At 43.5% G+C, this 69660-nt stretch overlaps 6 protein-coding genes across 7 annotated transcripts; all 6 read left to right on the top strand.

Annotated features, from left to right (window-relative positions):
• The first annotated feature begins 606 nt into the window (after positions 1–606).
• On the top strand, positions 607–5120 carry LOC142835802 (granzyme C-like). Its single transcript, XM_075949581.1, has 5 exons — positions 607–705; positions 2479–2629; positions 3057–3192; positions 3357–3617; positions 4873–5120. The coding sequence occupies exons 1-5, from the start codon at positions 651–653 to the stop codon at positions 5014–5016; spliced, it is 747 nt and encodes a 248-aa protein (XP_075805696.1). The 5' UTR covers positions 607–650; the 3' UTR covers positions 5017–5120.
• A 6751-nt stretch (positions 5121–11871) lies between these two features.
• Positions 11872–15042, top strand: LOC142835567 (granzyme C-like). The gene is made up of 5 exons (XM_075949121.1): positions 11872–12004; positions 13044–13194; positions 13632–13767; positions 13930–14190; positions 14812–15042. Exons 1-5 carry the CDS (start codon positions 11950–11952, stop codon positions 14953–14955), a joined length of 747 nt encoding a protein of 248 aa, XP_075805236.1. The 5' UTR covers positions 11872–11949; the 3' UTR covers positions 14956–15042.
• A 9138-nt stretch (positions 15043–24180) lies between these two features.
• LOC142835560 (granzyme C-like) lies at positions 24181–27347 on the top strand. Its single transcript, XM_075949111.1, has 5 exons — positions 24181–24312; positions 25351–25501; positions 25939–26074; positions 26237–26497; positions 27119–27347. Exons 1-5 carry the CDS (start codon positions 24258–24260, stop codon positions 27260–27262), a joined length of 747 nt encoding a protein of 248 aa, XP_075805226.1. The 5' UTR covers positions 24181–24257; the 3' UTR covers positions 27263–27347.
• Positions 27348–36511: 9164 nt separating this feature from the next.
• On the top strand, positions 36512–39681 carry LOC142835555 (granzyme C-like). Its single transcript, XM_075949105.1, has 5 exons — positions 36512–36643; positions 37682–37832; positions 38270–38405; positions 38568–38828; positions 39450–39681. The coding sequence occupies exons 1-5, from the start codon at positions 36589–36591 to the stop codon at positions 39591–39593; spliced, it is 747 nt and encodes a 248-aa protein (XP_075805220.1). The 5' UTR covers positions 36512–36588; the 3' UTR covers positions 39594–39681.
• Positions 39682–48955: 9274 nt separating this feature from the next.
• Positions 48956–51850, top strand: LOC142835612 (granzyme F-like). Of its 2 annotated transcripts, none has more exons than XM_075949217.1 (5): positions 48956–49056; positions 50088–50238; positions 50682–50817; positions 51022–51087; positions 51671–51850. In XM_075949217.1, exons 1-5 carry the CDS (start codon positions 49002–49004, stop codon positions 51812–51814), a joined length of 552 nt encoding a protein of 183 aa, XP_075805332.1. In that variant the 5' UTR covers positions 48956–49001; the 3' UTR covers positions 51815–51850. The 2 variants fall into 2 exon arrangements, with proteins under 2 accessions (XP_075805332.1, XP_075805331.1); XM_075949216.1 differs by having other exon boundaries at positions 51022–51282.
• A 14447-nt stretch (positions 51851–66297) lies between these two features.
• LOC142836135 (cathepsin G-like) lies at positions 66298–68791 on the top strand. The gene is made up of 5 exons (XM_075950146.1): positions 66298–66357; positions 67086–67233; positions 67675–67810; positions 68006–68260; positions 68600–68791. Exons 1-5 carry the CDS (start codon positions 66303–66305, stop codon positions 68789–68791), a joined length of 786 nt encoding a protein of 261 aa, XP_075806261.1. The 5' UTR covers positions 66298–66302.
• Positions 68792–69660: the final 869 nt, after the last annotated feature.

Raw genomic sequence — 69660 nt, 5'->3', positions numbered from 1 at the left:
TTGTGCTTAAGTATATATGTTAAGTAAGACATGATCGTTGGCCACAGGGAAAACATTGAGATTTCCATGTGACACCCTAGCAGTTTAAGAGAGTCAGAGTGAGTTAAGATTAAATCATCAAACGACTCCAACAGATGATTCCTCAGTATGATCAGAAGTCTAAGAGGTTAATGAGATGATGTACTGAAACTCCACCTAGCCAAATATGGCTCTGCAAAACTCTCACTAAATACTGTATAACTTTGTCTGTGTATTTGTAGTGCTATAACTGTTGAGTGGTAAATTGATTGTCTGTATTATTTAAAATAGAAAGAAAGAAATCAAAAAAGAACTTACCAGAATACAAAAGGATGTAAGAGGTAAAAAGGACACACTTTGGCTCAGTGCAGTTACCGTAGGTTTCCTGTGGTCTCAGGACCCCAACCACAGCCTCCACACCCTTTGCTCTCTTGGTTTTTATCCCAGCTTAGCTTATGTCAGTGCGGTGACATTTTACTCAAACCAGAAAATGTCCTTAAGGACTGTAGCCAATCAGAGCAGAGGTGCACAGGTTTAAAAGGCCTGTGAGGTCACTGAGCGCTCACCTCCTTCATCCTTTAAGGGCTGTGTCCACTCTGCCCTCCTCCAACCTGAGCAGCCTTCCTGGGAAGATGGCAGCAGTCCTGATTCTCCTGACTTTTCTTCTGCCGCTTGGAGCTAATGCAGGTGAGTGAACTCCCCTGTCCTAGAGAGATTCCATCCCATAATACCTCTGTGGAGTCTCTGCTCAGCTCTAGTCAGGAACTTTCTGCACTGAACCAGGAGCTTCCTGAGCCTCAGGTCCCAGGTCAATCCAGACCTGGAAGCCTGTCACTGGCTAGATCCTCAACAAGGTCTGAAGAAGGGCGGTGTCCTCAGAGGACATGGTAGGCACTAGCTTCTCCCTGCTCTTTGTGTCACCTGGGGAGTGGATCATCTCATAAAAGAAAAGTAGCAAATAAGAAGCTAAATAAGAAGGTGAATCCAAAGACAAACATATAGGCATCCTCCTGAATATTAACCTTCATCAGGCGATGAAAGGAGACAGAGACAGAGACCCACATTGGAGCACCAGACTGAAATCTCAAGGTCCAAATCAGGAGCAGAAGGAGAGAGAGCACGAGCAAGGAACTCAGGACCGCGAGGGGTGCACCCACACACTGAGACAATGGGGAACCCACTAAGGCCAGCTGGCCTGGGTCTGAAAAAGCATAGGATAAAACCAGACTTGCTGAACATAGCGGACAATGAGGACTACTGAGAACTCAAGAACAATGGCAATGGGTTTTTGATCCTACTGCACGTCCTGGCTTTGGGGGATCCTAGGCAGTTTGGATGCTCACCTTGCTAGACCTGGATGGAGGTGGGTGGTCCTTGGACTTCCCACAGGTCAGGGAACCCTGATTGCTCTTCGAGTTGATGAGGGAGGGGGACTTGATCGGGGGAGGGGGAGGGAAATGGGAGGCGGTGGGGGGGAGGAGGCAGAAATCTTTAATAAATAAATAAATTAAAAAAATTAAAAAAAGAAATAAAGAAACATGCAGGAAAATCATGAAAAAAAAGAAAAAAAAGAAAAGTAGCAGAGAACGAAATAAAACTAAAAGGTACATCATTAAAGTTATCTGAGCCCAGACCAAGGACAGCTTTAATTACCATCCTGCCATGGAGGATGCCATCAGCTCAAGAATATTAGCATTATTTAGTAACCTGTACCCTCAGGTTGTTGAAGAAAGAGGCCCATGATGAAAGATGCCAGCATTTCACACTCCGCTAGCTTTGAAGTCCAGTTTTGGTTGGCTTCTCCACTTCTTCCTTCAGGTCAACAACTATTCCCTTTATGCCAGCACACTCCTCCACTGTCCCCTAGGCTCTGAATCCCATGAGCTCTGAACCACCAGTCCTCTAGCTAAGTAGAAACCATTCTTCCAAGCAGGCTAAGCATTTCCATGATGGGCAGGAGAACTTTAGACAATCCCTCCGAGTCACCATCCCTCCAGCTAAGTAAAAATCATTCTTCCATGCAGCTAATTCATTTACTGAGAACCTAGGATATGATGAGCACCAGAGCAGGAGAACTTTAGAAAATCCCTCTCTAAAGACCTTGGGGTAAAAGGTGACAAAATTAGCAGAAATCAAGACAGGAGAGGCGTCCGGAGACCCATTACCCAAGAAAGACTAACATGAGCCACTCAAGATCCCCTAGGTCTCTAGCATCATGAAGAAAGAAGTTTGTCCTTCCATGTTTTTGTAAAGCAGGGGCTGGAGGACAAATTCTACCCACCCCTTCTCAGAACAGGGCACTGAGATTTCAGATTCAACAAAGATCATTCTATGTGCAAGGAATTCTGTCTACAACAGTCTTGGGGAACTGTAGAACTCACCCCATCACCTCTCCCTAGATCTTCCCTCCTAACTAATCTGCTGCTTGCAGAAACCCCATATTCTCGCCTTTTCTTTCAGAGGAGATCATCGGGGGCCATGAGGTCAAGCCTCACTACCGCCCCTACATGGCATATATTGAATTTGTGAAAGATAATGGCAGAAGTGATAGCTGCGGAGGCTTCCTGGTAAAAGACAACTTTGTGCTGACAGCTGCTCACTGCAGGGGAAGGTGAGGAGAAGGAGCTAGGCCCATGATTTCTGAGACCCCAACAGGAGTTTCTATCTTCTACTTGTGGTTGCTCCTCTGAGAGCTCACTAGAGGTCAGGGCTGTGACAATGGAAGGATGACAACAGGGAAACTGAGTTCAAAGGGTGAGAGGTCAGAGCTAGAAGCAACTACACTGGTCAGACTAAAGCAGTGACCGAGGTTGAAAGTGAAAGAGTCACTGCAAACTTTGTGTATTGCCTAGAAGCAAAAGGAACCCTCAGGAGTCTAGTGTCCTTGAGGAGCAAAGAGCAGTAGTTCACACCCTGAGGCCCTTCTGTCTCCTCAGTCCCCTCAGCTAGAGCCCCACCCTGCCCACACAGCCTCTTACAGCTCCTGCACTGTGTCCTCTCTCACTCCACATCTCCCATCTGCACTCTGCTCTCTGCAGAGCAATGAACGTCACTCTAGGAGCCCACAACATCAGCTTCCCGGAGAAGACCCAGCAGATCATCCCTGTGGCTAAAGCCATTCCACATCCATATTTCAGTCGTAAGGATGGCTCCAGTGACATCATGCTCTTAAAGGTGAGAACTTCTCCCACAGCTCTCTGTGCTCTGCATGCTGCAGGGATTGTCCCTCCCCTCCTGCTCTCATTCTGTTCCTTCCTTACCTGTCATTGGGATTCTCAAAGGGTCCCAGGCCAACAGGCTTATGGTTGAGATGCTCTCTCTTGCTTCTTCACTCACAGCTGGAGAGGAAGGCCAAGAGGACTAAAGCTGTGAGGACTCTCAACCTGCCCAGGAGCAATGTCCTTGTGAATCCAGGGGATGTGTGCTATGTGGCTGGTTGGGGAAAGTTGGCTCCGAAGGGTGACCTCTCAGATACATTGCAAGAGGTAAAGCTGACAGTCCAGAAGGATGAGGAGTGTGAGTCCCGCTTTCCACGTCGTTACAACAAAACCATTCAGATCTGTGTGGGGGACCCAAATATCAATAGTACTGCTTCTGAGGTAAGTTGAATTGTCCTCCTCTCTGGGTTGCATGGGAGGGGAAAAGCAATCTGGGACCTTGAGACCAAACATCAAAATACTCCTTTGCCCACTGGTTATGATTTTACTCCCTCGGAGCAGCAGTCACAGTAACTAGCTAGGGTTTCAGAGCTGACAAGGAGCCTTCGTGAAGGCAGCTGGTACAAAGCAGGATTTGCACAGCCCTCCAGACTCCCAGGCCCAGGCTTTAGAAAGCAGAGCTCCATCTGTGTGTTATCATCATAAGCAGAGGTCTCCTCAGAGCAGGCACCCACATTTGTCAATGGACTGCTCCTCCATGCTCACATCGGGTTCACTCACCTGTCCCCATGTTCTTTAATAATAGCCTGGAGCTGAGGGTCCCACACACCTTCATAGGGAGTGGATCACAGTGGAGAAAGGGCAGAGGCCAGGCTCAGGAGGGAGATGAAGCAGTAACCATGTCCATAATCACAGTGAGAAACCCAGGGACCCCAGGCCTGTCCTCTGATCTCCCACAAGCAGAGCACACAATTCATGCACTTTGAAGAGGAGCCTTGACGTGAGAGAGAGGCTGGGACTACGGTGAACTGCTCAGTCCCTGTTGTAGTGGCATTTTAATTATATTTTAATAAATAAAGACTGCCTGAAGAGCTGAGAGTGAAACATTTCCACTGCTCAGTCTTACAGACAGGGTAACACACACCTTTAATCCCAGTAGACACAAGAACACGCACCTTTAATCCCAGTCCTAGAGAGGAATATAAAACGGGAGGAGATAGCTCTCAGAGGCTATATCCTTCTGAGATTCCAGGAGGTAGGGTCTCCATTTCAGACAGAGGTTGAGGTAAGAGCCTGTGGCTGGCTTCTTTCCTTTTTGGATCTTCAGGTTGAACCCAAATTTCTGAGTCTGTGTTCTTAATAATCATGCATCAAGAAGCAGGTTTGGCTGTTGGCTTAGTAGAGAGAGTAAAGCCAAATCCGAGCCGAGATACAGAGTGAAAGTCGGCAGAGTCAGGGAGGTACCATGTAGCTGCCACAGGAGAAAGATGGCAGCCACCAGTAGGCCACAACCTCATGGTCATACAAAGATCAATAGAAATGGGTTACTTTAAGATATATGTGTAGCTAGAAATACACCTAAGCTATTGGCCAAAGAGTGTTGTAATTAATATAGTTTCTGTGTTATTATGTGGGTCTGGGCGGCCAGGAAATGAATGGTCTCCACTTACACCCTGTGACCCTTCTCCTTTCACAGGGGGATTCTGGAGGGCCTCTCGTGTGTAAAAAAGCAGCTGCAGGCATTGTCTCCCTTGGGGATAAAAATGGTTCAGCTCCATGTGTCTTCACCAGAGTGTCAAGTTTCCTATCCTGGATAAAGAAAATGATGAAACGCAGCTAACTACAGAGCAAACCAGATCTCTCCCTGACTCACCATCTTCCCTAAGGCAGAGTCCAGGATTGTCCCAGGACAGAAGTCAGCATCTCAATAAAGGTCTCTTTGCAGAATCAAAAAACTGGTTTCATTTCACGGGGATTATCTCTGTGCTTAGCCAGCCAATGTCACACTTTTGCTCTTTGCTCACCCTAACTCCATACACACACCTTGCCCAAAGCTCAGGCGAGGCCACTGAGCAGCTCCTTTTAACTTGCCCACTGTGCAGTGCCTGCCCTTGTGACTGGCTCAAAGCTGAGCGTGGGTTTCTCTTGTCTTGGGTCTCAGGGCGAACTCTTTTCCTCCTCTGTGTCATATGGAAGAAAAGTGGGGGAAAGAACCATGGGTACTGAAGAAGGGAGCCTGATCTGAGCCTAGGATTTCTTGAGCAAGTGACCTCAATGACATCTAATCTCCAATCAGTACTTGGTGGCATCTCATACAAAAGATGAGCCCATATTCAGACTCCCCCTGGAGAGAAACTCTTGGGCTCCTCCCACAGCTGCACGGTGAAGGTGTTCAAAACCCCCCTGCTTTGCTCCCTTGAGCACATATTGGAGTAGAATCAGAGGCAGTAAATGCCTTAAACACAGACAGCTTCAGATTCCTCTAATCTATGGAGGTATCTCCCACCCCTTCCTGTTTCCATAGAGCTTACTGGGCTCCCTAACATCTGTACTGATGTTCTGTAGCTGGGAAAGGAAGTGCTTCAATTCAACAAGACTCAACTTCTCTGCTTCTCCAGGACATTGCTTTTCACCAAGCCCCGAAAAACACAGACCAGACACAAGAACACAAGGTCTTCTTGTTCGTGTTGGGGAATCAATCCTACTGGTATTCCTCCATTGTCCTGCACTATGTCAGACATCTGCCATCACCATTCTCTGTGGGCTTAGGGAATATAGAGTTTCTGTTCTGTATTTGTGTCCCATGCCACCTTTCTGTGGTGGTTTTTAGTGACTATGTTCCCTCTAGGCTCATGTATTTGAGCACCTGGTTCCTGGTTGATGATGTTGTTTGGGGATGTTAGGAAATATGGCTTTGATGGAGCAAGTCCATTGCTGGGGCAGGAATTGACTCACACCACTACCAATCTTCTTCTCTCTGCTATTATTCCGTGTGTGTGTGTGTGTGTGTGTGTGTGTGTGTGTGTGTGCACATGTGTGTGTGTGTGTAACTACATTTTATAGCTCTTGAGCATGAAGTTTGTTGATGACAACATGTTCCAGTGCTGTGCAAAATGAATATGTGTGTGTTCTTGGAATTGTGAAACATGCCTGACTTCAGTGTGATGCTGCCAGTGTTTTATCTTCCAAGTGAAGACAGTCAAACTGGCACCACCCTATTTTCACGTGCTCCTGGTGACTTAGCAAAGCAAACAGATGTTATCAATGAAATTTTAATCTACCTGGCAGAATGGGTTTTTAATGGTATTTGGAAAACTAGTAAGCATTCCTTTGATCATTAAGACACACACACCACAATCTTGCCTCACAGACCACCATCCAGCCACCGTTTTACAGTCAGCTCTCACTCTGCACTGCATCCGCAGCTGATGTGTAGAAATACTCAAATCTTTCTATTTTCTTTTCAATTTTCATAATAAAAATAAATATAGTTCCCTATCTATTATTATTTTTAATTGCAGCATGGCTTCTATACCATGATAGAACATAATACAACTCAAAAAAGAGAGAAGATCACTCAACTGAAAGGGAGCAGACAGCTACTTTTTGTCAGGTAAATACAACACTCTGTCAAACCTTTCAGAATTTGCGAGTGTTCATAAAAGTGATAACAGAGAAGGTATTACATGCAAACCATGCGACCTAACATAGCAGCTGTCAAGGATGGTGACACAAGGACAAAGCAGTGGAACTGAGAAGAGACTTCTTCTCAATAACAACAAACACTTAAAGTTTCATTTTAGGATGGTGAGGATATGGTTCAGTGGGTGTGAGCACTATGTGAACAAGCAGGAGAATCTGAGTTCAGATCCCAGCACCAGCATAAAGATGCTGAGTGGGGTTGATGCGGCTGCAACCTAGTGTAGACACAGGAAGCCTGCTGATGCTTGCTGCTAGCAGCCTCAACAAAACAGTCTGTTCCAGGTTCAGGGAGGGACCCCATCTCAAAGGACTAAGATGGAAAGCAGTAGAGGAACCTGACATCTTCGTCTGCACTCATACAGGCACGAGACGCACACACTGACATACATGTGTACCCACAAGCACCACACATTTAAAGAGATAGCCACACCTGGTCTAGTTATGTTCTGTTACTCTGATAAAAACACTTTCCTAAAGTGCTTGGCCAGGAGAGGGTTGATTTGGCTCACATGTCCCACCTACACTCCATCACTGATGGAACTCAGGGCAGGCAGGCTTTCAGGCAGGAGCAGAGGCAGGCACCTCAGAGGAAAGCTGCCTGCTGGTTCAGCTTGCTTTCTTACCCAACCCAGGACCTCATGCCCATGTATGGCACTGCCCACCGTGGGCTAGTCCAAGTTCCATCCATTAGCAACCAAAAAGTACCCCACAAACATGCCCACAGTCAATCTAATGGACACAATCCTCAATTGAGGGCTCCTCTTCCGGTGTTTCTAGTTTATGTCAAGTTGACAGAAAGTACCCAGCACAGCTGGTTAGATAGGCTCTGTGGTAAAAAGCTAGACATGTGGTTCTGTGGTTATATTTAAAATAATAAAACAAAACAAACTGTGAAAACCGTTTCATGATAGTGAGTGCACTGAGAGGTGTACAAATAGTATTCCAATTCTGATATGCCCTAAGGAGTGAAAAATATTTATTAATAAACTCATTGGGTTTCACCAGACTACAACCAAGAGACAGAACAAACTGAGAAAAAATTCTACCAAAGAACTTTGGAGACCAGAATTACTTATGTTAAATCTTATTCTTTGGGGATGGATTGCAGTGCTGATGTTAAGAACAGCCCAACCTGATATTTGGTTCCAGATAGTAATAAGGGAGCTAAAGTCATCGAAGAAATAACACCATTGAAAGAAACTAATAAATATTTTTTTGTATGGGGCAGTGGAAATTATATCAAAGTTGTTTTCTTTGTTCATAATCAACCTAACTAGTACAGCTGCTGCTGATGCCCAGCGATGGTGCTTTAAAGAGACAGACCAGCCTGGCAGTGGTGGAGAAAACTTTAATCCCAGCACTGGGGAGTAGAGGCAGCGGGGTCTCTGAGGTAAAGCACAGCCTGGTCTACAGAGAAATTTCCACAACAGCCAGGGATACACAGAGAAACCCTGTCTCAAAAATAAGTAAAGGAATGAACAAATCAAATAAATTAAAAATGTAAATCAACGGAAAATAAGAGGAACTTGTAAAACAACAGAAGACAGTACAATTACCACTTGTTACTCATGATTAATGATGTGTCCTTGCAGAAGTCATCAAGAAAATTTATGAAAAAGGAAGAAGGTCTCAGTGGGAAATGTGCGGGATGAGAGGGGATGAATTTGAGCAAAAATGACTAAAAACATTGGACACATATATAAAATTGTCAAAGAAGACAAGCTAAGTTCTAAAAGGAAATTTAATGCTAAATCATTATAAACTGGGTAATCGCTCCAGTACTGAGTTTCATAAGGGACAAGGGATTAAATCATCTCCAATGCCAGGAATTGGTGAAAAGTGTTCATGGTAACTCTGATGAAATCATTTTCATTTTAGAAGTAAGGGGGCCATCTGTGGACATTACCAAAACATTATTAGGTTACTTACAACCTTGTAAACAGTGTTTATGCCAGAATTTGGGAATGAAAAACTCACTTACAGATTGACCTTTTAGTGGATTTCACTGTTTGCTTCAACTTTCATGGAAAAAACAACCTCTCAATACCATGTTTTATACCCTAAGTGCTCCAGGAGAAGGTGGAATTATGGTAAGCTCAATTTAAGACGAATAATTGCATTTCAATGCAGCTCATTACTGGTTTGTAAACAGTGACATAACCTTGCTATTACATTTGACAGAAAATCTGAACACAGATATCATGATTTCCAGAAATAATATAACTATTTGGTATAATCACAAGTTCATTTTCATCAGCATACATATTATCTGCCAACGTTCCCTGCTGAGTTTCAGTTAAAAATCCCTAGATCTGCAATCCTGCCTTCAACCCAAAACTATTTTCAATCATGCTCGTTGTCGACATTCATGGGCCTTTCATAGGACCTTCTCTGTATTCATGGGCCTCTTACAGGACCTTCTCAGAGACAAGAGCTCACCCTCACAGTCACACTGGATTCACGCCATCAGCTTTTGATAGCACCTACACTTGTGAGTCACAGGTCTCAGGAACTGAGCATGCTGGCCTGGAGAGATGGCTCAGACATATTAATGGTAGAGACTGCTCTTGCAGAGGGCCCAAGTTCAGTTCTGAACACCCATGTTGAATGTCTCATAACACTGTAACCTCAGCTCCTCTGGCCTCCAAGGGCGTGTGTACTCACATGCACATGCCCCCATCTGGAACACAGACACATACACATAATCCATAGTTAAAATCCTTGATGTAGATATACGTTAGACATGATGAGGGAACTAAACCAGTGAAATTCAGCAATATGACTGCTTAAATAGGATCTGAACAATGCCAACACCAGTAGACCTTCCAAAGTGGTTGGGGAAATACCAGGGGACCCCATCCCAAGATGAAGAGCCACAAACTATAAAGTGCTGAGAGAGGGAGAAATGGTCTTCCCCAAAGATGAGCCCTTTAATTGTTATTCTATCCCAAGTTGTCAGAGTTAAAATAAATAAAAATTCAAGCAATAATAAACTGACTCTGTAAGCTGGATTTCTATTTTCATCACTGTGGATGTTGAGAGAAAGAGAGAGAGAATGGTAATTAAAGAATAAGAGGCCTTGAATCTGAAGAGGATGGAGCCACCTGATGGCAGGCTTATGTTTTAATTTTTCAATAATTCCAAATGGTAACAGTAAAATTAGAACCAAAGCATCTCACCCCATCTCAGGAATTCACTGAGATTGGAGCTCTGTCCATCAAGCCAGTTGTGTTTAACAAGTCCATTTGTTTTTCCAAAGCAATGTCAAATGGCCCACAAAGTTTGTGTTGCCCTCATTCACTATTTTTGTTTGTTTGCTCTTTCTTTTTTTTCTTCTATCTATCCTGAAACAGGGTTTCTATGTGTGTCCCTGTGCATGCTGGAACTCACTATGTGGAGCAGGTTGGCCTTGAACTCACAGAGATGTGTCTGCCTCTTCTGCCGAGTGCTGGCATTAAAAGGTTTGCCAACACTGTTCTCCTTTTTTTCTAGGATGAAATCACACTAAAATAAATACTACTACTTAGCTGTGTTCACTTTAGTTATTGAATATCACTAAATTGGAGCTCGTTCCATGGTTTTAAAAAAGTCCCTCAACATGGATACAATATAATTAAGATTATTATATTCTGTAAGGATTTTATTGCATACCTGTATGTGCACGTAATGTATTGTTCATACATGGTTTCTTTTCAGGGAGGAATTACCAATTTTTATTATAGCTTATAGACTAATGTGTAACACAGAAGAGTTGTGCCTTGTTTGTGACCCGAAAATGACACAGAGTTTCAACCCCTGGACTGGATGATTAATATAAATCCAATTAATATCTGGACTGCAGTTAACAGCTGGAAAGCTTCTACGGATAACAAGTAGAAAAGGAGGAAATTCAATAAGCTCTGAAAAGCATAAATTTATGGAGATAAATAGGACCCAGGGTGCTCTGGAATTGTACTTGGTGTGCATGCTTAAACACACACTCACACACAAACGCACACACACACACACACACACACACACACACACACACACACACACACCTCTGTTCTTAGGGCAAGGCCAGCCTGTCTCAACTCCCAGAGCTGATTCACACAGCTCTCCCCATCACATGCCCTAGGCTCAGATCCTCAGCTCACTCCAGTCATTATCAGCCTCTTCAAGAGCTGGATCCCTGTCTCTCTCACTCCTGGATCTAGTCCACTAAACAACCACTCAAGACTAATCAAGGTTCTTGTTTATCTATTAAAGATCCAAAGCAACACTGTAGGAAATCAGCTGAAGTCCTCAGCAGGGAAGCCTGTGCTGATCTAATCCTACTGAGCTCTCGAGAGATGAATGCCAATACAAAGTAAACAGGTGACCAATACAAGCTATTGTGATTTGTTAGTGTACTTATTTATACAAGACAGTAGACACGATCATTGGTCACTAGGTTTCACTTGCTTTAGGATTTCTCTGTGACACCCTAGCAGTTGGGAGAGTCAGAGTGAGTGAAGATTAATTCATCAGACTGTTCCAACAGATGTTCCTCAGTATGATGAGAAGTCTCAGAGGTTAATGAGAAGATGTACTGAAACTCTGCCTCTCCAGATAGGACACAGTATCAGCTTTAATAATATTGCATAACTGTGTCTGTGTATAAGTAGTGCTACAGTTGTTTTGTGGTAAATTGGGTATCAGCATTATTTTTTCAAAAAAAAAAAGGGAGAAAGAAAAAAAACCAAAAAGTAAAAAACATGTTACCACAATGGAAAAAAAATGTAAGAGGTAACAAAAGCCACACTTTTGTCTCAGTGAAGGCACAGTGGACTTCCTGGGGTCTCAGACCCTCCTCAACCACAACATTAACACTCTCTTTTCCTGGTCTTTATCCAGGATTAGCTCATAGGATGTCATGTGGTGAGAGTGACAATTTTACCCAAACCAGGAAACTGCCTTAGCTAATAAAGCCAACCAGAGCAGAGGTGCACAGGTTTAAAAGGCCTGTGAGGTCACTGAGCGCTCACCTTCTTCATTCTTCAAGGGCTGTGTCCACTCTGCCCTCCTCCAACCTAAGAGCCTTCCTGGGAAGATGGCTCCAGTCCTGATTCTCCTGACCTTTCTTCTGCTGCTTGGAGCTGATGCAGGTGAGTGAACCCCCCTGTCCCAGAAAGATTCCATCCCATAATACCTCTGTGGAGTCTCTGCCCAGCTCTAGTCAGGAACTTCCTGCACTGAACCAGGAGCTTCCTGAACCTCAGGTCCCAGACCAACCCAGACCTGGAAGCCTGTCACTGGCTAGATCCTCAACAAGGTCTGAAGAAGAGCGATGTCCTCAGTAGACATGGTGGGCACTAGCTTCTCCCTGCTCTTCATGTCCCCTAGAGAGTGGATCATCCCCAAAAAGAGATGAAGCAGAGAATGCAAAGTTACTAAATGTATACCAATAACTGTACCTGAGCCCACACTCAGGGCAGGTTTTATTACCAGTAAGCAATGACATAAGCCCACCAGCTGAAGAATAGGAGCAGTATTTATTAATCTCCACCCTCAGGCTACTAAATCTAGAGGCCCAGGGTGACAAGATGCCTGTGCTGTACACTCCATTACCTTCGCAGTCTGGTTTTGCTTGGCCCTCCACTTCTTTCTGCAGGTCCCCAGCTACTGCCATTACACCAGCTGAATCCTACAATATCCGCTAGGCTCTGATTCCCTTGAGCTCTGATCCACCATCCCTCCAGCTAAGTAAAAATCATTCTTCCATGCAGCTAATTCATTTACTGAGAACCTAGGATATGATGAGCATCAGAAGAGGAGAACTTTAGAAAATCCCTCTCTAAAGACCTTGGGGTAAAAGGTGTTGAAATTAGCAGAAATCAAGACAGGAGAGACGTCCCGAGAGAGACTAACATGAGCCACTCAGGATCCCCTCGTTTCCAGAATCATGAAGAAAGAAGTTTGTCCCTCCATGTATTCGTAAAGCAGGGGCTGGATTACAAGTCCTACCCACCCCTTCTAAGACAGGGCACTAAGGCTTCGGACTCAGCAAAGATCATTCTATGTGCAAGGAATTTTGTCTACAAAAGTCTTGGGGAACTGCAGATACCACTGTCCACCTCTCCCTAGATCTTCCCTCTTACCTCATCTCCTGCTCCCAGACACCTCATATTCTGCCTTTTCTTTCAGAGGAGATCATCGGGGGCCACGAGGTCAAGCCCCACTCCCGCCCCTACATGGCATATATTGAATTTGTGAAAGATAATGGCAGAAGTGATAGCTGCGGAGGCTTCCTGGTAAAAGACAACTTCGTGCTGACAGCTGCTCACTGCATGGGAAGGTGAGGAGAAGGAGCTATGCTTCCCCAAGTCTAGTTTCCATCTCCTACTCATGGATGCTCCTCTGAGATCTCACTACAGGACAAGGCTGTTACAATGGAAGTCTGTCATCAGGGAAACTGAGGTCAAAGTGTGAGAGTTCAGAGGCAGCAGCACAGTTGAGTTGAAACCAACTACACTGGTCAGACTACAGCAGTGGTTGAGGTTGAAAGTGCACATTCAGAGTCAATGCAAACTTTGGAATATTGCCAGGAAACAAGAGCAAGTTCCCAGGAGTCTAGTGTTCTTGTAAGGGAAGAGCAGTGGTTCGCACCCTGAGGCCCTTCTGTCTCCTCAGTCCCCTCAGCTAGAGCCACACCCTGCCCACATGGCCTCTTACAGCTCCTGCACTGTGTCCTCTCTCACTCCACATCTTGTATCTGCACTCTGCTCTCTGCAGCTCAATGAAAGTCATTCTAGGAGCCCACGACATCAGCATCCAGGAGGAGACCCAGCAGACCATCCCTGTGGCTAAAGCCTTCCCACACCCAGACTACAATCCTAAGGATGACTCCAGTGACATCATGCTCTTAAAGGTGAGAACTGTCCCCACAGCTCTCTGTGCTCTGCTTGCTGCAGAGATTGCCCCTCCCCTCCTCCTCTCATCTGTTCTTTTTTTCCCTCACATCCTGGCTTTCATTGGGTTCCAGGAACCAGGCTCCTGGCTGAGCTGCTCTCTCATTCTTCTTCCCCAACAGCTGGAGAGGAGGGCAAAGAGGACTGAAGCTGTGAGGACTCTCAGGCTGCCCCGGAGTAATGTCCATGTGAAGCCAGGGGACGTGTGCTATGTGGCTGGTTGGGGAATGGTGGATCCAAATAATACATTCCCAGATACATTGCAAGTGGTAGAGCTCATAGTCCAAAAGGATGAGGAGTGTGAGTCCCGCTTGCCACATCAGTACAACAAAGCTACTGCGATCTGTGTGGGGGACCCAAAGATCAACCGAGCTCCCGCTAAAGTAAGTTGGATTGTCCTTCTCTCTGGGCTCCATGGAAGGAGAAGAGCAATCTGGCACCTAGGGACCAAACATTAAGGGACTCTTTTTCCCATTGGCCATTATCTTATTCCCTGGGAACACAGGTCACAGTAAATAATTAGGCCCTCAGAGCTGACAAGGAGCCTTGATGAAGGCAGCTGGCATAAAGCAGAATTGGCACAGCCCTCCTGACTCCGGGGCCCAGGCTTTAGAAAGCAGACCTCCATCTGTGTGTCGTCTTCATAAACAGGAGTCTCCTCCCAGCAGGCACCCACATTTGTCAATGGACTGGTTCTCCATGCTCACATCAGGCTCACTCACCTGTCCCCATGTTCTTAAACAAGAGCCTGGAGCTAAGGGTCCCACACACCTTCATAGGATGTAGATCATCACAGTGGAGAAAGGGCAGAGGATGAGCTCAGGAGAGAGGTGAAGCCCTAATCCTGTCCACAATCACAATGGGAACCCCAGGGACCCCAGGCCTGCCCTCCATTTCTCTCAACACACATTTCATACACCTTGGAAGGGAGTCCTGACATGAGAGGGAGGCTGGGACTAGGCTGAACAAAAGCTCAGTCCTCTCTGATTCTTCTTCATTCACAGGGGGATTCTGGAGGGCCTCTCGTTTGTAAAAACAGAGCTGTAGGCATTGTGTCCTTGGTCTGTATGGAAGGTTCAGCACCGGGAACCTTCACCAGAGTGTCAAGTTTCCTATCCTGGATACAGAAAATGATAAAACATAGCTAACTACAGAACAAACCAGGCCCCTCCCTGACTCACCGTCTTCTCTACAGCTGGGTCCAGGACTGTCCTAGGACAGAAGCAACCAAATCAATAAACGTCACTTTGCAGCATTGAAAGACTGGCTTCCTGCTCATTCACAGGGACCAACTCTGTGCTTAGCAGACCAATGTCCTACTTTTCTTCTCTGCTCACTCCAACAACACACACATCCTCGCCCCAAATCTCAGGCATGGCCATTGCACACCGTGTTTGTTCAGGTCTCACTTTGCAGTGCCCGCCCTTCTGATCGGCCTAAGTTCAGCACGGGTGTCTTTTTTCGTGGTGCTCCGGGTGAACATTTGTCCTCCTCTGTGTCATATGGAAGAAAGGAGATGAAAAGCACCATTGGACGTGGAGATATGAAGATAGAGCTGAGGTCGCTGTCAATGGTCCTTCCCGGATAGGGTATCTCTGTCCCACAGCTTCATCATTAAAGTGACAGCAATTTCAGAAAGGTCTGTTTTACATCTAGAATTTATTTTGGTATCCTCTTCTGGAAACAGGGCCAAGTTTCCTCCAGCCCCTTCTTTTTTTTGCCACCTCCTATGAATTATCAGCTTCTATGCTTAAAGTCCAAGCTAATCTGAACATGTCCCTACTTCTTATCCCCCTTTCTAGGACACCCAGATCCATTTGTGATCCAATTCATTAGAGTCTCAGACCTGTGGGGTCAGCCTAAATTATGACACATCAGGGAAGGGGTTTACAAATATCCAGACCAGGAGTGTCATCATAGAGTTTCCATGCAGGCCAGGGCTCTCAAAGTCTGTCCAACACATTTTACCTCACCTCCCACAAGCTCAGATCTAGGGAAGCTCTTCACAGTCAGCTCACTCACACCCCCAATCTCCCCCTGTGCTCAGCATCCATAGCAGTGGGGTCTCTCAGCAGCATGAGCTCCTCTGACCTTGTTCATCTCAATTGTTGCAGCCTTTTAGGCTATGGTGCCCTGCTGTCAGTCTTTGACATCCTCAAGGCAAAAGAATGAAATACACTGAAGTGTATGAGGTTTACAAATGGCCTTAGGCAGTTAGCTTCTATGGGAAATTATTCAGAAAATCGGCATTCAACTCCACCAGGAGTTGGCAGTAAGTACAGAATAACCCAATTAAGATGGCCTGTTTGTATTTCTTCGAAAGGTAGCAGATAACAGAATCAGTATGCAGATTTAAATCCTATGAGATGCACATATTCAGAAACAGAATTAAATATGAATCAGGAGGCCATGAAATAAAGAGAAATAAAAAAAATGGTGTGGAGAAGTTCCTGGAATTTTTATGACATTCTTGGTTACTGCTGCATCCATAATTCCTAAGTCTCATTGTTAGGCAGTTCTTGGCATGAGACTGTAGCAAGAATGTGTGGCTTTTTCTTAAATGAAAGTCTCCCTATGTTGGACTCACCCAAGCTTCTAGTCATGAATGCTCTTGCCTTAATCCAGGACTGGGGAGGCAGAGGCAGGCACATGGCTGACTCCAAGGCTATAAGTGAGAGACTCTGTCTCAAACAAACAAATAAGAATTCTTAAATTAATTTAATAATCAGAAAATTCAAAGCAGCCTTGGTTCAGGGTCCTGTCCTGTCAAACATTTAACAGATAACATGAGTGGTAGATACTGCTTAATGCCTGCTTATCCGAAACCGACAGAATGTCACATTCTTCTGGGAGATGGAAGAAAATCTCCATTTGTATCAGGTAACTTTCAAACTCAAGCTTTTATTTAGGAAGAAATGTAGGTGGCACACATCTTCCGACAGAGAACGGGAACACAAACCCTGCTCTGGAGACAGACTAAGGACCCAGCTCCTTTGGAGACAACAAATACAAAGAAGAGTGCAGAATCAAAGAAAATGCATGTTAAAAATCGCATGGTCACATGCGTATTCAGCTTAGAGTCATATTTACATTGAGGAGAAGGTTCTATGGCTTAAAATAATGTTGAATACCATTATTGTTTATGTTTCAGATTGGAGATAAAATAGTTTTCTACCAAAAGGTAGTTAACTAATCCAACAAACAGCATCAAAGATGTTGGGATGGAGGCTGAATTGAGCCTAGGATTCCTTGAGCAAATGACCTCAATGATATCTAATCTGTGGTCAGTAACTTTCTGAGATTCCACACAGAGATGAGCCCATGCTTATACTCCTTCTGGAGAGAAACTCCTGGGCTCCTCCCACTACTGTATGGTGAAGGTGTCAAAGCCACAATGCTTTGACCCGCCCAGCAGGTCCTAAGTTATTCCTGGGTCTTGAAGAGGCACTATTTGAAAGACATGGGGCGGGGGGGGGGGGGGGGGGGAGAAATGGACGCCAAGCCGTATTCCTTGTCAAGGCATCCTGTTTATTGAAGCAAGTTTATGTCTTATATACTCCTCAGTGAGGAGCTCAGGCAGGGGAGAACTGAGGAAGGGGGAAAGGGAGGAAGGAAAGGAGGAACTAGGCAGCTAAGATGGGCAGTTGCAAGGTCAGTGGCTAGAGCACCTGCTGTTAGTGATAAGCAGCAAACAAAGAAGACACTCTGAAGTGCCCTCTGAAGCTTGAATCTCCAAGGTCAGCATACAAAGTCTTAGTTAACTTTGAAAGTTTTGTGTCTCAAGATTTCCACCTCAAGGCCCTGTGAGACTTGAGAAAGGAGAAGCCTGAAATGGCTCCTGACAATGCTTTGCTCCCTTGAGCACACATTACAGCCTCTGAGTGGATTCAGAGGCTGTAAATGTCGTAGATACAAACTGCTTTAGATTCCTCTAGTATGTGGATGTGTCTCCCAGTCCTCACCATTTGCAGAGAGTTTATTCAGCTCCCCTAACATCTGTACTGATGTTCTACACCTGGGAAAGAAAATGCTTCAACTCATCAAGACCCAACTTCTCTGTTCCCCCAGGCCATTGCAATCCAGCAAGCCAGAGAGCATAAGACTCCCCTGAAGGATTCAGAACAGACACAAGAACACCGGTCTTCTCAATTGTGCTGGGAAATACATACCGTTATACCTGCATTGTTCTGTCCAATGTCATACTTCTGCAAGCACCATTTTCTGTGGACTTAGAGAATATAGACTTTCTGTTTCATATTTGTGTCCCAGGCCACCTTCCTTTGGTGGTTTTTAGTGATTATGTCCCTGTTAGGCTCATGTATTTGAGCACTTGGTTCTCAGTTGATGCTGCTGCTTGGGGATATTAGAAAATATGGCCTTGGTGTAGCAATTCCTTTGCTGTGTCAGGCTTTGACTTACACCATTACCAGTTCTCTCTCTCTCTCTACTATGGTTCTCTCTCTCTCTCTCTCTCTCTCTCTCTCTCTCTCTGTGTGTCTGTGTTTGCACACGCATGTGCTTATGTGTGTGTAACTGTATTGTATGGTTCTTGAGAATGCTGTTCTCATCCTGTGCAATATCAATATTTGTGTGCTCTTCCAGTTGTTAACCATGCCTGTCTGCAGTGTGATGCTGCCAGTGTTTTATCTTCCAAGTGAGGACAGTCAAACTGGCACCATCATATTTTCATGGAGACGTAGCAAACTTAGAGGTCATCAGTAATATTTTAATCTACATTGCCAATGGGTTTTTCATGGTATTTGGAAAACAAGTAAGAATTCCTATTTGAGTATTAGGAACACACACACCAGAACCTAGACTCACACATCACAACCCAGCTACCATTCTTTTTTTTTAAAGATTTATTTATTTATTTATTATGTATACAACATTCTGCCTCAGTGTATGCCCGCACGCCAGAGGAGAGCACCAGATGTGAGTACAGATGGTTGTGAGCCACCATGTGGTTGCTGGGAATTGAACTCAGGACCTCTGGAAGAGCAGCAAGTGCTTTTAACCACTGAGCCATCTCTCCAGCCTCCCCCTCCCCCCCACAGCTACCATTCTTACAATAGGCTCTCATTCTGCACTGCATCCGCAGCTGAGATGCTGAAACACTCAGATCTTGCTTTCTATTTACTTTTCAATTTTCATAGTAGAAATAATTATAGTTCCTTATCTCTTATTATTTCTAATTGCAGTATGGCTTCTATACCATGATAGAATATAATACAACTCAAAAAAGTGAGAAGATCTTTCAAGTGAAGGGGGGCATGCGGGTACTTTTTGTCAGGTAAATACAAGACTCTGTTAAAACTTTCAGAATTTGTAAGTGTTCATAAAAGTAATAACAGAGAAGGCATGACATGCAAACCGTGCTACCTGACATAGTAGCTGTCAAGGATGGCAACACAGGACAAAGCAATGGAACTGAGAAGAGACATCTTCTCAGTAACAACAAACACTTAAAGTTTCATTTTAGGATGGTGAGGATATGGTTCAGTGGGTGTGAGCACTATGTGAACAAGCAGGAGAATCTGAGTTCAGATGCCAGCACCAGCATAAAGATGCTGAGTGCGGTGGATGCGGCTGCATCCTAGTGTAGATACAGGAAGCCTGCCGATGCTTGCTGCTAGCAGCCTCAACAAAACAGTCTGTTCCAGGTTCAGGGAGAGACCCCATCTCAAAGGACTAAGATGGAAAGCAGTAGAGGACCCTGACATCTTCCTCTGCACTCATACAGGCACGGGACACATACTCGGACATACATGTGTACACAAGCACCACACATTTAAAGAGATAGCCACACCTGGTCTAGTTATGTTCTGTTACTCTGATAAAAACACTGTACCAAAGTGCTTGGCCAGGAGAGGGTTGATTTGGCTCACATGTCCCACCTATACTCCATCACTAATGGAAGTCAGGCAAGGCAGGTGCTCTGCAGGAGCAAAAGCAGGCACCTCAGAGGAAAGCTGCCTGCTGGTTCAGCTTGCTTTCTTACCCAACCCAGGACCTCATGCCCATGGATGGCACTGCCCACCGTGGGCTAGTCCCAGTTCCATCCATTAGCAACCAAAAAGTACCCCACAAACATGCCCACAGTCAATCTAATGGACACAATCCTCAATTGAGGGCTCCTCTTCCGGTGTTTCTAGTTTATGTCAAGTTGACAGAAAGTACCCAGCACAGCTGGTTAGATAGGCTCTGTGGTAAAAAGCTAGACATGTGGTTCTGTGGTTATATTTAAAATAATAAAACAAAACAAACTGTGAAAACCGTTTCATGATAGTGAGTGCACTGAGAGGTGTACAAATAGTATTCCAATTCTGATATGCCCTAAAGAGTGAGGAATATTTATTAATAAACTCATTGGGTTTCACCAGACTACAACCAAGACACAGAACAAACTGAGAAAAAATTCTACCAAAGAATTTTGGAGACCAGAATTACTTATGTTAAATCTTATTCTTTGGGGATGGATTGCAGTGCTGATGTTAAGAACAGCCCAACCTGATATTTGGTTCCAGATAGTAATAAGGGAGCTAAAGTCATCGAAGAAATAACACCATTGAAAGAAACTAATAAATATTTTTTTGTATGGGGCAGTGGAAATTATATCGAAGTTGTTTTCTTTGTTCATAATCAACCTAACTAGTACAGCTGCTGCTGATGTCCAGCAATGGTGCTTTAAAGAGACAGACCAGCCTGGCAGTGGTGGAGAAAACTTTAATCCCAGCACTGGGGAGTAGAGGCAGCTGGGTCTCTGACGTAAAGCACAGCCTGGTCTATAGAGAAATTTCCACAACAGCCGGCGATACACAGAGAAACCCTGTCTCAAAAATAAGTAAAGGAATGAACAAATCAAATAAATTAAAAATGTAAATCAAAAGAAAATAAGAGGAACTTGTAAAACAACAGAAGACAGTACAATTACCACTTGTTACTCATGATTAATGATGTGTCCTTGCAGAAGTCATCAAGAAAATTTATGAAAAAGGAAGAAGGTCTCAGTGGGAATTGTGCGGGATGAGAGGGGATGAATTTGAGCAAAAATGACTAAAAACATTGGACACATATATAAAATTGTCAAAGAAGACAAGCTAAATTCTAAAAGGAAATTTAATGCTAAATCATTATAAACTGGGTAATCTCTCCAGTACTGAGTTTCATAAGGGACAAGGGATTTTCATCTCCAATGCCAGGAATTGGTGAAAAGTGTTCATGGTAACTCTGATGAAATCATTTTCATTTTAGAAGTAAGGGGGCCATCTGTGGACATTACCAAAACATTATTAGGTTACTTACAACCTTGTAAACAGTGTTTATGCCAAAATTTTGGAATGAAAAACTCACTTACAGATTGACCTTTTAGTGGATTTGACTGTTTGCTTCAACTTTCATGGAAAAAACAACCTCTCAATACCATGTTTTATACCCTAAGTGCTCCAGGAGAAGGTGGAATTATGGTAAGCTCAATTTAAGACGAATAATTGCATTTCAATGCAGCTCATTACTGGTTTGTAAACAGTGACATAACCTTGCTATTACATTTGACAGAAAATCTGAACACAGATATCATGATTTCCAGAAATAATATAACTATTTGGTATAATCACAAGTTCATTTTCATCAGCATACATATTATCTGCCAACGTTCCCTGCTGAGTTTCAGTTAAAAATCCCTAGATCTGCAATCCCGCCTTCAACCCAAAACTATTTTCAATCATGCTCGTTGTCGACATTCATGGGCCTTTCATAGGACCTTCTCTGTATTCATGGGCCTCTTACAGGACCTTCTCAGAGACAAGAGCTCACCCTCACAGTCACACTGGATTCACACCATCAGCTTTTGATAGCACCTACACTTGTGAGTCACAGGTCTCAGGAACTGAGCATGCTGGCCTGGAGAGATGGCTCAGACATATTAATGGTAGAGACCGCTCTTGCAGAGGGCCCAAGTTCAGTTCTGAACACCCATGTTGAATGTCTCATAACACTGTAACCTCAGCTCCTCTGGCCTCCAAGGGCGTGTGTACTCACATGCACATGCCCCCATCTGGAACACAGACACATACACATAATCCATAGTTAAAATCCTTGATGTAGATATACGTTAGACATGATGAGGGAACTAAACCAGTGAAATTCAGCAATATGACTGCTTAAATAGGATCTGAACAATGCCAACACCAGTAGACCTTCCAAAGTGGTTGGGGAAATACCAGGGGGCCCTATCCCAAGATGAAGAGCCACAAACTATAAAGTGCTGAGAGTGGGAGAAATGGTCTTCCCCAAAGATGAGCCCTTTAATTGTTATTCTATCCCAAGTTGTCAGACCTAAAATAAATTAGAATTCAAGCAATAATAAACTGACTCTGTAAGCTGGATTTCTATTTTCATCACTGTGGATGTTGAGAGAAAGAGAGAGAGAATGGTAATTAAAGAATAAGAGGCCTTGAATCTGAAGGGGATGGAGCCACCTGATGGCAGGCTTATGTTTTAATTTTTCAATAATTCCAAATGGTAACAGTAAAATTAGAACCAAAACATCTCACCCCATCTCAGGAATTCACTGAGATTGGAGCTCTGTCCATCAAGCCAGTTGTGTTTAACAAGTCCATTTGTTTTTCCAAAGCAATGTCAAATGGCCCACAAAGTTTGTGTTGCCCTCATTCACTATTTTTGTTTGTTTGCTCTTTCTTTTTCTTTCTTCTATCTATCCTGAAACAGGGTTTCTATGTGTGTCCCTGTGCATGCTGGAACTCACTATGTGGAGCAGGTTGGCCTTGAACTCACAGAGATGTGTCTGCCTCTTTTGCCGATTGCTGGCATTAAAGGGTTTGCCAACACTGTTCTCCTTTTTTCTAGGACGAAATCACACTAAAATAAATACTACTACTGTGTTCACTTTAGTTATTGGATATCACTAAATTGGAGCTCGTTCCATGGTTTTAAAAGAAACCCTCAACATGGATACAATATAATTAAGATTATTATATTCTGTAAGGATTTTATTGCATACCTGTATGTGCATGTAATGTATTGTTCATACATGGTTTCTTTTCAGGGAGGAATTACCAATTTTTATTATAGCTTATAGACTAATGTGTAACACAGAAGAGTTGTGCCTTGTTTGTGACCCGAAAATGACACAGAGTTTCAACCCCTGGACTGGATGATTAATATAGATCCAATTAATATCTGGACTGCAGTTAACAGCTGGAAAGCTTCTACGGATAACAAGTAGGAAAGGAGGAAATTCAATAAGCTCTGAAAAGCATAAATTTGTGGAGATAAATAGGACCCAGGGTGCTCTGGAATTGTACTTGGTGTGCATGCTTAAACACACACTCACAAACACCCACATACAAACACACACACACACACACACACACACACACACACACACACACACACACACCTCTGTTCTTAGGGCAAGGCCAGCCTGTCTCAACTCCCAGAGCTGATTCACACAGCTCTCCCCATCACATACCCTAGGCTCAGATCCTCAGCTCACTCCAGTCATTATCAGCCTCTTCAAGAGCTGGATCCCTGTCTCTCTCACTCCTGGATCTAGTCCACTAAACAACCACTCAAGACTAATCAAGGTTCTTGTTTCTCTATTAAAGATCCAAAGCAACACTGTAGGAAATCAGCTGAAGTCCTCAGCAGGGAAGCCTGTGCTGATCTAATCCTACTGAGCTCTCGAGAGATGAATGCCAATACAAAGTAAACAGGTGACCAATACAAGCTATTGTGATTTGTTAGTGTACTTAATTATACAAGACAGTAGACACGATCATTGGTCACTAGGTTTCACTTGCTTTAGGATTTCTCTGTGACACCCTAGCAGTTTGGGAGAGTCAGAGTGAGTGAAGATTAATTCATCAGACTGTTCCAACAGATGTTCCTCAGTATGATGAGAAGTCTCAGAGGTTAATGAGAAGATGTACTGAAACTCTGCCTCTCCAGATAGGACACAGCATCAGCTTTAATAAGATTGTATAACTGTGTCTTTGTATAAGTAGTGCTACAGTTGTTTTGTGGTAAATTGGGTGTCAGCATTATTTTTTCAAAAAAGAAGGGAGAAAGAAAAAAAACCAAAAAGTAAAAAACATCTTACCACAATGGAAAAAAAATGTAAGAGGTAACAAAAGCCACACTTTTGTCTCAGTGAAGGCACAGTGGACTTCCTGGGGTCTCAGACCCTCCTCAACCACAACATTAACACTCTCTTTTCCTGGTCTTTATCCAGGATTAGCTCATAGGATGTCATGTGGTGAGAGTGACAATTTTACCCAAACCAGGAAACTGCCTTAGCTAATAAAGCCAAACAGAGCAGAGGTGCACAGGTTTAAAAGGCCTGTGAGGTCACTGAGCGCTCACCTTCTTCATTCTTCAAGGGCTGTGTCCACTCTGCCCTCCTCCAACCTAGAGCCTTCCTGGGAAGATGGCTCCAGTCCTGATTCTCCTGACCTTTCTTCTGCTGCTTGGAGCTGATGCAGGTGAGTGAACCCCCTGTCCCAGAAAGATTCCATCCAATAATACTTCTGTGGAGTCTCTGCCCAGCTCTAGTCAGGAACTTCCTGCACTGAACCAGGAGCTTCCTGAGCCTCTGGTCCCAGACCAACCCAGACCTGGAAGCCTGTCACTGGCTAGATCCTCAACAAGGTCTGAAGAAGAGCGATGTCCTCAGTAGACATGGTGGGCACTAGCTTCTCCCTGCTCTTCATGTCCCCTAGAGAGTGGATCATCCCCAAAAAGAGATGAAGCAGAGAATGCAGAGTTACTAAATGTATACCAATAACTGTACCTGAGCCCACACTCAGGGCAGGATTTATTACCAGTAAGCAATGACATAAGCCCACCAGCTGAAGAATAGGAGCAGTATTTATTAATCTCCACCCTCAGGCTACTAAATCTAGAGGCCCAGGGTGACAAGATGCCTGTGCTGTACACTCCATTACCTTCGCAGTCTGGTTTTGCTTGGCCCTCCACTTCTTTCTGCAGGTCCCCAGCTACCGCCATTACACCAGCTGAATCCTACAATATCTGCTAGGCTCTGATTCCCTTGAGCTCTGAGCCTCTAGCCCTCCAGCTAAGTAAAAAACATTCTTCCATGCAACTAATTCATTAACTGAGAACCTAGGATATGATGAGCATCAGAAGAGGAGAACTTTAGAAAATCCCTCTCTAAAGACCTTGGGGTAAAAGGTGATGAAATTAGCAGAAATCAAGACAGGAGAGACGTCCTGAGAGAGACTAACATGAGCCACTCAGGATCCCCTCGTCTCCAGAATCATGAAGAAAGAAGTTTGTCCCTCTATGTATTCGTAAAGCAGGGGCTGGATTACAAGTCCTACCCACCCCTTCTAAGACAGGGCACTAAGGCTTCGGACTCAGCAAAGATCATTCTATGTGCAAGGAATTTTGTCTACAAAAGTCTTGGGGAACTGCAGATACCACTGTCCACCTCTCCCTAGATCTTCCCTCTTACCTCATCTCCTGCTCCCAGACACCTCATATTCTGCCTTTTCTTTCAGAGGAGATCATCGGGGGCCACGAGGTCAAGCCCCACTCCCGCCCCTACATGGCATATATTGAATTTGTGAAAGATAATGGCAGAAGTGATAGCTGCGGAGGCTTCCTGGTAAAAGACAACTTCGTGCTGACAGCTGCTCACTGCATGGGAAGGTGAGGAGAAGGAGCTATGCTTCCCCAAGTCTAGTTTCCATCTCCTACTCATGGATGCTCCTCTGAGAGCTCACTACAGGACAAGGCTGTTACAATGGAAGTCTGTCATCAGGGAAACTGAGGTCAAAGGGTGAGAGTTCAGAGGCAGCAGCACAGTTGAGTTGAAACCAACTACACTGGTCAGACTACAGCAGTGGTTGAGGTTGAAAGTGCACATTCAGAGTCAATGCAAACTTTGGAATATTGCCTGGAAACAAGAGCAAGTTCCCAGGAGTCTAGTGTTCTTGTAAGGGAAGAGCAGTGGTTCGCACCCTGAGGCCCTTCTGTCTCCTCAGTCCCCTCAGCTAGAGCCACACCCTGCCCACATGGCCTCTTACAGCTCCTGCACTGTGTCCTCTCTCACTCCACATCTTGTATCTGCACTCTGCTCTCTGCAGCTCAATGAAAGTCATTCTAGGAGCCCACGACATCAGCATCCAGGAGGAGACCCAGCAGACCATCCCTGTGGCTAAAGCCTTCCCACACCCAGACTACAATCCTAAGGATGACTCCAGTGACATCATGCTCTTAAAGGTGAGAACTGTCCCCACAGCTCTCTGTGCTCTGCTTGCTGCAGAGATTGCCCCTCCCCTCCTCCTCTCATCTGTTCTTTTTTTCCCTCACATCCTGGCTTTCATTGGGTTCCAGGAACTAGGCTCCTGGCTGAGCTGCTCTCTCATTCTTCTTCCCCCACAGCTGGAGAGGAGGGCAAAGAGGACTGAAGCTGTGAGGACTCTCAGGCTGCCCCGGAGTAATGTCCATGTGAAGCCAGGGGACGTGTGCTATGTGGCTGGTTGGGGAATGGTGGATCCAAATAATACATTCCCAGATACATTGCAAGTGGTAGAGCTCATAGTCCAAAAGGATGAGGAGTGTGAGTACCGCTTGCCACATCAGTACAACAAAGCTACTGCGATCTGTGTGGGGGACCCAAAGATCAACCGAGCTCCCGCTAAAGTAAGTTGGATTGTCCTTCTCTCTGGGCTCCATGGAAGGAGAAGAGCAATCTGGCACCTAGGGACCAAACATTAAGGGACTCTTTTTCCCATTGGCCATTATCTTATTCCCTGGGAACACAGGTCACAGTAAATAATTAGGCCCTCAGAGCTGACAAGGAGCCTTGATGAAGGCAGCTGGCATAAAGCAGAATTTGCACAGCCCTCCTGACTCCGGGGCCCAGGCTTTAGAAAGCAGACCTCCATCTGTGTGTCGTCTTCATAAACAGGAGTCTCCTCCCAGCAGGCACCCACATTTGTCAATGGACTGGTTCTCGATGCTCACATCAGGCTCACTCACCTGTCCCCATGTTCTTAAACAAGAGCCTGGAGCTAAGGGTCCCACACACCTTCATAGGATGTAGATCATCACAGTGGAGAAAGGGCAGAGGATGAGCTCAGGAGAGAGGTGAAGCCCTAATCCTGTCCACAATCACAATGGGAACCCCAGGGACCCCAGGCCTGCCCTCCATTTCTCTCAACACACATTTCATACACCTTGGAAGGGAGTCCTGACATGAGAGGGAGGCTGGGACTAGGCTGAACAAAAGCTCAGTCCTCTCTGATTCTTCTTCATTCACAGGGGGATTCTGGAGGGCCTCTTGTTTGTAAAAACAGAGCTGTAGGCATTGTGTCCTTGGTCTGTATGGAAGGTTCAGCACCGGGAACCTTCACCAGAGTGTCAAGTTTCCTATCCTGGATACAGAAAATGATAAAACATAGCTAACTACAGAACAAACCAGGCCCCTCCCTGACTCACCGTCTTCTCTACAGCTGGGTCCAGGACTGTCCTAGGACAGAAGCAACCAAATCAATAAACGTCACTTTGCAGCATTGAAAGACTGGCTTCCTGCTCATTCACAGGAAGCAGACCAATGTCCTACTTTTCTTCTCTGCTCACTCCAACAACACACACATCCTCGCCCCAAATCTCAGGCATGGCCATTGCACACCGTGTTTGTTCAGGTCTCACTTTGCAGTGCCCGCCCTTCTGATCGGCCTAAGTTCAGCACGGGTGTCTTTTATCGTGGTGCTCCGGGTGAACATTTGTCCTCCTCTGTGTCATATGGAAGAAAGGAGATGAAAAGCACCATTGGACGTGGAGATATGAAGATAGAGCTGAGGTCGCTGTCAATGGTCCTTCCCGGATAGGGTATCTCTGTCCCACAGCTTCATCATTAAAGTGACAGCAATTTCAGAAAGGTCTGTTTTACATCTAGAATTTATTTTGGTATCCTCTTCTGGAAACAGGGCCAAGTTTCCTCCAGCCCCTTCTTTTTTTGCCACCTCCTAAAATTATCAGCTTCTAAGCTTAAAGTCCAAGCTAATCTGAACATGTCCCTACTTCTTATCCCCCTTTCTAGGACACCCAGATCCATTTGTGATCCAATTCATTAGAGTCTCAGACCTGTGGGGTCAGCCTAAATTATGACACATCAGGGAAGGGGTTCACAAATATCCAGACCAGGAGTGTCATCATAGAGTTTCCATGCAGGCCAGGGCTCTCAAAGTCTGTCCAACACATTTTACCTCACCTCCCACAAGCTCAGATCTAGGGAAGCTCTTCACAGTCAGCTCACTCACACCCCCAACCTCCCCCTGTGCTCAGCATCCATAGCAGCGGGGTCTCTCAGCAGCATGAGCTCCTCTGACCTTGTTCATCTCAATTGTTGCAGCCTTTTAGGCTATGGTGCCCTGCTGTCAGTCTTTGACATCCCTGAGGCAAAAGAATGAAAATCTCTACTTTTCCATCAGTCAACACTGAAGTGTATGAGGTTTACAAATGGCCTTAGGCAGTTAGCTTCTATGGGAAATTATTCAGAAAATCGGCATTCAACCCCACCAGGAGTTGGCAGTAAGTACAGAATAACCCAATTAAGATGGCCTGTTTGTATTTATTCGAAAGGTAGCAGATAACAGAATCAGTATGCAGATTTAAATCCTATGAGATGCACATATTCAGAAACAGAATTAAATATGAATCAGGAGGCCATGAAATAAAGAGAAATTAAAAAAAATGGTGTGGAGAAGTTCCTGGAATTTTTATGACATTCTTGGTTACTGCTGCATCCATAATTCCTAAGTCTCATTGTTAGGCAGTTCTTGGCATGAGACTGTAGCAAGAATGTGTGGCTTCTTCTTAAATGAAAGTCTCCCTATGTTGGACTCACCCAAGCTTCTAGTCATGAATGCTCTTGCCTTAATCCAGGACTGGGGAGGCAGAGGCAGGCAGATGGCTGACTCCAAGGCTATAAGTGAGAGACTCTGTCTCAAACAAACAAATAAGAATTCTTAAATTAATTTAATAATCAGAAAATTCAAAGCAGCCTTGGCTCAGGGTCCTGTCCTGTCAGACATTTAACAGATAACATGAGTGGTAGATACTGCTTAATGCCTGCTTATCCCAAACAGACAGAATGTCACATTCTTCTGGGAGATGGAAGAAAATCTCCATTTGTATCAGGTAACTTTCAAACTCAAGCTTTTATTTAGGAAGAAATGTAGGTGGCACACATCTTCCGAGAGAGAACGGGAACATAAACCCTGCTCTGGAGACAGACTAAGGACCCGGCTCCTTTGGAGACAACAAATACAAAGAAGAGTGCAGAATCAAAAAAATGCATGTTAAAAATCGCATGGTCACATGCGTATTCAGCTTAGATGTCATATTTACATTGAGGAGAAGGTTCTATGGCTTAAAATAACTTTGAAAACCATTATTGTTTATGCTTTAGAGAGGAGATAAAATAGTTTTCTACCAAAAGGTAGTTAACTAATCCAACAAACAGCATCAAAGATGTTGGGATGGAGGCTGAATTGAGCCTAGGATTCCTTGAGCAAATGACCTCAATGATATCTAATCTGTGGTCAATAACTTTCTGAGATTCCACACAGAGATGAGCCCATGCTTACACTCCTTCTGGAGAGAAACTCCTGGGCTCCTCCCACTACTGTATGGTGAAGGTGTCAAAGCCACAATGCTTTGACCCGCCCAGCAGGTCCTAAGTTATTCCTGGGTCTTGAAGAGGCACTATTTGAAAGACATGGGGGGAGGGGGGGAGAAATGGACGCCAAGCCGTATTCCTTGTCAAGGCATCCTGTTTATTGAAGCAAGTTTATGTCTTATATACTCCTCAGTGAGGAGCTCAGGCAGGGGAGAACTGAGGAAGGGGGAAAGGGAGGAAGGAAAGGAGGAACTAGGCAGCTAAGATGGGCAGTTGCAAGGTCAGTGGCTAGAGCACCTGCTGTTAGTGATAAGCAGCAAACAAAGAAGACACTCTGAGGTGCCCTCTGAAGCTTGAATCTCCAAGGTCAGCATACAAAGTCTTAGTTAACTTTGAAAGTTTTGTGTCTCAAGATTTCCACCTCAAGGCCCTGTGAGACTTGAGAAAGGAGAAGCCTGAAATGGCTCCTGACAATGCTTTGCTCCCTTGAGCACACATTAGAGTGGATTCAGAGGCTGTAAATGTCGTAGATACAAACTGCTTTAGATTCCTCTAGTATGTGGATGTGTCTCCCAGTCCTCACCATTTGCAGAGAGTTTATTCAGCTCCCCTAACATCTGTACTGATGTTCTACACCTGGGAAAAAAAATGCTTCAACTCATCAAGACCCAACTTCTCTGTTCCCCCAGGCCATTGCAATCCAGCAAGCCAGAGAGCATAAGACTCCCCTGAAGGATACAGAACAGACACAAGAACACCGGTCTTCTCAATTGTGCTGGGAAATACATACCGTTATACCTGCATTGTTCTGTCCAATGTCATACTTTTGCAAACACCATTTTCTGTGGACTTAGAGAATATAGACTTTCTGTTTCATATTTGTGTCCCAGGCCACCTTCCTTTGGTGGTTTTTAGTGATTATGTCCCTGTTAGGCTCATGTATTTAAGCACTTGGTTCTCAGTTGATGCTGCTGCTTGGGGATATTAGAAAATATGGCCTTGGTGTAGCAATTCCTTTGCTGTGTCAGGCTTTGACTTACACCATTACCAGTTCTCTCTCTCTCTACTATGGTTTTCTCTCTCTCTCTCTCTCTCTCTCTCTCTCTGTATGTGTGTGTGTGTGTGTGTGTGTGCACGCACACACGCATGTGCTTATGTGTGTGTAACTGTATTGTATGGTTCTTGAGAATGCTGTTCTCATCCTGTGCAATATCAATATTTGTGTGCTCTTCCAGGTGTTAACCATGCCTGTCTGCAGTGTGATGCTGCCAGTGTTTTATCTTCCAAGTGAGGACAGTCAAACTGGCACCATCATATTTTCATGGAGACGTAGCAAACTTAGAGGTCATCAGTAATATTTTAATCTACATTGCCAATGGGTTTTTAATGGTATTTGGAAAACAAGTAAGAATTCCTATTTGAGTATTAGGAACACACACACCAGAACCTAGCCTCACACATCACAACCCAGCTACCATTCTTTTTTTTTTAAAAGATTTATTTATTTATTTATTATGTATACAACATTCTGCCTCAGTGTATGCCCGCACGCCAGAGGAGAGCACCAGATGTGAGTACAGATGGCTGTGAGCCACCATGTGGTTGCTGGGAATTGAACTCAGGACCTCTGGAAGAGCAGCAAGTGCTTTTAACCACTGAGCCATCTCTCCAGCCCCCCACCCCCCAGCTACCATTCTTACAATAGGCTCTCATTCTGCACTGCATCCGCAGCTGAGATGCTGAAACACTCAGATCTTGCTTTCTATTTACTTTTCAATTTCCATAGTAGAAATAATTATAGTTCCTTATCTCTTATTATTTCTAATTGCAGTATGGCTTCTATACCATGATAGAATATAATACAACTCAAAAAAGTGAGAAGATCTTTCAAGTGAAGGGGGGCATGCGGGTACTTTTTGTCAGGTAAATACAAGACTCTGTTAAAACTTTCAGAATTTGTAAGTGTTCATAAAAGTAATAACAGAGAAGGCATGACATGCAAACCGTGCTACCTGACATAGTAGCTTTCAAGGATGGCAACACAGGACAAAGCAATGGAACTGAGAAGAGACATCTTCTCAGTAACAACAAACACTTAAAGTTTCATTTTAGGATGGTGAGGATATGGTTCAGTGGGTGTGAGCACTATGTGAACAAGCAGGAGAATCTGAGTTCAGATGCCAGCACCAGCATAAAGATGCTGAGTGCGGTGGATGCGGCTGCAACCTAGTGTAGACACAGGAAGCCTGCTGATGCTTGCTGCTAGCAGCCTCAACAAAACAGTCTGCTCCAGGTTCAGGGAGAGACCCCATCTCAAAGGACTAAGATAGAAAGCAGTAGAGGACCCTGACATCTTTCTCTGTACTCATACAGGCACGGGACACACACACTGACATACATGTGTACACACAAGCACCACACATTTAAAGAGATAGCCACACCTGTTCTAGTTATGTTCTGTTACTTGATAAAAACCCTGCTCCAAAGTGCTTGGCCAGGAGAGGGCTGATTTGGCTCACATGTCCCACCTGCACTCCATCACTAATGGAAGTCAGGCAAGGCAGGTGCTCAGCAGGAGCAAAAGCAGGCACCTCAGAGGAAAGCTGCCTGCTGGTTCAGTTTGCTTTCTTACCCAACCCAGGACCTCATGCCCATGGATGGCACTGCCCACCGTGGGCTAGTCCCAGTTCCATCCATTAGCAACCCAAAAGTACCCCACAAACATGCCCACAGTCAATGTAATGGACACAATACTCAATTGAGTGCTCCTCTTCCGGTGTTTCTAGTTTATGTCAAGTTGACAGAAAGTACCCAGCACAGCTGGTTAGATAGGCTCTGTGGTAAAAAGCTAGACATGTGGTTATGTGGTTATATTTAAAATAATAAAACCAAACAAACTGTGAAAACCATTTCATGATAGTGAGTGCACTGAGAGGTGTACAAATAGTATTCCAATTCTGATATGCCCTAAGGAGTGAAAAATATTTATTAATAAACTCTTTGGGTTTCACAAGACTACAACCAAGACACAGAACAAACTGAGAAAAAATTCTACTTAAAGAACTTTGGAGACCAGAATTACTTATGTTAAATCTTATTCTTCGGGGATGGATTGCAGTGCTGATGTTAAGAACAGCCCAACATGACATTTGGTTCCAGATAGTAAGAAGGGAGCTAAAGTCATCGAAGAAATAACACCATTGAAAGAAACTAATAAATATTTTTTGTATGGGGCAGTGGAAATTATATCGAAGTTGTTTTCTTTGTTCATAATCAACCTAACTAGTACAGCTGCTGCTGATGCCCAGCGATGGTGCTTTAAAGAGACAGACCAGCCTGGCAGTGGTGGAGAAAACTTTAATCCCAGCACTGGGGAGTAGAGGCAGCTGGGTCTCTGAGGTAAAGCACAACCTGGTCTACAGAGAAATTTCCACAACAGCCAGCGATACACAGAGAAACCCTGTCTCAAAAATAAGTAAAGGAATGAACAAATCAAATAAATTAAAAATGTAAATCAAAAGAAAATAAGAGGAACTTGTAAAACAACAGAAGACAGTACAATTACCACTTGTTACTCATGATTAATGATGTGTCCTTGCAGAAGTCATCAAGAAAATTTATGAAAAAGGAAGAAGGTCTCAGTGGGAATTGTGCGGGATGAGAGGGGATGAACTTGAGCAAAAATGACTAAAAACATTGGACACATATATAAAATTGTCAAAGAAGACAAGCTAAATTCTAAAAGGAAATTTAATGCTAAATCATTATAAACTGGGTAATCGCTCCAGTACTGAGTTTCATAAGGGACAAGGGATTAAATCATCTCCAATGCCAGGAATTGATGAAAAGTGTTCATGGTAACTATGGTGAAATCATTTTCATTTTAGAAGTAAGGGGGCCATCTGTGGACATTACCAAAACATTATTAGGTTACTTACAACCTTGTAAACAGTGTTTATGCCAGAATTTGGGAATGAAAAACTCACTTACAGATTGACCTTTTAGTGGATTTGACTGTTTGCTTCAACTTTCATGGAAAAAACAACCTCTCAATACCATGTTTTATACCCTAAGTGCTCCAGGAGAAGGTGGAATTATGGTAAGCTCAATTTAAGACAAATAATTGCATTTCAATGCAGCTCATTACTGGTTTGTAAACAGTGACATAACCTTGCTATTACATTTGACAGAAAATCTGAACACAGATATCATTATTTCCAGAAATAATATAACTATTTGGTATAATCACAAGTTCATTTTCATCAGCATACATATTATCTGCCAACGTTCCCTGTTGAGTTTCAGTTAAAAATCCCTAGATCTGCAATCCTGCCTTCAACCCAAAACTATTTTCAATCATGCTCGTTGTCGACATTCATGGGCCTTTCATAGGACCTTCTCTGTATTCATGGGCCTCTTACAGGACCTTCTCAGAGACAAGAGCTCACCCTCACAGTCACACTGGATTCACACCATCAGCTTTTGATAGCACCTACACTTGTGAGTCACAGGTCTCAGGAACTGAGCATGCTGGCCTGGAGAGATGGCTCAGACATATTAATGGTAGAGACTGCTCTTGCAGAGGGCCCAAGTTCAGTTCTGAGCACCCATTTTGAATGTCTCATAACACTGTAACCTCAGCTCCTCTGGCCTCCAAGGGCGTGTGTACTCACATGCACATGCCCCCATCTGGAACACAGACACATACACATAATCCATAGTTAAAATCCTTGATGTAGATATACGTTAGACATGATGAGGGAACTAAACCAGTGAAATTCAGCAATATGACTGCTTAAATAGGATCTGAACAATGCCAACACCAGTAGACCTTCCAAAGTGGTTGGGGAAATACCAGGGGGCCCCATCCCAAGATGAAGAGCCACAAACTATAAAGTGCTGAGAGAGGGAGAAATGGTCTTCCCCAAAGATGAGCCCTTTAATGTTATCCTATCCCAAGTTGTCAGACCTAAAATAAATTAGAATTCAAGCAATAATAAACTGACTCTGTAAGCTGGATTTATATTTTTATCACTGTGAATGTTGAGAGAAAGAGAGACAGAATGGTAATTAAAGAATAAGAGGCCTTGAATCTGAAGGGGATGGAGCAACCCGTTAGGAGTTAGAAGGATAATGGCTGATGGCATACTTATATTTTAATTTTTCAATAATTCCAAATGGTAACAGTAAAATTAGAACCAAAACATCTCACCCCATCTCAGGAATTCACTGAGATTGGAGCTCTGTCCATCAAGCAAGTTGTGTTTAACAAGTCCATTTGTTTTTCCAAAGCAATGTCAAATGGCCCACAAAGTTTGTGTTGCCCTCATTCACTATTTTTGTTTGTTTGCTCTTTCTTTTTCTTTCTTCTATCTATCCTGAAACAGGGTTTCTATGTGTGTACCTGTGCATGCTGGAACTCACTATGTGGAGCAGGTTGGCCTTGAACTCACAGAGATGTGTCTGCCTCTTTTGCCGAGTGCTGGCATTAAAGGGTTTGCCAACACTGTTCTCCTTTTTTTCTAGGATGAAATCACACTAAAATAAATACTACTACTGTGTTCACTTTAGTTATTGGATATCACTAAATTGGAGCTCGTTCCATGGTTTTAAAAGAGTCCCTCAACATGGATACAATATAATTAAGATTATTATATTCTGTAAGGATTTTATTGCATACCTGTATGTGCACGAAATGTATTGTTCATACATGGTTTCTTTTCAGGGAGGAATTACCAATTTTTATTATAGCTTATAGACTAATGTGTAACAGAGAAGAGTTGTGCCTTGTTTGTGACCCGAAAATGACACAGAGTTTCAACCCCTGGACTGGATGATTAATATAGATCCAATTAATATCTGGACACAGTTAACAGCTGGAAAGCTTCTACGGATAACAAGTAGAAAAGGAGGAAATTCAATAAGCTCTGAAAAGCATAAATTTATGGAGATAAATAGGACCCAGGGTGCTCTGGAATTGTACTTGGTGTGCATGCTTAAACACACACTCACACACAAACACACTCACACACAACACACACACACACACACACACACACACACACACACACACACACCTCTGTTCTTAGGGCAAGGCCAGCCTGTCTCAACTCCCAGAGCTGATTCACACAGCTCTCCCCATCACATGCCCTAGGCTCAGATCCTCAGCTCACTCCAGTCATTATCAGCCTTTTCAAGAGCTGGATCCCTTTCTCTCTCACTCCTGGATCTAGTCCACTAAACAACCACTCAAGACTAATCAAGGTTCTTGTTTCTCTATTAAAGATCCAAAGCAACACTGTAGGAAATCAGCTGAAGTCCTCAGCAGGGAAGCCTGTGCTGATCTAATCCTACTGAGCTCTCGAGAGATGAATGCCAATACAAAGTAAACAGGTGACCAATACAAGCTATTGTGATTTGTTAGTGTACTTATTTACACAAGACAGTAGACACGATCATTGGTCACTAGGTTTCACTTGCTTTAGGATTTCTCTGTGACACCCTAGCAGTTTGGGAGAGTCAGAGTGAGTGAAGATTAATTCATCAGACTATTCCAACAGATGTTCCTCAGTATGATGAGAAGTCTCAGAGGTTAATGAGAAGACGTACTGAAACTCTGCCTCTCCAGATAGGACACAGTATCAGCTTTGATAATATTGTATAACTGTGTCTGTGTATAAGTAGTGCTACAGTTGTTTTGTGGTAAATTGGGTATCAGCATTATTTTTTCAAAAAAAAAAGGGAGAAAGAAAAAAAACCAAAAAGTAAAAAACATCTTACCACAATGGAAAAAAAATGTAAGAGGTAACAAAAGCCACACTTCTGTCTCAGTGAAGGCACAGTGGACTTCCTGGGGTCTCAGACCCTCCTCAACCACAACATTAACACTCTCTTTTCCTGGTCTTTATCCAGGATTAGCTCATAGGATGTCATGTGGTGAGAGTGACAATTTTACCCAAACCAGGAAACTCCCTTAGCTAATAAAGCCAACCAGAGCAGAGGTGCACAGGTTTAAAAGGCCTGTGAGGTCACTGAGCGCTCACCTTCTTCATTCTTCAAGGGCTGTGTCCACTCTGCCCTCCTCCAACCTAAGAGCCTTCCTGGGAAGATGGCTCCAGTCCTGATTCTCCTGACCTTTCTTCTGCTGCTTGGAGCTGATGCAGGTGAGTGAACCCCCTGTCCCAGAAAGATTCCATCCCATAATACCTCTGTGGAGTCTCTGCCCAGCTCTAGTCAGGAACTTCCTGCACTGAACCAGGAGCTTCCTGAACCTCAGGTCCCAGACCAACCCAGACCTGGAAGCCTGTCACTGGCTAGATCCTCAACAAGGTCTGAAGAAGAGCGATGTCCTCAGTAGACAAGGTGGGCACTAGCTTCTCCCTGTTCTTCATGTCCCCTAGAGAGTGGATCATCCCCAAAAAGAGATGAAGCAGAGAATGCAAAGTTACTAAATGTATACCAATAACTGTACCTAAGCCCACACTCAGGGCAGGTTTTATTACCAGTGAGCAATGACATAAGCCCACCAGCTGAAGAATATGAGCAGTATTTATTAATCTCCACCCTCAGGCTACTAAATCTAGAGGCCCAGGGTGACAAGATGCCTGTGCTGTACACTCCATTACCTTCGCAGTGTGGTTTTGCATGGCCCTCCACTTCTTTCTGCAGGTCCCCAGCTACTGCCATTACACCAGCTGAATCCTACAATATCCGCTAGGCTCTGATTCCCTTGAGCTCTGAGCCTCTAGCCCTCCAGCTAAGTAAAAAACATTCTTCCATGCAACTAATTCATTTACTGAGAACCTAGGATATGATGAGCATCAGAAGAGGAGAACTTTAGAAAATCCCTCTCTAAAGACCTTGGGGTAAAAGGTGATGAAATTAGCAGAAATCAAGACAGGAGAGACGTCCTGAGAGAGACTAACATGAGCCACTCAGGATCCCCTCGTCTCCAGAATCATGAAGAAAGAAGTTTGTCCCTCCATGTATTCGTAAAGCAGGGGCTGGATTACAAGTCCTACCCACCCCTTCTAAGACAGGGCACTAAGGCTTCGGACTCAGCAAAGATCATTCTATGTGCAAGGAATTTTGTCTACAAAAGTCTTGGGGAACTGCAGATATCACTGTCCACCTCTCCCTAGATCTTCCCTCTTACCTCATCTCCTGCTCCCAGACACCTCATATTCTGCCTTTTCTTTCAGAGGAGATCATCGGGGGCCACGAGGTCAAGCCCCACTCCCGCCCCTACATGGCATATATTGAATTTGTGGATGATAAAGGCGAAAATTATAACTGCGGAGGCTTCCTGGTAAAAGACAACTTCGTGCTGACAGCTGCTCACTGCATGGGAAGGTGAGAAGAAGGAGCTATGCTTCCCCAAGTCTAGTTTCCATCTCCTACTCATGGATGCTCCTCTGGGAGCTCACTACAGGACAAGGCTGTTACAATGGAAGTCTGTCATCAGGGAAACTGAGGTCAAAGGGTGAGAGTTCAGAGGCAGCAGCATACTTGAGTTGAAAGCAACTACACTGGTCAGACTACAGCAGTGGTTGAGGTTGAAAGTGCACATTCAGAGTCAATGCAAACTTTGGAATATTGCCTGGAAACAAGAGCAAGTTCCCAGGAGTCTAGTGTTCTTGTAAGGGAAGAGCAGTGGTTCGCACCCTGAGGCCCTTCTGTCTCCTCAGTCCCCTCAGCTAGAGCCCCACCCTGCCCACACAGCCTCTTACAGCTCCTGCACTGTGTCCTCTCTCACTCCACATCTTGTATCTGCACTCTGCTCTCTGCAGCTCAATGAAAGTCATTCTAGGAGCCCACGACATCAGCATCCAGGAGGAGACCCAGCAGACCATCCCTGTGGCTAAAGCCTTCCCACACCCAGACTACAATCCTAAGGATGACTCCAGTGACATCATGCTCTTAAAGGTAAGAACTGTCCCCTCAGCTCTCTGTGCTCTGCTTGCTGCAGAGATTGCCCCTCCTCTCCTCCTCTCATCTGTTCTTTTTTTCCCTCACATCCTGGCTTTCATTGGGTCCCAGGAACCAGGCTCCTGGCTGAGCTGCTCTCTCATTCTTCTTCCCCCACAGCTGGAGAGGAGGGCAAAGAGGACTGAAGCTGTGAGGACCCTCAGGCTGCCCCGGAGTAATGTCCATGTGAAGCCAGGGGACGTGTGCTATGTGGCTGGTTGGGGAAGGTTGCGTCCGAATGGTAAATTCTCAGATACTTTGCAAGTGGTAGAGCTCATAGTCCAAAAGGATGAGGAGTGTGAGTCCCGCTTGCCACATCAGTACAACAAAGCTACTGCGATCTGTGTGGGGGACCCAAAGATCAACGGAGCTACCGCTAAGGTAAGTTGGATTGTCCTTCTCTCTGGGCTCCATGGAAGGAGAAGAGCAATCTGGCACCTAGGGACCAAACATTAAGGGACTCTTTTTCCCATTGGCCACTATCTTATTCCCTGGGAACACAGGTCACAGTAAATAATTAGGCCCTCAGAGCTGACAAGGAGCCTTGATGAAGGCAGCTGGCATAAAGCAGAATTTGCACAGCCCTCCTGACTCCGGGGCCCAGGCTTTAGAAAGCAGACCTCCATCTGTGTGTTGTCTTCATAAACAGGAGTCTCCTCAGAGTAGGCACCCACATTTGTCAATGGACTGGTCCTCCATGCTCACATCAGGCTCACTCACCTGTCCCCATGTTCTTAAACAAGAGCCTGGAGCTAAGGGTCCCACACACCTTCATAGGATGTAGATCATCACAGTGGAGAAAGGGCAGAGGATGAGCTCAGGAGAGAGGTGAAGCCCTAATCCTGTCCACAATCACAATGGGAACCCCAGGGACCCCAGGCCTGCCCTCCATTTCTCTCAACACACATTTCATACACCTTGGAAGGGAGTCCTGACATGAGAGGGAGGCTGGGACTAGGCTGAACAAAAGCTCAGTCCTCTCTGATTCTTCTTCATTCACAGGGGGATTCTGGAGGGCCTCTTGTTTGTAAAAACAGAGCTGTAGGCATTGTGTCCTTGGTCTGTATGGATGGTTCAGCACCGGGAACCTTCACCAGAGTGTCAAGTTTCCTATCCTGGATACAGAAAATGATAAAACATAGCTAACTACAGAACAAACCAGGCCCCTCCCTGACTCACCGTCTTCTCTACAGCTGAGTCCAGGACTGTCCTAGGACAGAAGCCACCAAATCAATAAACGTCACTTTGCAGCATTGAAAGACTGGCTTCCTGCTCATTCACAGGGACCAACTCTGTGCTTAGCAGACCAATGTCCTACTTTTCTTCTCTGCTCACTCCAACAACACACACATCCTCGCCCCAAATCTCAGGCATGGCCATTGCACACCGTGTTTGTACAGGTCTCACTTTGCAGTGCCCGCCCTTCTGACGGGCCTAAGTTCAGCACGGGAGTCTCTTTTCGTGGTGCTCCGGGTGAACATTTGTCCTCCTCTGTGTCATATGGAAGAAAGGAGATGAAAAGCACCATTGGACGTGGAGATATGAAGATAGAGCTGAGGTCACTGTCAATGGTCCTTCATCATTAAAGTGACAGCAATTTCAGAAAGGTCTGTTTTACATCTAGAATTTATTTTCGTATCCTCTTCTGGAAACAGGGCCAAGTTTCCTCCAGCCCCTTCTTTTTTTTGCCACCTCCTATGAATTATCAGCTTCTATGCTTAAAGTCCAAGCTAATCTGAACATGTCCCTACTTCTTATCCCCCTTTCTAGGACACCCAGATCCATTTGTGATCCAATTCATTAGAGTCTCTGACCTATGGGGTCAGCCTAAATTATGACACATCAGGGAAGGGGTTCACAAATATCCAGACCAGGAGTGTCATCATAGAGTTTCCATGCAGGCCAGGGCTCTCAAAGTCTGTCCAACACATTTTACCTCACCTCCCACAAGCTCAGATCTAGGGAAGCTCTTCACAGTCAGCTCACTCACACCCCCAACCTCCCCCTGTGCTCAGCATCCATAGCAGCGGGGTCTCTCAGCAGCATGAGCTCCTCTGACCTTGTTCATCTCAATTGTTGCAGCCTTTTAGGCTATGGTGCCCTGCTGTCAGTCTTTGACATCCTCAAGGCAAAAGAATGAAAATCTCTACTTTTCCGTCAGTCAACACTGAAGTGTATGAGGTTTACAAATGGCCTTAGGCAGTTAGCTTCTATGGGAAATTATTCGGAAAATCGGCATTCAACTCCACCAGGAGTTGGCAGTAAGTACAATAACCCAATTAAGATGGCCTGTTTGTATTTCTTCGAAAGGTAGCAGATAACAGAATCAGTATGCAGATTTAAATCCTATGAGATGCACATATTCAGAAACATAATTCAGAAACAGAATTAAATATGAATCAGGAGGCCATGAAATAAAGAGAAATAAAAAAAATGGTGTGGAGAAGTTCCTGGAATTTTTATGACATTCTTGGTTACTGCTGCATCCATAATTCCTAAGTCTCATTGTTAGGCAGTTCTTGGCATGAGACTGTAGCAAGAATGTGTGGCTTTTTCTTAAATGAAAGTCTCCCTATGTTGGACTCACCCAAGCTTCTAGTCATGAATGCTCTTGCCTTAATCCAGGACTGGGGAGGCAGAGGCAGGCAGATGGCTGACTCCAAGGCTATAAGTGAGAGACTCTGTCTCAAACAAACAAATAAGAATTCTTAAATTAATTTAATAATCAGAAAATTCAAAGCAGCCTTGGTTCAGGGTCCTGTCCTGTCAAACATTTAACAGATAACATGAGTGGTAGATACTGCTTAATGCCTGCTTATCCCAAACAGACAGAATGTCACATTCTTCTGGGAGATGGAAGAAAATCTCCATTTGTATCAGGTAACTTTCAAACTCAAGCTTTTATTTAGGAAGAAATGTAGGTGGCACACATCTTCCGACAGAGAACGGGAACACAAACCCTGCTCTGGAGACAGACTAAGGACCCAGCTCCTTTGGAGACAACAAATACAAAGAAGAGTGCAGAATCAAAGAAAATGCATGTTAAAAATCACATGGTCACATGCGTATTCAGCTTAGAGTCATATTTACATTGAGGAGAAGGTTCTATGGCTTAAAATAATGTTGAATACCATTATTGTTTATGTTTCAGATTGGAGATAAAATAGTTTTCTACCAAAAGGTAGTTAACTAATCCAACAAACAGCATCAAAGATGTTGGGATGTTGGCTGAATTGAGCCTAGGATTCCTTGAGCAAATGACCTCAATGATATCTAATCTGTGGTCAGTAACTTTCTGAGATTCCACACAGAGATGAGCCCATGCTTATACTCCTTCTGGAGAGAAACTCCTGGGCTCCTCCCACTACTGTATGGTGAAGGTGTCAAAGCCACAATGCTTTGACCCGCCCAGCAGGTCCTAAGTTATTCCTGGGTCTTGAAGAGGCACTATTTGAAAGACATGGGGGGACGGGGGGAGAAATGGATGCCAAGCCGTATTCCTTGTCAAGGCATCCTGTTTATTGAAGCAAGTTTTATGTCTTATATACTCCTCAGTGAGGAGCTCAGGCAGGGGAGAACTGAGGAAGGGGGAAAGGGAGGAAGGAAAGGAGGAACTAGGCAGCTAAGATGGGCAGTTGCAAGGTCAGTGGCTAGAGCACCTGCTGTTAGTGATAAGCAGCAAACAAAGAAGACACTCTGAGGTGCCCTCTGAAGCTTGAATCTCCAAGGTCAGCATACAAAGTCTTAGTTAACTTTAAAAGTTTTGTGTCTCAAGATTTCCACCTCAAGGCCCTGTGAGACTTGAGAAAGGAGAAGCCTGAAATGGCTCCTGACAATGCTTTGCTCCCTTGAGCACACATTAGAGTGGATTCAGAGGCTGTAAATGTCGTAGATACAAACTGCTTTAGATTCCTCTAGTATGTGGATGTGTCTCCCAGTCCTCACCATTTGCAGAGAGTTTATTCAGCTCCCCTAACATCTGTACTGATGTTCTACACCTGGGAAAAAAAATGCTTCAACTCATCAAGACCCAACTTCTCTGTTCCCCCAGGCCATTGCAATCCAGCAAGCCAGAGAGCATAAGACTCCCCTGAAGGATTCAGAACAGACACAAGAACACCGGTCTTCTCAATTGTGCTGGGAAATACATACCGTTATACCTGCATTGTTCTGTCCAATGTCATACTTCTGCAAGCACCATTTTCTGTGGACTTAGAGAATATAGACTTTCTGTTTCATATTTGTGTCCCAGGCCACCTTCCTTTGGTAGTTTTTAGTGATTATGTCCCTGTTAGGCTCATGTATTTGAGCACTTGGTTCTCAGTTGATGCTGCTGCTTGGGGATATTAGAAAATATGGCCTTGGTGTAGCAATTCCTTTGCTGTGTCAGGCTTTGACTTACACCATTACCAGTTCTCTCTCTCTCTACTATGGTTCTCTCTCTCTCTCTCTCTCTCTCTCTCTCTCTCTCTCTCTCTCTCTCTCTCTCTGTGTGTGTGTGTGTGTGTCTGTGTTTGCACACGCATGTGCTTATGTGTGTGTAACTGTATTGTATGGTTCTTGAGAATGCTGTTCTCATCCTGTGCAATATCAATATTTGTGTGCTCTTCCAGTTGTTAACCATGCCTGTCTGCAGTGTGATGCTGCCAGTGTTTTATCTTCCAAGTGAGGACAGTCAAACTGGCACCATCATCTTTTCATGGAGACGTAGCAAACTTAGAGGTCATCAGTAATACTTTAATCTACATTGCCAATGGGTTTTTAATGGTATTTGGAAAACAAGTAAGAATTCCTATTTGAGTATTAGGAACACACACACCAGAACCTAGCCTCACACATCACAACCCAGCTACCATTCTTTTTTTTTAAAGATTTATTTATTTATTTATTATGTATACAACATTCTGCCTCAGTGTATGCCCGCACGCCAGAGGAGGGCACCAGATGTGAGTACAGATGGCTGTGAGCCACCATGTGGTTGCTGGGAATTGAACTCAGGACCTCTGGAAGAGCAGCAAGTGCTTTTAACCACTGAGCCATCTCTCCAGCCTCCCCCCCCCCCCTGCACACAGCTACCATTCTTACAATAGGCTCTCATTCTGCACTGCATCCGCAGCTGAGATGCTGAAACACTCAGATCTTGCTTTCTATTTACTTTTCAATTTCCATAGTAGAAATAATTATAGTTCCTTATCTCTTATTATTTCTAATTGCAGTATGGCTTCTATACCATGATAGAATATAATACAACTCAAAAAAGTGAGATCTTTCAAGTGAAGGGGGGCATGCGGGTACTTTTTGTCAGGTAAATACAAGACTCTGTTAAAACTTTCAGAATTTGTAAGTGTTCATAAAAGTAATAACAGAGAAGGCATGACATGCAAACCGTGCTACCTGACATAGTAGCTTTCAAGGATGGCAACACAGGACAAAGCAATGGAACTGAGAAGAGACATCTTCTCAGTAACAACAAACACTTAAAGTTTCATTTTAGGATGGTGAGGATATGGTTCAGTGGGTGTGAGCACTATGTGAACAAGCAGGAGAATCTGAGTTCAGATGCCAGCACCAGCATAAAGATGCTGAGTGCGGTGGATGCGCCTGCATCCTAGTGTAGACCCAGGAAGCCTGCTGATGCTTGCTGCTAGCAGCCTCAACAAAACAGTCTGCTCCAGGTTCAGAGAGAGACCCCATCTCAAAGGACTAAGATGGAAAGCAGTAGAGGAACCTGACATCTTCCTCTGCACTCATACAGGCACGGGACACATACTCGGACATACTTGTGTACACAAAGCACCACACATTTAAAGAGATAGCCACACCTGGTCTAGTTATGTTCTGTTACTCTGATAAAAACACTGTACCAAAGTGCTTGGCCAGGAGAGGGTTGATTTGGCTCACATGTCCCACCTATACTCCATCACTGATGGAAGTCAGGCAAGGCAGGCTTTCAAGCAGGAGCTGAGGCAGGAACCTCAGAGGAAAGCTGCCTGCTCTTTCAGCTTGCTTTCTTACCCAACCAGGACCTCATGCCCATAGATGGCACTGCCCACCGTGGGCTAGTCCCAGTTCCATCCATTAGCAACCAAAAAGTACCCCACAAACATGCCCACAGTCAATCTAGGGACACAATCCTCAATTGAGTGCTCCTCTTCCGGTGTTTCTAGTTTATGTCAAGTTGACAGAAAGTACCCAGCACAGCTGGTTAGATAGGCTCTGTGGTAAAAAGCTAGACATGTGGTTATGTGGTTATATTTAAAATAATAAAACAAAACAAACTGTGAAAACCGTTTCATGATAGTGAGTGCACTGAGAGGTGTACAAATAGTATTCCAATTCTGATATGCCCTAAGGAGTATAAAATATTTATTAATAAACTCATTGGGTTTCACCAGACTACAACCAAGACACAGAACAAACTGAGAAAAAATTCTACTTAAAGAACTTTGGAGACCAGAATTACTCATGTTTTATCTTATTCTTTGGGGATGGATTGAAGTGCTGATGTTAAGAACAGCCCAACCTGATATTTGGTTCCAGGTAATAATAATGGAGCTAACGTCATTGAAGAGATAACACCATTGAAGACGCGAAATAAATAATTTTTTTTGTATGGGGCAGTGGAAAATATATCGAAGTTGTTTTCTTTGTCCATAATCAACCTAACTAGTACAGCTGCTGCCGATGCCCAGAGATGGCAGTTTTAAGAGATAGACCCAGCCTGACAGTGGTGGAGAAAGCCTTTAATCCCAGCACTGGGGAGCAGACGCAGCTGGATCTCTGAGGTAAAGCACAACCTGGTCTACAGAGAAATTTCCACAACAGCCAGGGACACACAGAGAAACCCTGTCTGAAAAATACATAAATGAATGAACAAATCAAATAAATTAAAAATGTAAATCAATGGAAAATAAGAGGAACTTGTAAAATTAAGAGAAGACAGTGCAATTACCACATGTTACTCATGATTAATGCTGTGTCTTTGCAGAAGTCATCAAGAAAACTTATGAAAAAGGAAGAAGGTCTTAGTGGGAATTTTGGGGGAGGAGAGGGGATGAATTGGAGAAAAAAGGCCAAAAAACATTGGACACATATATAAAATTGTCAAAAAAGACAAGCTAAGTTCTAAAAGGAAATTTAATGCAAAATCATTAAAGACTGGGTAATTTCTGCAGTATTCAGTTTCATAAGGGACAAGGGATTAAATCATCTCCAATGCCAGGAATTCCTGAAAAGTGTTCATTGTAACTCTGATGAAATCATTTACATTTTAGAAGTAAGGTGGCCACTCTGTGGACATTACTAAAACATTATTAGGTTACTTACAATGTTGCAAGCAGTATTTATGCCTGAATTTGGGAATGAAAACTCAATTACAGATTGACCTTTTAGTAGATTTGACTGTTTATTTCATCTTTAACAGGAAAACCAACCTCTCAATACCATGTTTTATACTTAAGTGCTCCAGGAGATGGTTACGGTATTATGGTAAGCTCAATTTAATGCAAAAATTGCATTTCAATGCAGCTCAATACCGGTTTGTAAACAGTGACATAACCTTGCTATTACATTTGACAGAAAAACTGAAAACAGATACCGAGATTTCCAGAAATAACATCACTATTTGGTATAATCACAAGTTCATTTTCATCAGCATACATATTATCTGCCAAAGTTCCCTGCTGAATTTCAATTGGAAATGCCTTGATCTGCAATCATTCTTTCAACCTAAAAATAGTTTCAATCATGTTCGTTCTCTGCATTCATGGGCCTCTTACAGGACTTTCTCTGAAACAGGAGCTCACCCTTCACAGTCACACTGGATTCACTCCATCAGCTTTTCATAGCACCTACATTTGTGAGTCACAGATATTGGGAATTGATCATGCAGGCCTGGGGAGATGATTCAGAAGTCTTAATGGTAGAGACTGCTCTTGCAGAGGACCCAAGTTCAGCTCTGAGCACCCATGTTGAATGTCTCATAACACTTGTAACTTATTCTCCTCCGGCCTCCAAGGGCGTGTGTACTCACATGCACATGCCCCAACCGGAACACAGACACATACACATAACCCATAATTAAAATCCTTGATGTAGATATACTCTAGACATGATGAGGGAACTATACCTGTGAAAATTCAGCAATATGACTGCTTAAATAAGATCTGGACAATGTGAACACCAGTAGATCTTCTAAAGTAGTTGGGGAAATACTAAGGGTCCCATCCCAACATGAAAAGCAACAAACTATAAAGTGCTGAGAAAGGGAGAAATAGTCTTCCCCAAAGATGAGCCCCTCTAATGGTTATCCAATCCTAAGTGGTCAGACCTAAACAAAATATGAATTCAAGCAATAATTAACTGATTCTGTATGCTTTATTTATATTTCATCACTGTGTATGTTGAGAGAGGGAGAGGGAGACGGAGAGAGAGAGAGAGAGAGAGAGAGAGAGAGAGAGAGAGAGAGAGAGAGAGAGAGAATGATAACTAAAGAATAATAGACCTTGAATCTGAAGAGGATGGAGCACCAGAAAGGAGTTAGAGGGATAATGGATGATGGCATGCTTATATTTTAATTTTTCAATAATTCCAAATGGTAAGCACACTAAGAATATAATTAGAACCAAAGCATCTCACCCCATCTCAGGAATTCACTGAGATTGGAGCTCTGTCCATCAAGCCAGTTGTGTTTAACAAGTCCATTTGTTTTTCCAAAGCAATGTCAAATGGCCCACAAAGTTTGTGTTGGCCTCATTCATTAATTTTTGTTTGTTTGCTCTTTCTTTTTTTTCTTCTATCTATCCTGAAACAGGGTTTCTATGTGTGTCCCTGTGCATGCTGGAACTCACTATGTGGAGCAGGTTGGCCTTGAACTCACAGAGATGTGTCTGCCTCTTCTGCCGAGTGCTGGCTTTAAAGGGTTTGCAAACACTGCTCTCCTTTTTCTAGGATGAACTCACACTAAAATAAATACTACTACTTAGCTGTGTTCACTTTAGTTATTGGATATCACTAAATTGGAGCCCGTTCCATGGTTAAAAAAATTCCCTTAACATGGATACCATATAATTAAGATTATTGTATTCTGTAAGGATTTTAATGCATACCTGTATGTGCAGATAATGTATCATTTATACATGGTTTCTCTTCAGTGACGACTTAGCAATTTTTGTTATAACATACACACACACGCACACACACACGTATATATAAAATATAGTATAGTAATTTGTATCCCCAAACAGCTGTCTTTTATTGTGGCCCAAAATGACACAGAGTTTCAAACCCTGGACTGGATGATTAATTTAGATCCAATTAATATCTGGACTGCAGTTAACAGCTGGAAAGCTTCTACGGATAACAAGTAGAAAAGGAGGAAATTCAATAAGCTCTGAAAAGCATAAATTTATGGAGATAAATAGGACCCAGGGTGCTCTGGAATTGTACTTGGTGTGCATGCTTAAACACACACTCACACACAAACACACACACACACACACACACACACACACACACACACACACACCTCTGTTCTTAGGGCAAGGCCAGCCTGTCTCAACTCCCAGAGCTGATTCACACAGCTCTCCCCATCACATGCCCTAGGCTCAGATCCTCAGCTCACTCCAGTCATTATCAGCCTTTTCAAGAGCTGGATCCCTGTCTCTCTCACTCCTGGATCTAGTCCACTAAACAACCACTCAAGACTAATGAAGGTTCTTGTTTATCTATTAAAGATCCAAAGCAACACTGTAGGAAATCAGCTGAAGTCCTCAGCAGGGAAGCCTGTGCTGATCTAATCCTACTGAGTTCTCGAGGGATGAATGCCAATACAAAGTAAACAGGTAACCAATATAAGCTATTGTGATTTGTTAGTGTACTTATTTATACAAGACAGTAGACACGATTATTGGTCACTAGGTTTCACTTGCTTTAGGATTTCTCTGTGACACCCTAGCAGTTTAGGAGAGTCAGAGTGAGTGAAGATTAATTCATCAGACTGTTCCAACAGATGTTCCTCAGTATGATGAGAAGTCTCAGAGGTTAATGAGAAGATGTACTGAAACTCTGCCTCGCCAAATATGGTGCAGTATCAGCTTTAATAAGTACTGTATAACTTTTTCTGTGTATAAATAATGCTATAGCAGTTTTGTGGTAAATTGGGTGTCAGCATTATTTATTTTTTTTAAAGAAAAGGGAGAAAGAAAAAACCAAAGAAATTAAAAAAAATCTACCAAAATGGAAAAAAAATGTAAGAGGTAAGAAAAGCCACAGTTTTGTCTCAGACAGAGTAGACTTCCTGGGGTCTCAGGTCCTCCTCAACCACAACCTTAACACCCTCTTTTCCTGGTCTTTATCCAGGATTAGCTCAGAGGATGTCAATGTGGTGACCGTGTCATTTTTTACCCAAACCAGGAAACTGCCTTAGCTACTAAAGCCAATCAGAGCAGAGGTGCACAGGTTTAAAAGTCCTGTGAGGTCACTGAGCGCTCACCTCCTTCATCCTTCAAGGGCTGTGTCCACTCTGACCTCCAGCCTGAGCAGCCTCCTAAGAAGATGGGAGCAGTCCTGATTCTCCTGACCTTTCTTCTGCCGCTTGGACCTGGTGCAGGTGAGTGAACACCTCTGTTTCAGAGGTGCCATCCCATAATACCTCTGTGGAGTCTCTGTCCAGCTCTAGTCAGGAACTTCCTGCACTGAACCAGGAGATTCCTCAATCTCAGGTCCCAGACCAACCCAGACCTGAAGCCTGTCACTGGCTAGATCCTCAGCAAGGTCTGAAGAAGGGCGGTGTCCTCAGAAGACATGGTGGGCACTAGCTTCTCCCTGCTCTTTGTGTCACCTGGGGAGTGGGTCATCCCCAAAGAGAGAAGTAGCACAGAACGTAAGCTTACTAAACAATACATCATTGACCTTACATGAACCCAGACCAAGGGCAGGTTTAACCATCAGCCAGCAATCATGTAAGGCAACCAGCTGATGAATATTATCATTATTTATTAATCTCCACCCTCAGGCTGCTAAATCTAGAGTTCCAGGTTGACAATATGCCTGTCCATTGCTCTATTTTCAGTTTTGTCTTGGTTGGCCAGTCCATTTCTTTCTGCAGTCACCAACTATTCTCTTTATTCCAGTGGAATCCTCCAGTATCCCCTAGGCTATGATTCCCTTGAGCTCTGAGCCACCATCCCTCCAGCTAAGTAAAAATCATTCTTCCATGCAGCTAATTCTTTTACTGAGAACCTAGGATATGATGAGCATCAGAAGAGGAGAACTTTAGAAAATCCCTCTCTAAAGACCTTGGGGTAAAAGGTGACAAAATTAGCAGAAATCAAGACAGGAGAGGCATCATGAGACCCATTTACCAAGAAAGACTAACATGAGCCACCCAGCATCCCCTCGGTCCCTAGCATCATGAAGAAAGAAGTTTGTCCCTCCATGTATTTGTAAAGAAGGGCTGGATTACAAGTCCTACCCCCCCCTACTCAGAACAGGGCACTGAGGTGTCAGACGCAGCAAAGATCATTCCATGTACAAGGAATTCTGTCCACAGCAGTCTTGGGGAACTGTAGTTCTCACTGTTCACCTCTTTCTCCCTCATCTGCTGCTCCCAGACACCTCATATTCTGCCTTTTCTTTCAGAGGAGATCATCGGGGGCCATGAGGTCAAGCCCCACTCCCGCCCCTACATGGCATATATCACATCTTTTCATGATGATGGGAAAAGACATTGCTGCGGAGGCTTCCTGGTAAAAGACAACTTCGTGCTGACAGCTGCTCACTGCATGGGAAGGTGAGGAGAAGGAGCTAGGCCATGCTTTCTGAGACCCCAACAGGAGTTTCCATCCTCTACTTGTGTCTGCTCCTGTGAGAGCCCACTACAGGGCAGGGCTGTGACAATGGAAGTCTGACAACAGGGAAACTTGGAGGTCAAAGGGTGAGAGCCCAGAGGCAGCAGCACTGTTGAGTTGAAAGCAAATACACTGTTCAGACTACAGCAGTGTCCGAGGTTGAAAGTACACATTCAGAGTCAATGCAAATGTGTAATGTTTTCTAAAAACCAGAGGAAGTCTTCTGGAACCACTATCCTCACAAACAAAAGAGCAGTGGTTCACACCCTTAGCCCCTTCTGTCTCCTCAGTCCCCTCAGTTAGAGCCCCACCCTGCCCACCCAGCCTCTTACAGCTCCTGCACTGTGTCCTCTCTCACTCCACATCTCCCATCTGCACTCTGCAGCTCAATGAACATCACTCTAGGAGCCCACGCCATCAGGATCCAGGAGGAGACCCGGCAGTTCATCCCTGTGGCAGAACCCATCCCACACCCAGCCTATAATTCTCAGGATAGCTCCAATGACATCATGCTCCTAAAGGTGAGACTTGCCACCCCATCCACACACCTCTTCCCATCCCCTACACAACCACCACTCCTGGTGCCTGTGTTCTGTTTGCTGCAGGGCTTGCCCCTCCCATTTTGCTCTCATCTTGTTCCCTCCCTCCCTCCTACTCTTTCTTTCAAAGGGTCCCAGGCCAGCAGGCTCCTGGCTGAGCCTTCTCTCCTGCTTCTTTTCCCACAGCTGGAAAGGAAGGCCAAGAGGACTAACGCTGTACGGCCCCTCCCCCTGCCCAGGGCCAATGCCCAGGTGAGGGCTGGGAAAGTATGCTACCTGATTGGCTGGGGGAGAAAGTCCTTTCATGACACCAAAGAAACTAAAATCCTACAAGAGGCTGTATTGATCATCCAGGATGACCAGAAATGCAAAAAACTCTTCCACCGCTATTCCAAAACCATGCAGATTTGTGCTGGAGACCCGAAGAAAGTAGAGGCTGCTTTCAAGGTTTGTTCAAGCATTTGGCAGACAAAATGCAGGGAGAGAGGAACCTGGGAGAGGGCTATTTATGATAATGGCCAAACCTTCAAGTGTCAGCTTATAGAAGGGACATCCCAAAAGCAGGTTTGAGTCCCTCTGTGGGTTAGCAAGAGAGAAAGATGGGGAAACATTCGCCCTCCCAAAGCAGCATAAATTGTTTCTGAGTGTTCCTAAGGACTTCGGGGGAAACCTTGGATTGAGCTAGAAGGAAGAGTGTGCCCTCCTTGGAGCTGTGGTACTGAGGGAGTTTAAAAACCTGTTCTGGCCCTGACCTAACATCTAACCTTCCCAGGAGGAGGTAGGGAGGGCAGAGTCAGGGGAAGGAGGCTCAATTCTTCCTTGGCCTGTCCAACAGGGCGACTCTGGGGGACCCCTCGTGTGTAACAACAGAGCTTATGGAGTTTTATCCTATGGAAAGAACCAGACCATCTCTTCAGGAATCTTCACTAAGGTTGTGTCCTTCCTGCCATGGATCAAAAGAAGCATGAAGCCTCTCTAACAGGTGGTTGAAGCCAGCTGTGCCTGACTAGCTTGTCCGGATACAGGCGAGACCCACATGGAGTGGGTAGCAAAGGCTGAAAACTCATAATAAATTGATCTGCACATTGAATACAACTGAAGTCCTGTACTATTTGAGTCATCTGTGTGCATTTCAATGGTCCAGGTTGCAGTCTCATGTCAGTTCTGGGCTTTTCTTCCTCCTTCTTCCCCAGCCCCTCCCCTAACCGGAACTTCAGGCTAGATAATTCCCCCATATTTATCACTCACACATACATGGTGGTGGTTAGGGGGTTGTTGGTTTGTTTTTAATTTTTGACATAGGAACTCTAGGCTGGCCTGGAGTTTGTTTTGTAGATAAGCCTGACCTTAAACTCACCAAGGTCTACCTGCCTCTGCTTCCCCAGGACTGGGATTAAAGATTTGCACCATGACATCCAACCATACACTTATTTTACTACCCAGCTGTCCAAGGTTGACTTTCTTACATCACAAACAAGAGTCTATAGCACCACTGAGGTGTCGCATACTCAGTCATTTCTCTTCACCCTTAGTCTCCAGAAATGAATCTCCAGAGGCCTAGAAAATCCCTAACATCCCTTGGTCACCTTCATTAAGTCCCAACATTTGCTAGTGAATCAACAAAGCACTGGGGTGAAGGGACGTTTGACTTTGGGAATTCCGAAGGCCAGGGGTCATGCTACTGGATAAGTTTCCTGTTTCAAGACCTCCCACCTCTGGGGGGAACCTCAGTTCTATGCTTTTATTTTTTGCTTTAGATTTGTTTGTTGAGAGAGAGAAAGAGAGAGAGAGAGAGAGAGAGAGAGAGAGAGAGAGAGAGAGAGAGAGAGAGAGAAGTTTAGTGGGTAGGGAAAGAATATGAAAATATGAAAAAAGGGGAAAATATGGTTAGAAAAATTAAAGGAATTAGCAATGATACAATAAACTTTTATAATTAAAATATAAATGTATTTATTGTTAAGAATAATAACAGGAAGCATATGAAAACTGCTCTTCCTCCTTTCTTCCACCAAGCCCTGGAAATGAAATTTTGACCCTTGAGATATGGACAATGGTAAAAGGGTATTGAGAGGAAGCTGCTGGGAGCTTCCTGCTCCTGTGTGGAGATGAACTAGTTTCCAGCCTAGTCTAGTCTCTGCCTAGAATCTTATGGAACAAAGACCACAAACATGGTGTCTATGAATGAAGCTGCTGCTGCTGTTAATCCTCCTGCTCTTCCTTCTCCTCCTCCCCTCCTCCTCCCCTCCTTGTCCTCCTCCTCCTCCTCCTCCTCCTCCTCCTCCTCCTCCTCCTCCTCCTCCTCCTCCTCCTCCTCCTCCTCCTCCTCCTCTCTTCTTCTTCTTCTTCTTCTTCTTCTTCTTCTTCTTCTTCTTCTTCTTCTTCTTCTTCTTCATACAGCAGTTATCCTATGCTTAACAGTAAAGACAGTACACTATTCTAGGGTTTTAAGGCCAGTTACTGCTCTATTTGCAATCTGTATGTATGTGTTTGACATTGTCACGCTTTTTTCTGCAAATATTGACTTCTGTTTCCTGTCTTCAGTCCAAATTAATATTTAAATCTTATTTCTCATTATAACATAGATAAATGTATTGTTGGACGTTTTCTAATGACTTTTGGAACTTTACTGCTATATTAGCTTAGTATGTTAGCTTATACAGGAGATGACCTTTAGCTTCTCTCTCCCTCTCTTCCTCCTTCCCTCCCTCTCTCTCATTTTCTCTTTGTTTCTCTTTCTCTCTTCCTTCTATTGATAATAGATTTTTCCTTCCCATAATATAACTTGATTATAGTTTCACGTTTTTCTATTCCTTCTCCCCCTTTCACTCCTGTATAGATCCATTCCCTTTCTGTCTCTTGTTATAACATAAACAGACATCTAAGGGATTATAATATAAGATAAATAAAAAATAATGCATCAGAATTGAACAATACAAATGGAGAGAACAGAGTCCAAGGGAAGGTACAAGAATCAGAGACCCACTCATTGGAACACTCAGGAATCTGCTACAGGAGGATGTGATTGAGCAAGGCATTGATATATGAGCAGAACAGAATGTCATTAGGATTCATTTTATTGCTACCTTTTACTTTTGTGTTTGTTTGTTTGTTGAGAACAGTAGTATTTGGCTTTACCCTAGGTGCCTGAGCTATCTAGTCTCAGGTTCTAGGCCATCCAAGCAGTGTCAGGTGTGAGCTATCTAGTCTTAGGTTCTAGGCCATCCAAGCAGTGTCAGGTGTGGTTTCCAACTCGGGAAGTGGGCCTTAAGTCAAATCAGATTATTTGTTGATTATTCCGACAAGCTTCGTGCCACCATAGAGACTGGAGAAACAGCACTGTAGATAAAGGTTTTGTGGTTGGGTTGGTGTTTATGTTTGATAGCATGCAGAGTACCTTATTGTACTAAAGACTCTAGAATTTAGGGGTGAAGGCTCTATGTCTGCACCAGCTTGACCTCTTCATACTCAGTGAGTTGAGTAGGGGTCTTGCTGTCAGTTTGTGGAGAGCCATCTATAGTAATCGCAACAGCCTGGGCTGCTTGGGGATTCCCATGGGAACCCTTTAGCCAACAACTCAGTTAGATACAACCCAGCCCTGGTACTGGAAACTTCATTTAGTGACAAGAGATGTCCAGTTAGGGATCTGTCTCCCCATCTGAGGAAACTGCCTGACTCCGTTTTGAAGGCAGGAGCCATTATGCTGTATTGTTTAAAATGTTTCCATTTACTGTAAGAGCTGAGTTACTGTTTTTAAGGCTGTTTCCTGGAGCCTGACCTGTCCCAGTCCATGACCTTGACTTGTTTTTGAGAACACCTTAACCCTCTCTGATCTTCCATAATCAGAAGGTGACCACATTGTGTTTTTTGAGAATTTTGAGAGTCTTCTGTACTTCTTAATTGCTGTTTTGTATCTCTTCTGGAATCCTGCTTTGCAGCTACTCATGATTTTACTCCTTAAAAGGGGCCCAAGAAATGGACTCTTCTCTTTAACCTGATTTAGGAGACACTTACTAGCCAGTTCTTGGGTACACTCCAACAAAAATCAAGCTTGCTTCAAATTTAACTCAAAATTGTGGTAGTGGTCTTATTCTTGTCTGGTAGGATTAACACTATTTGGTGATTTCATTTAGATCAATTTCATATATGTATATATTTTAGGAATCTTCTATTGTATCAGGTTTCCACACTACCCTTCAAATGGTCCTTAATTTTAACTGTCTTTCCCCATATTTCCTCCCTGGTCCTACTATCTCTCCCCACTACTCTTTTTCCAGCCCCCTCATTCATCCATAACTATCTATTCTATTTTCTCTTTCTAACAATATCTATCTGTATCCCACCCCATCCCTTACTCTATACCTAACCTGTGTTTCTACAATAGTAACTTTTAGCTATCATTGACTTAAGAGCTAATATACACATGTAAGTTAGCACATACCATGTTTACCTTTCTGTGTCTGGGTTACCTCACTCAGGATGATTTTTTTTCTAGTTCCACCCATTTACCTGAGAATTTTATTATTTTTAACATCTCAGTAATACTCCCTTATGCAAATGTACCAATTTTCTTTATTCTTTCTTCTGTTGAAGGATATCAATGTTGTTTCCAGTTTCTGGACATCATGAATAAAGCAGCAACAAACATGGCTGAGTTAGTATCACTGTGGTAGGGTGGAGCATTTTTTGAGTTTATGCTCAAGAATGATATAGCTGGATCTTGAGGGTAATCAATTCCCACCTTCCTGAGGAACCACCACACTGATGTCCATAGTGGCTGTAAAAGTTTGCACTCCCACAAGCAATGGACAAGTGTTTCCCTAAATCCACATCCTCAATAACACGAGGGGTTATAAGCCTGCTTAAAAAACTGACTGTCTGATGTTGATTTAGCTTTAGTAAGTGATATGTATCTAAAAAATGTTTTATTTCTTTAAATTTCCAATGTTGTGGAGTACAGGTTTGTGAAGTATGACCTAATGATTTCCTCAGTGTCATTATGTCTCCTTTTCATTTTTAATTTTATTAATTTACATATTCTTTCTCTACATTTTAATTCAGTTGGATAAGGGTTTGTTGCTCTTACTGATTTTCTTAATGAACCAAACTTTTTTTCATTAATTTTTTTGTTGTTTCTATTCTATTAATTTTAGTCTCCAGTTTGGTTATTTCTTGTCATTTACTCCTTTGGGTATGACTGCTTCTTTTTGTTCTAGAGATTTCAGTAATACTATAAAGTTACTGAAATCTCTCCACGTATTATATCTCCATTTTCTTTTAAATATAGGTACTTAGTGCTATGAATTTGTCTTTTACAACTGCCATCATTGTGTCCCATAAGTTTGGTTATGCTGTGTATTCATTGTCATCCAATTCTATGAAGTCTGAATTTCTTTACTTCTGTCTTGACCCATTTTTCATTTAGTAGTGAGGTTTACAGTTCCCATGAGTTTGTCAGCCTTCTGTTGGTGTTACTAATATCCAGCTTTCATCCCTGGTGACTGGGTATGATGCAGGGTGCAATTTCAATTTTCTTATAGCTAGTGAGACTTACATTGTGTACAAGTATGTAGTCAATTTCGGAGAAAGTTCTATGAGATGCAGAAAAAAGATATATTCGTTTGTGTTTGAATGAAATGTTCTGTAGATGTCTGTTAGGTTCCTTTGGTTTATAAGTTCTGTTTGCTCCAGCATTTCTCTGTTAAGTTTTTGTCTGAGTGACCCAACTACTGGTGAGAGTGAGATATTGAGGTCTTTACACTATCAGTGTGTGAATGTCAATATGTGGTTTAAGCTGTAGCAGTGTTTCTTTTACAAACTTGGGTACCATTGTGCTTGGCACATAAATATTAAATTTCAAACGTTCTCTTGGTGAATTTTTACTTTGATGAGTATGCAGTATCCTTCCCTATCTCTTCTGATTAGTTTTGGATTGAAGTCTATTTTGTCATATATTAAAATGCTACACCAGCTTGCTTCTTAGGACCATCTGTTTGGAATTGTTTTTTATCCTTTTGCCCTGAGGTAATGTCTCTTATTGATGTTAAAGTGTGTTTCTTAGAAGCAGTAGAAGGATGGATCCTGTTTTCACATCCATTTTGTTAGTCTGTATCTTTTTATTGAGGAATTGAGACCATTGATATTAAGAGATATCAATGAGCAGTGTTTGTTTATTCCTATTATTTTGTTGCTGTTGTGGTGGTGGTATTTTATGTGTATGTTTCTCCTCTTTTGATCACCTATCTGAGATTACTTATTTTCTGCATTTTCTTGTATGTAATTAACCTCTCTAGATTGGAATTTTCCTTCTAGTGCTTTCTGTAGGGCCAGGTTTGTGCAAATAGATATTGCTTAAACTTGACTTTAACATGGAATATCTTCTTGTCTCCATTTATTGTGTTTTAACGTTTTGCTGGTTATAGTTGCCTGGGTTGGCATCTGTGGTCTGTTAGAGTCTGTAAAACATCTGTCCAGGCCCTTCTGGCTTCTTGAGTCTCCATTGAGAAGTCAGGTGTAAATCTAATAGGTCTGACTTTGTATGTTAGTTGGTCTTTTTCCCTTGCAGCTTTTAATATTCTTTCTTGTTCTGTACAGTTAATATTTTGATTATTATGTTCCAAGGGGATCTTTTTTTTCTATTCCAGTCTATTTAGTGCTCTGTATGCTTCTTGTACTTTGGTAGGCATCTCCTTCTTTAGTTAGGGACATTTTCTTCTATGATTTTGTTGAAAACATTTCTGTGCCTTTGACCTGTGTCTCTTCTCCTTCCTTTATTCCTACTATTCTTAGATTTGGTCTTTTCATGGTATTTCAGATTTTCTGGATGTTTTGGTCCAGGAGTTTTTTAGGTTTAGAATTTTCTTTGACTAATGTGTCCATTCTTCTATCATGTCTTCAATGCCTGAGATTCTCTCTTTCATCTCTTATAGTCTACAGGTGGGGTTTATGTCCAAGGTTTCTCTTTGAGTTTCTAAGTTTTTCATTTCCAGATTCTATCACTTGAACTGTTTTACTCATTTTCTTTTCATGTTTGATTTTTCAAATATTTCTTTAATGGATTTATTCACTTCCTTTGTCGGGACCTCTATCATATTTATAAAGGCCATTTTAAGGTCCTTCACTTGTGCTTTAGCCATGTTGCAGTTCTCAGAGAGTCTGCCATGGTAGGGTCTTTGGGCTGTAGTGGCGACATATTGTCCTAGCTGTTATTGTTCACATTTTCTTACGGTGGCATTTAGGCATCTGGGTTTAGGAAGATTGAAATCCTAGGTGCTGATGTTGGATTTTGTCTGTTTTGGGTGAGTGTCTTATTCCTTGGTTTCTGTTGCCCTCTCTGCTTGTTAGGAGGCTGTGATGACTGTGTTTTTCCTGTTAGAATTCTGATAGGTGTGGGCACTGGGTTTCCAGGCCAGATGCATTTCTAGGGTTGGGAGTTAACTTGTAGGAATGGGAATAGCCTAGGAGGAGGGTGCTGAGGTCCACATAGGGGTGGAAAGCAGGGTGTTCCACCAGGATCTGCTTAGTCCCTTGGGAATGGGGGCAGAGATTGAGAAGAGGCCGCAGCAGATCTGCTACAGAGCTACAGTTGAGCCTTGGAGGAGTGGAAGGAGAGGGAAAGGAAGAGCTGCAGTTAACCTTGCAGCTGGCTGGAGTGACCTGAAGCTTCTCAGTGGGAGCCTGCTGGGGTAGGGGCTGGGATAAAGCAATGAGTGGGGGGGAGGAGAAGTTAGAAGAGGAAGATCTGTGTGGTCCACTGGTGATAGGTACAGAGGAGGAAGGGAGGCCACAGGATGTGGTCTACACCGGAAATGAGCCTGGGGGGTTGGTTTTGGAGGAACTGAGGTAGACTTGAAGAGCTGCAGTTCCCTACCTGCGTCCCCCCCCCCCCCCCCCCCCCGCCGACGTGGCTGCCGATTGATAAACTTTTTACAAAGAGAAAATTAATAACAAACCAAAAACATGGCTATGAACATACAAAATGCAGCACATCGAATAATAGGGGAAAACAGACAGAGTTACGCTTCACAGTAAACTGTTCCGAAAGTTCTCTTGCCAGCATACGGAGGAGTCAGATGCATTACAGAGATAAGCAGGTGGGCAGTAGAGGGAGCGGCTCCAGGGTCACTCAGCAGAACCATGGAGAGCTCAGAGAGCCAGCCACGGAGAGAGTCCCAGAGTGTAAGCCAGAGACCATGGCATAGTGAATGAGGGTTCTGCCACCAAAGGTAAGAGGGCATCTTGCAGGACAGCGTCTGACAGGTCAGTCCTACTCCTTATATCCCATAGCACAGACCGAGCCACTCTAGATGAGGCTGAATTCTCAACAACAGTCTCTCTCTATCCCTCTCCTCCCCAGCTGCCCCCACTCCCTCTCACTCCTCCCTGGAGCTTTCATGTTCCCCTCATAGTGATTGTGCATGTTATGGTTTAAATATGAAATAGCCTTCCAAAAGTCTCCTTTTGAAGGTTCGGCCCCCAGCTGGTGGTGCTCCTGAACTACAAGAGTGCTAACTTTTTTTTTCCACGGTATTTAAAAAGGTTTTATTTATGCTGGTTATCAGAAATAACAGGGGACGCACTACAGGTTTACTGAATACATTAAGTAAAAGTAGTTTTCTGAGGTTAACACAATCTTTCCAAGTGCCTGAACGGAATACTCCATCTGGAAATGAGACAGGTTTTATGAAGGTGTGCGGGGATCCTATTTTGTAGTGCTATTTGATAATAACTGACACATAAAAGGTACAAGCAGTTTTTCTCCTTTGACATTTCACCTTTATACAGCACAATTCATCTGAGAATCTTAAAGAACTCTGTAGGTTATGATTTATACAGTCTTATAACACCTCTCAGGTCACTATGTCTATCCTCTTTTTACAGTCAGCTCAACTGAGCTCCATTTGTTGAAGGTCGCAAGGGAGCCCTGGAAGAACTATAAAAAGAAAAGCCAAAAGCCCAGAGTACCTGTCCATACCTTTCCTGGTTGATAAATGCTACATACATTTCACGACCAACAAAATAACTTTACAGTCCTATGTGTCAAAATTATAGATTTAGAAATTTGTTCTACTCACAAAGCACATTCCATAAAAATGCTCATTGTTTTCTTAAAGTATGCCATTTTACATATTTTGATATTTAATGTATTTGAAAGGATGAATTACTGTTCAAAACATAGACAATAAACATTTATAATGTGCCAAATACCTCAACAATAGTGAGGACAGGATGATGGATCCTGTTTTGTTTTCTATGTTATTATCCACCCTTCATTTTGACTCTATGTCTAATATTCTGTTTCTTGTGATAGTATTTTCTGCTCTTGCTTTTGACTTAATCACATTTACTTCAAACAAGTACTATTGTTACCTTGATTGCTAATTTTTGAAAGATTTCCTTCAGTTATTTTTAATTACATGTGTGTTAGAGAAAGTGTATGAAACAAGTAACATTGCTAAATTGATTGTTAATGTTTTAAAGATTTCCTTTTGTTATTTTTAATTACATGTTTCTTAAAGAGTGCTAACTTAATGGGTTGATCCGTGGATGAGTTCAGACTGGATGGGCCCTTAGGAAATGAGGCCTGATTGAAAGGAGGAAGTCCGACTGTGACTCCGAAGGGTAGGTGTACCTTGTTGTTAACCCTTTTCTATCTGACCCCTGCTTCCTATCATTCCATGTGCAGCTCTGTCCTATGTTGCCCATTCGGCATGAGCTCATCAATGGATCAACCCATTGGATAAAGTTAGGGCTCTCATGATTTATTACAGTAATAAAAAAACTAATTTATCACATGTGATGAAGTGGGGGGTGTTTAGCAGATATCTAGGAGAGCATTGATCTTCATCTTAGTATTATCTAATCCCAAATTAGAATATGTATTAATGTTCTAATGGAGAAATAGGCATATTCATCTTAGGCATTGCGCAGCCTTTGCACATCTATATTACCTTCCATTACAGAGAACTAGGGTTAAGAATATTAACAGGCAAGTTATTTTTAAAGTACTAGAAAATATTTATAAAAAATTAAAGGCTTACTACTCCATTCCAAAATTTGGGAAGTGAAAGAAAGAGGGTTGTAAAGCTCAAGGTTGTCCTCAGCTACATACAAAGTTCAAGGTCAGCCTGGGCTACATGACATCTGAAAAAATACTTAAAAACTTTTAAATTATATTTTCTAAAATAAAAAAATCAGCTCATTAACTCATTCGTACAAGTAAAAACATTAGTAAATTTGTGTTAGTCTGATTTGGAAAAACAATGACATTCAGACTTGGTGAGGACATTGAGAAAGATGGCATTTTTATTTCTTTGTACTTGGGAGGTTGCAATAAGAGGATCACTTGAGGCCAGGGGTTTGTGACCAGTCCAGGCAGCATCGTGAGACACAGCCCAAACAAACAAACAAATAAAAAATCAAAACCAAACCAAGGGCCAGAGATGTGTGCCAGTTACAACACATCTGCCCAGCATAAATAAGGCCCCAGAATGATCTCTACCACACTACCAAGAGGAACCCAAGGGTTTTTGATCGACCTAGCAGTCTTTGTCCACACCAAAAAGATGAAACAAGATTACATATTAGTTTTGTTATACATTTGACCCATGAGAATGGTTGACAGGTATGTGTAAGACAAAAGCAAACTATAAGTCAGTATCTACTATAGCTAAATGTTTTTATATGCATATTTTCCTGGTAGAATTTTTTCTTTATACATATTTATTTCCATAATTTTACAAATTATGTCATTTAGATATCTCAAAGGCCAGATCATTAAACACAAATGACATTCTAAAATGATATACACTAACAGAATCTTAACAAAATAAAGGGAAATGTTGACTAATTGAACATATAAGCTTCAAACTGAACATTACATTTGAGATTGCAAAGTAAACATACATAAGGGAAAAATATCTAGATGAAAAAACATCTTCCTGGTTGGGTGGCACACACAATTAATCCTAGAACTCTTGAGACTGAGGGAGAGGGGCCTCTGTGAGTTGGAGGCCAGGTTAGACTACATGAGTTCCCAAACTGACATATATATATATATATATATATATATATATATATATATATATATATATAGAGAGAGAGAGAGAGAGAGAGAGAGAGAGAAAGAGAGAGACACAGAGAGAGAGACACACAGAGCGCGAGATAGACAGAGAGACAGAGAGAGAGAAGGAGAGAGAGAGAGATTTAATTTCCATAATGGCCATCTGGATAGGGGAATTAAAACTGACATATTTCTATGTCCAGTTGTTTATTTACAATTTTAACCTTAATTTACTAAAATAATATTATTCCTGGAACTATTTCAGGTCAGGGAAAGGTAGCCAGAGGTAAGTTGGTGATGTTTAATAATGCAAACTGTTCCAATAGATAGCCTTCAGTTTGTTTCTTGCTCACACATGCTCCAAAATGAATATTCCCAATGCGGTTTTGTTCCATTTTACTCTTTTTGCTAACCTGCTTAGTTCATCGAGATTCCAGTGCTTAATACTGTTCGCTGTTTAAGAGGACATATAGTCCCTACTTTAGTTTTTTTCTTCCTCTTCCATCTTATTTTATTATTATATATTAATTTTACAAAGTGGTGAGTTTCATTTGGAAACTTCTTCCATGCATACGACACATTTTGGTCATATACACCTTCTCCTCACTCTTTCCCTCCCACCCCCAGTCATATTTCTAACAGCCCTCTCTACCCCCATGTCTCCCTGTCTCCAAAATCCACACTTGAGAGAAAGCAGGTGGCATTTGTCTTTCTGAGTCTGGTTTATTTCTTTTCTCCTGATAACCCCCACTTCCGTCCGTTTCCCTGTAAACAATGTCATTTTCTCTTTTTATAAAACTGGTACATTTCGGCTTGCTCTGGCATGGTGGCACACGCCTGTAATCCCAGCACTAGAGACAGAGAAGAGGATTAAGAATCCAAGGTCATCTTTAGCAACGTAGAGAGTTAAGAGTCCACCATGAGCTACCTGTAATTCTGACTCAAAAAAAGTAAATAAAAATAATGCATTTCCATTATTTGCAAAAATAATATGCAAATAAGGTAACATAAAATTGCCCTTCTTTCTGGTTATTGCCCTTTCCCCCTCACAAAATTAAAATTAAATTATACTACTAATAATATAGTTATTATAATCTCTCCACTCACTGTAAGAGAATACAATCTTCTGCCTTCCACTAAGTAGAAGTATAGAATAAACTTTTCTTACTGGGAAGACAGCACATCATTCCATGCCTATATCTGACCTACATTGTTGAAGATTTGGGTGGTCTGGGAGGTTTGCCAAAAGGGTCTCTTATTAGCTCCTTCCTAACATTAGGAATAAGCCTTTCTGCTGGCACGCTCAGGACCTGTGACACCCAAGTGTGTCTTTTCCTCTAAATTCTCGATCTGGAAGGTTTTGTGTGGGTGTCAGCAAGCCTATTATTTGCAACTTTGTCCTTCAGGATCCTTGGAGCTTCAGTCTCTCCTCTGTCATTTGCTGCTCATACATGGAGAGCAGCAAGCACACAGCTCAATCCTTGGTTAAAGGATCTGGCTGCCTGCAGACACTTTTGTTAAAAGGGCCGGCTGTGATACTGCCTTCTCCCACTAACGAAATATCCACACTCAGTGGAGATATCTGAGATGCTCCCAAAACACCCTTTCAGGAGGGACACTAAGACAGAGCAGAGGAGCTGAGGTCTGTATAGTCTTGGTCTTCTACAAAGTCAAGAACAACTAAATTGGTTTCTCAGTTGGGAGTGAGGGTGTCTCTGGGCCAGCTGTAGCTGGTCACTGCCTCCCCAGAGGATCGGTATATGGAACTTATGCAGCCCAGGAAGGAGATGGGAAATACCCAATATTAATGTCTCAATACTCCAGAGGAGAAAAAAAATGTAACTGACAGAAATGTAATGGAACAGTCACAAACAGATGCACAAACTGCCCATAGATATTGTGAAATATATCAACAGTCTTGCTTCTTCAAACCACAATTTTTGTTAAAATTAAAATGTTTTAAAGATATGTACTTTGATCTATTAGACTAGTTTCCTCTTTACTCAAATGTTTTCTCCAACACCACACACACACACACACACACACACACACACACACACACACACACACACTTCATTGGAAAGTCTACAGAGTCTATGCATACCATTGAAAGAATACTTATGAGGCGATTGCTGCATTTTATATCAGGAGGTGAAGCCATTTTCTAGAAACCCTATGATTCTCCCCTCCAACCCTAGAAAAGTCACCATTCTGACTTGATGCAGCTTTCCTGCTCTTTTATGTACTTTTCTCTTGTGTGTAAACCTCTAGACATAAAGTCACACTTTGTGCTAAAATTGAGCTTTATATAAACATGATCATACTAAGTGTTTTCTTCTTGGGCCCTTTCTAACGTTTTCTACATACGTGGAAGAGACAAATTTTCAGTTATATTTGTAGCTGTCCTAATATAGAATATCCCACGAGTTACTGTTCCCAAGTCTTCTCAGGCTGAGGCTGTCCCAATACTGCTGCTCAGAGAGATGCAGCTGTGCCCTCCTTGGACGTGAGCTTCCTTTGGGTTTATATCTATGGATGGGTGGTGATGCTGGTATCTTAGACATCAGTAGCTTCTGTCTAGACTCTTACTTCAGTTTGGACCTGAAGATAGCTCCTGCAGAGTCAGTTCTCAGGCTTTTCCATTTTGGGGACATGTTAAACAGCCAAGCTTCTTGTTGTTTTTGGTTGACATGAAAACTCTTGCTACTGGTATAAAATGACCAGTGCACACCTTTATTACATAACTGGGTGTGTGACTTTGATGCCTCTTTTTTCTGTGTATACAGGCTTTTTATCCTTTTGTTTTTTTTAAAAAAAAATCCAAAGAACATTTCTAAAACAAACAAAATGTTGAGACATCACTAAAATGAAATATCCCAATACAAAGGTAAGGTAACCTTGCTGGGGTGTTCTCTCTTCCTTCATGCTATTTCTCCAATACTAAGAGAGAACATGGGTTAGGATGGGATTAAGCTCAGTGCAGCTCTAAAAATACGTAGAAAACTGTGTATGAGTTAGAAAGAATGCTTTCCTTCCGAAAAAATTTCAAGTTAACCTATCATGCTTCATAGATTAGGGAGTGTACCAGTCTGGAGCTATTTCAAAGAGGTGATACAGGATTAGAATGGTCTGCTGTGTACACTGAGTCTGTTTGATATTTTCAGTGGGTTTAGCAATCCATTGTGTGACTCTGCAGTGATCTCTTGTGCTCCCCCATTCATTATATGACCCCAGCTCTTCTTGATGTACATGTAGCATAATAATAAACATGTCTCCCTTTTAAAACTGTTACCCCTGAGACTAAGAACAGAAACAAGTTGGTGGTTATATGAGATCCTAAGTGTTTCCAAGTAAAGTTCAGACAGCTCTCAACAACTGAATCTGCTGGGCCTCTGCAGCACGCAGGGGATCCTGGAAAACAGAGACCTTTGCCAGAATTGTCAAAATGTCTGCAATTGAGTCATGATTTCACTGAGAGTGGGCTGGGACACAGGTGACCAAGAAAATCAATATCAAAAGCTTGATCTGTCCTTTTCTTCTCCAGCTGCATCCTCCATGACCTCAGGAGGTCTCTACCTTGGCAACTTCTAGAAAGAAGTGGGAGCAGTAAGGATCTCAGAGGATGAAGGCGAGCAGGCTTCATTTCTCTTCTCTCCTCTTTGACTTTTCCTTTGTCTTCGCCCATATCTCCCACCACACCCGCCATCTTTTTCTCACCCTTGTCTTTGGACATTAGTAAACACACGTGAGTAAGAAATCCAGAAAAGAGGGGCTTTAGCTCAGTTGGTAGAGTGATTGCCTACTATGCGTGAGACTGTAGGCTTGGTCCCCAACACCTCATAAAGCTGACATGGTGGTGAATTCCAGCAGTCTTGGCAGTCAGGAATAGAGTCAGGAACATCAGACATTAAAAAAAAAAATAAAGGTCATCCTGAACCATATAGCCATGTTGAAGCCATCCTGGGCTATTTAATACCTCCCTCCCTCCCTCCCTCCCTCCCTCCCTCCCTCCCTCCCTCCCTCCCTCCCTCCCTCCCTCCCCCCTCCCTTTTTGTTCTCTGAATGTCAATTGTAACTCTAACCCCACAAGGAGAGGGAGAGAAGGAAGTAGCCACTAGTTTCCCTGAATTATTAAATGTACAGTGGACTTGGTTCCTACTTGCTGTCAGCACTGACATGGCAACTATGTGGGATGCCACACTGGCTGGGTCGACTCCCTCTTCTCCTAGATCACTGGCAGTTGGTGTGCAAACCTCCTAGGAAGCCTTGGGTGATGAAACCTGTCACAGAAGCTGGAAAGTGGGACCGGGACTTCCCAGCACCCCTTCCTTCCTCTCCATGGGGGATAAAAGTCTGGCAGAGAGGAGTCCAAGCAGCAACTGACTAAACAACGCGTGGTTCTGGAAAGATGCAGCCACTCCTGCTCGTCTTGATTTTTACTCTACTCCAAGGAGATGAGGCAGGTGAGTGACCAGCCCCACCTCAGAGATCTGATCTCATCCTATATACTAGCACTAGACTTCTGCGGCAATTTTAACTCTGTATCAGTGAGCAAGTTAACTGAACACACATTTCCTCAGTTTTCTTATCTATAAAATGTGGATAATATTAATACTGCCTCACAGCGTTGCTATGGCAGTTAAATTGGCTAATGTATGAGAGTCTTGTTATTGGCCCCCACATATAGAAAGTACTGTATAAATATTTTCTACATAAATTTATTCAGAAGCCTGTATACCAAAGCCCAGAGACAAGAACTCAGCGGTCAAAGTCCCATCAGCTCTAGTCTAGACTCATATCTAGTCCCATGATATCAGGAAGTGCACTCTGGGACATGGGATGCTCTCTGGGGAAGATACCAGGGAACAGGGAAAGCTCATACCTTGGGGAAACATCCTTCCTCAATACCTGAGCCCAGGGCCAGACTTGTGTGGAACAAAACTGTTCTCCATTTGGAGAAGGACGCAAAGGACTGAAGGGCAAGGAGTAATTTCTGCAGAGACTTGGAGATTTCTTCCTGCGCCTGATGTCCACACAGCTCCCCGTATCATGCCCCTGAGGCTTTTTAAAGCCCCTCACCCAGTGCTTTCTACCTCTCAGCCTTCCTAAAGCTCCCCCTCCACACACACAGGCGGTTCTGTCTGCAGACTCTCAAACACACATGTAAGTAAGTCCCGGTGCTTCCTTGCAGGAAAGATCATTGGAGGCCGAGAAGCCAGGCCCCACTCCCGCCCCTACATGGCTTTCCTTCTGATCCAGAGTTCAGAAGGGCTGGGTGCTTGTGGAGGGTTTCTGGTGCGAGAAGACTTTGTCATGACAGCGGCCCACTGCTTGGGAAGGTGAGAACCCAGGAGCTTCCCAGGAAGCCAAAGTCCCCCAATTTCCTCCTCTGAGCCTCCTGAATGTATGCAATCCTAATTAAGTGTAGTTATAATAAAAGGTTCTGCCTTTAATTCTAGAGACAAGACGGGAGTGGGAGGAGGGAGGTAAGAAGCCGGTGTTGATACGGAGAAAAGGAGATGTGATCAAAAGGTATACGACGATGAGGAGAAGGAGGTAGAAGGCACAGGCTGGGTGCTAACTATGAATTCAAACTATTTCTGTTCAATCTGCTGTCCCCAGTTGAGGATTTCTGAGAAACAGCAGGCAGGGGCCAGGCCCAGAGCCTTCCCGTGTCCCCCATTCTTTCCAGCTGCGGTTTTCCTGTCCTTGGTCCATTCGTCTGCCCTGCCGAACGGCTGGATCTCATATCTACCTCTAGTCCAACTTTTCTTTTGCAGTTCCATAAATGTCACCCTGGGAGCTCACAACATCCAGAGGCAAGAAAGGACCCAGCAACACATCCCTGTGCTCAGAGCTATCCCCCATCCTGATTATGATCCAGACAAATTCCGCAACGACATCATGTTGCTTCAGGTACTGCCTGCCAGACCTCTGACTCTCCAGCCTTACTGGCTTCCTCTTGGCTCTGTGACTTTTCTGTGTTTGGGGACTGTTGAGAAGGAAGTGGGGACAGGGTTCCAGGGTGGTGGTGAGGACAGAGAATCCCCAAGTGTGCGTGTGTGTGTGGGGGTGGCAACTGAGCTGGAATGCCTCCATTCCTCCTGACAGCTGACAAGAAGAATCCGGAAGAATAAAGCCGTGAGGCCCGTGGCTCTGCCTCAGGGCAGAAACCGTCTGCGGCCAGGGGATTTGTGCACAGTGGCTGGCTGGGGCCTAGTGAGCCGGAACATGAGAACAGATGTACTCCAGGAGGTGCAACTAAGGGTACAGAGGGACCAAAAGTGCAGCAATCGCTTCAACAACTACAACAGCCAGACTCAGATCTGTGTGGGGAACCCAAGAGAAAGGAAGTCTGCCTTCAGGGTAAGAGTATGAATGCCCACTAGTATTTCTTGGGACAAAGGGCTCAGGGCTGACAGGACAGCAAGGCCAGTCTCCCTGCCTTAGGGTACTTCCTGTTCAGGAATGACAGGAAGGCCCACAGTGTACCTTAATGGGGAAGGCGAAGGTCCCCTGATGGAGAGAGCTAGAAGCGGCAACTTTAACCAGGCCTGAAGTCCAACAGCTAAAAGACCCAGGGGCTTGCCTCCCACAAGCCCATCAAATACCCATCCCCTACACACAGGCAACCAAGGGCCCCACCACTGGTGCCAGAATGGCAGGGCAGCAAGCTTCATGTCCTTTCCCTCCTCTGCTCCACAGGGCGATTCTGGTGGCCCTCTGGTATGTAACAATGTGGCCCAGGGCATCGTCTCCTATGGAGACATCACTGGCATTCCTCCAGCTGTGTTCACCAAGATCCAGAGCTTCATTCCCTGGATAAAGAGAACGATGAGACGCCTTGCACCACGGCATCAGGGACCAGCTCCAGGGGATTTCCATAGTCTTAGTTAATGTCACATGGAGAATGTAAATTTTGTTTAATTAAACATCATTTAGTGGTGTCTTAACTTGTTTGAACTCCTATGTCAAAATACTATGCAATGGTATTCTAAACAACAGAAATTTTAATTTTGCTGTGTTTGAGAGGCTGGGAAGTCCAAAGTCGGGACACCATTCATTTGGTGTCTGATGAGGGGCTGCTTATCACAAGATCACAGCTGTCTCCTTCCAGTGTTTTCATGCCCTGGAAAGGGCAGGGGATTCCGTGGGGTCTCTTAATAGGGTGACCATTCACAAAGTTTCATCTCTCATAACCTATCACCTCTCAGTTAACCTCTGTTAAATGGGGATTAGGTTTGATGCATCAGTGCTGGAGGAGTATGAACACTCATTCTCCAGTGACCTCTGCCTGGATAGAGTGAAGGTCTATAGGTAGATGGGGAAGGTGAAGAGTGAAGTTCCTTCAGAAAAGGAGTTTTCTTTCCGATAACAAACTAAACCTGTCATCTACCCACAGCCTGGGATGGAGGTGAGCGTCTTCCCTTCCTTAACTCATAGCCTGCCTTCCTCCCCATCTCGCTCTCGGACTCCACTTCTCTCCCCTGGGCAAGGATCTCTCTCCCTGAAACCCACTTCCTCAGTGCTGTCCTAAGCAGACAGATAAGCTTGATTAAAGGGCAGAGTTGAAATCTCATTAAAGCCCTCATTTAATATAAGACAATTCCCAAACCCATGAGAGCCATAAACTTTCAGTAAGTGGTATTAGGGCAACCAGATAGTTGTTTTGATGGGGAAAAGATAATATTGGATCAATTCCTTACACCACACTAAAAAAATAAACCTTAAATGCATACAGATGCTAAAGATTAAACGACACATGT

This window comes from Microtus pennsylvanicus, chromosome 15 (assembly GCF_037038515.1).
Source record: "Microtus pennsylvanicus isolate mMicPen1 chromosome 15, mMicPen1.hap1, whole genome shotgun sequence".
NCBI lineage: Eukaryota > Metazoa > Chordata > Mammalia > Rodentia > Cricetidae > Microtus > Microtus pennsylvanicus.
Note: the sequence above shows the minus strand (reverse complement) of the source record. Positions and strands in the feature narration are given on the sequence as shown.

Excerpts from the sequence above, each read along its gene's own strand:
- LOC142835612 (XM_075949216.1), top strand. The coding sequence starts at position 49,002 with ATGGGAGCAGTCCTGATTCTCCTGACCTTTCTTCTGCCGCTTGGACCT. Across the intron at positions 49,057-50,087 it reads GCCGCTTGGACCTGGTGCAG|AGGAGATCATCGGGGGCCAT; the intron begins GTGAGTGAACAC and ends CTTTTCTTTCAG. Across the intron at positions 50,818-51,021 it reads ATGACATCATGCTCCTAAAG|CTGGAAAGGAAGGCCAAGAG; the intron begins GTGAGACTTGCC and ends CTTTTCCCACAG.
- LOC142835560 (XM_075949111.1), top strand. The coding sequence starts at position 24,258 with ATGGCTCCAGTCCTGATTCTCCTGACCTTTCTTCTGCTGCTTGGAGCT. Across the intron at positions 24,313-25,350 it reads GCTGCTTGGAGCTGATGCAG|AGGAGATCATCGGGGGCCAC; the intron begins GTGAGTGAACCC and ends CTTTTCTTTCAG. Across the intron at positions 26,075-26,236 it reads GTGACATCATGCTCTTAAAG|CTGGAGAGGAGGGCAAAGAG; the intron begins GTGAGAACTGTC and ends CTTCCCCCACAG.
- LOC142835802 (XM_075949581.1), top strand. The coding sequence starts at position 651 with ATGGCAGCAGTCCTGATTCTCCTGACTTTTCTTCTGCCGCTTGGAGCT. Across the intron at positions 2,630-3,056 it reads GCTGCTCACTGCAGGGGAAG|AGCAATGAACGTCACTCTAG; the intron begins GTGAGGAGAAGG and ends TGCTCTCTGCAG. Across the intron at positions 3,618-4,872 it reads TCAATAGTACTGCTTCTGAG|GGGGATTCTGGAGGGCCTCT; the intron begins GTAAGTTGAATT and ends CTCCTTTCACAG.
- LOC142835567 (XM_075949121.1), top strand. The coding sequence starts at position 11,950 with ATGGCTCCAGTCCTGATTCTCCTGACCTTTCTTCTGCTGCTTGGAGCT. Across the intron at positions 12,005-13,043 it reads GCTGCTTGGAGCTGATGCAG|AGGAGATCATCGGGGGCCAC; the intron begins GTGAGTGAACCC and ends CTTTTCTTTCAG. Across the intron at positions 13,768-13,929 it reads GTGACATCATGCTCTTAAAG|CTGGAGAGGAGGGCAAAGAG; the intron begins GTGAGAACTGTC and ends CTTCCCCAACAG.
- LOC142836135 (XM_075950146.1), top strand. The coding sequence starts at position 66,303 with ATGCAGCCACTCCTGCTCGTCTTGATTTTTACTCTACTCCAAGGAGAT. Across the intron at positions 67,811-68,005 it reads ACGACATCATGTTGCTTCAG|CTGACAAGAAGAATCCGGAA; the intron begins GTACTGCCTGCC and ends TCCTCCTGACAG. Across the intron at positions 68,261-68,599 it reads AAAGGAAGTCTGCCTTCAGG|GGCGATTCTGGTGGCCCTCT; the intron begins GTAAGAGTATGA and ends TCTGCTCCACAG.
- LOC142835555 (XM_075949105.1), top strand. The coding sequence starts at position 36,589 with ATGGCTCCAGTCCTGATTCTCCTGACCTTTCTTCTGCTGCTTGGAGCT. Across the intron at positions 36,644-37,681 it reads GCTGCTTGGAGCTGATGCAG|AGGAGATCATCGGGGGCCAC; the intron begins GTGAGTGAACCC and ends CTTTTCTTTCAG. Across the intron at positions 38,829-39,449 it reads TCAACGGAGCTACCGCTAAG|GGGGATTCTGGAGGGCCTCT; the intron begins GTAAGTTGGATT and ends CTTCATTCACAG.